Source organism: Scleropages formosus, chromosome 4 (genome assembly GCF_900964775.1).
Source record: "Scleropages formosus chromosome 4, fSclFor1.1, whole genome shotgun sequence".
Classification (NCBI taxonomy): Eukaryota; Metazoa; Chordata; class Actinopteri; order Osteoglossiformes; family Osteoglossidae; genus Scleropages; species Scleropages formosus.
The window spans coordinates 6,878,535-6,950,623 of record NC_041809.1 but is presented as its reverse complement, the minus strand read 5'-3'; the positions used below and the strand labels follow the sequence as shown (position 1 = coordinate 6,950,623).

Genomic DNA, 72,089 nt, shown 5'->3' with positions numbered 1-72,089 from the left:
GGTCAGAGGCAGGGTGCTCTGTCTCTCTGCAACCACACACCCCTAATGTCACTCGCACTCATACAGACCACACTCCTCAAGGGCATAAGCATCCAAGACGTTTGGAAATATAAGCAGTGAGAGCCTGTGATACAGAGGGGAGCAACTAATGGACACCCGATTTACCGGGTTCACGCACCCAGGGTTGAGAGAGAGTTGTTGTCATGTCAGGATTCCATTCCGTTGTTGTCTTCTTTTTTCTTCTTTTTAGTTAGAAGTTTCTGTCCACAGAAAAAGCCAGAGCCTTTCGTCATTCTCCTCCTGGGCACTGCCAGAACGATTGTCCATAGTTGTCCGCTTTGGCAGACATGCTAAGTCCTACAGTATACTCTCTCCTGTGTCCCCCCCAACCCCCTCCAACCCCACTATCAACAAAGTCAGCGTTTCCACATGACTCGTCTGCATGATTAGGAGTCGATGAAAAGGGATGAGCTCTGGAAATTCCAATCCCTGTCCTTTTTAACAGGCAACTCAGCCCTGGGCGTAGTTTCCAAATGTATGGAAATATTGAAGGTGCCTCTCACAAGCTCAATGCGGCAGAAAGTTCAATGTAAATGTATTGCATTTATCTCTCTATTTTTATCCCATAAAGCACATCTAAATTTTTTTTTTTTTTTTAAATATTTTCTTCTGATCAAAAAGTGGGGAAGTCTGTCTCTAATCACATGAATAAAAAAATATTGTATTCCGAAGTCAGCTTCAACTTGTAGACAGCGTGTCAGATTTTCCTCTACAAAACAGGCACAAGCATTATTTAATCTTAAGTTTTTCAACAGTACAAAAACAGAGCAGCCATAGCAATATATTTCTATTGCAAAAAGACAAAATTAACAGAAAGGCTGACTAATTAGTCTCTGGGGCACTACTGATGCCCCCAAATTACTTTTGAAAGTCTAACTGAGGTTTCACTTTGAGACGTTTTGTGGGAAAGCTAAGGGGAATACTCTGCTGCTTATGACCTGGAAAATTTGGAGGGACATAACCACTCGGAGCAGGAGGGAGGAGAGGGCAATCTGGGCAGCCAGGCAACCCGTTTTAGTATCAGCTGCATTGTCAGATGCCGAGGGGCTTTCCTCTGGTCGTTGTGCACTCAGGCATTCCTTCTCCTTCCAAGGATCCAGCAGCAAATCGCTGTAGCCTTTAGGTCCCATCTCTGTGCCCTGGCAACAAATTCCTGGCTCCAGAACCCCTAGTTCCCTGCCAGCTCTTCCTCACACCCCTAAATTCTTTGGAAACTATTGGTGTCAGAGGTGGGATCACTGCTATGATAGGAGAGGCAAGCCATAGTGGGAGGAGGAAATCTGTAGCTCCTTTGTACATGGTGAAATGGTCAAGGCACTTTTCTCAGTACACATCTAAAATCAACTAGTAACTGTGTTCATGTACAACAAAAAATAAATCTTTGTTAAGCTTGTTCAGATTCCATTCTTCTCATTGTTCCCGGGAGGTGTTCTACAGGAGTGTTAAGACAGGAAGGTACACTTAACTCCCCTACCCCCAAAAAATAGCTGGCAGTGCTGCTCTCAGTACCATGCGCCACCAAGCCTTGTCTACCAGACAAATTCTGGGCCAACCAGAGGAACCTTCTCATGGAGTCAGATTTCATCAGCCTGCTGCACTGCTACTGCATTCATTTAATTCAATCTCTGTGGTCTCTGGGCCAGCAGACACACCATGAAAACTAATTATAACATCCTATTTTGCATTTGTGATGAAATACTCTGTTTCCATTTCAATATAATAGCGTAGGCTAATTATTATATTTAATAGAGGATGTAAAATTCCCACTGTAGACAGTTCAAGGAAATCGTTGATCTGTTTCGGCTGTGCTCAAAATATGAATTTGTGCTTTAATGAGTTGCTGTAGCTGCTTATCTTCTGAGATGTGTAGCACATGTCTAGCAATGAACAATTTTAGTGATGCATCTATTTGTGCCCAAGCTTACAACGTGCCACAGTGTTCTAATCCTGGGGGGGGTGTGGTGACGTGGCAGGTTTGGCCTGTGCCTGCTCTCTGGCGGGTCTGGAGCGCGAGTCCTGCTTGGGGTGCCTTGAGACGGACTGGCATCCCGTCCGGGGTGTGTCCCCTCCCCATTCAGTCTTGCGTCCTGTACAGCCAGGTTAGGCTCCGGTTTGCCACGACCCCGCTCAGGACAAGCAGCCTCAGGCAGTGTGTGGTCTACTCTTCAGTACATTTCAAGGCACAAATGATGTACAGTACATAAGTAATCATGTGAAATTCTTGTTTATTCATGTTCATTTGTGTTCATGTTATGGGGGTGCGGTGGCGCAGTGGGTTGGACCACAGTCCTGCTCTCCGGTGGGTCTGGGGTTCGAGTCCTGCTTGGGGTGCCTTGCGACGGACTGGCGTCCCGTCCTGGGTGTTTCCCCAACCCCTCCGGCCTTGCGCCCTGTGTTACCGGGTTGGCTCCGCGACCCCGTATGGGACAAGCGGTTCTGAAATGTGTGTGTTCATGTTTTTTTTTTTTTTTTAAATCTCTGCATAGAACATCTGCAATATCAGACATGTAACATACATTTACATTGTTCTTCTGATAGGCCTAAGCTGTGCAAACTTTTTTATGGAAGATGGATGCCTTCAGTTCTATTCATGAGCTGCAATTTTTTTAACAAGATGTTATATTTTCTATTTCTGAATTAGCGGTGTGTCTTTGAGAAGCAGTACAATAGACTGAATGTGAACCTTGCCAGCGACCCATATATGTGTTGGTATGTTTCACTGTGGACACAGGCATCGCATGACTGCTTGGACTCTCTAAGCTGGCTCTTTCCCTCCAAATGAGAGCAATGAGGATAAGAGGACCAGCTGCGTTGCCTTCAGGGCAGAGAGCGGGGACAGACTGGGGGCTGTGGTAAAGAGTGATGGAAGCACCCATGACTGGCAAGTGATGGAAGGATGTCTTGTTTTTGTTAGTTCCTGTAGGCTTTTGCCATAAAAAGCAGTCACATGATCGCACAATTTTTCATTCTTTTTCAAATTCAAAAGCAGCATATGAGATGGACATCTAAAGTCCAGAGCAAAAGATATTGCTTTAACTCTGTTGCATTAATGAACTACATGAGTGTAATTAAACACACTTGTGTGCCTTGCCTTTCGACTTGTTTTGATTGGTTTCATTTTCGCCATCTGTTCTATGGGGGAGATGAAAGGAGCTTCTCTGTGCAGTCAGACAGAAGAATGGCATTACCGCCTGCTCTGAGGTGGGAAACTTCAAAAAAGGCAGGGGGTGCAGTATCAAATGAAGTCTCCATGTGCGATAAGGCAAATGCACAACGCATCGAGATGCATTTAGTATCATTTCAATAAAACCACTTACATAAAGAGAGTCCTGAAGAAGCCTATATTGTTGCTTCTTTACCTACTCCTTAAACCTCCACCTTAATGATGTAAATGATTTAAAGCAAAACAATGACATTTGGGATATACATTTAGAGGGAAAAAGTAGCTATTTGTGTTTCACAAGAACAGAAAACTAATGGATTGGTGTAGTAACAATACTTTTCATGTTGATGTTGTCCAGAATATATGAATGCTAAAGTATGCCATACACAAATGGTCGAAGCATCACATTAAAGACTAAGCATATGGAACGTTGTGAATGCACATCCATTTGATTAAAGGCACTTTCCAATAGATAAACACCAGACCTGTTATATTTCTGCGCCATTCTTTGAGAAAGGTCAGCTTAAATGACTATGGAGAAAGCAAGGCTGAAAGGAGAGCATCTCTAGAGTAAATGCTTTGATTTGGAGGCAATTTGTCTTTCAGCCGCTGGGCTGCAGCAGACCTGTGGGAACCAGAGAAACATGTGCACGAGGTCTGATGAGACCTGGCGTTTGTCACTATCAGTGCTCACCAACGGCCGCAAGCAGGCACGTCTGCTACCCTACCTCATGTTCACGTATTTTAGTAAGAAAGACCCCCCCAAGCAAATGTCTGTCTGCTACTGCAGATCTCATCCCCATACCTCAAGGAAGAGGTGAACTAAGGTGTAATGGTGATAGACTGACTTATTAAGAACTACTTTCTATTCTTGAAAACTACCTATTGTATCTATTCTTACAGTATAACATCAAGAATATTTCTCTCTAATTTGCAACATTATGTCCATTTTAAAACAAAGCCTCTTATATTTATGCAGGGTGGCATGGTGGCACTGAGGGCATCTTGCACGTTCTTCCCCTGTCTGACTGGGTTTCTATCAGATGCAGTAGTTTCCTCCCACAATCCAAAAACATGAAATTCAGGTGAACCAGTGGCACTAACTCTCCTGTAGTGTGTGTTACCCTGGAGTAAATTGGTATCCCATCCAGGGTTAATTAATTGTGTTTTTTTTTAAAGACCAGTATTGCAGCCACATAATATAATTGTATTTTCAGAACTTTCAGGTATTCTTGGATCTAAAATAAAAATGAAAGCATTGGCACTATATGATAATACTCCACTTTCCACTTGTTTGTTGCTGCAAACACCATGAAGAAATTATAAAAGCTTATAATAGCTAAATTATCTCAGATTAGATAGATTTTCTCTGTGGCTGATATGTGAATTTCCACAATTTGTATTAAAAGGAAAAGATTTCCCCCAAGCCAAAGGGAACATACTTTAGAGGTTACCTTGTATCATCCAGCATTCTAGATGCACTGCAACCATAGCTGGATGAGCTGACCAAGAAAGCAGTGTTTATGTTCCACATCTGGGGTGATAAACCCACTCTGGGAGAATGCCATGTTTCCAGAATACATCTTAAAAAAGAAAGATTACATTTAAGCCACTTAAAGTGAGACATGGAATAGTATATCTGCCCGCCAGCAGGAGAAGGAAAGGACAAAAAAATGTTGCATGCAAAGTCTGTAAAAAAAAAAAAAAAAAAAGGATTTGCCCAACCTGCTTTGAATTCTAATTTTATTGGGTAATATAGGCACATCAGCATAAATGTAACTTGAGCAAAACTGCAGCAGAAACAGCAGAAAAAAAAAACTAATGTTAAGTGTCCCGTGCACTGAAATGTCCCGTGAAAACCAACGATGTCACGTACTGGACGTATCCACGGCAACTGGCTTCATCAGTAAACACACTGCTTCAGCGGGGATCTGTAAGTTGTTGTTATTGTTATGGAGGAGCAAGAAACACGACGTGAGGTGACACGCAGGAGGATGGGAGCAGAGCTGTGTAAAATTCAGTCGCGCACACAAAGGAGCAAACAGTGGCATCGTGGGGATTCTCAGGTACCTTCGTTTGACAGGCTGTATTTCGAATGCATGTTTGGATCTATTTAAAGGCAGTGCCCTTTGTTGGGCGGGCAGCCCCAGGCCTGCTGCTCAAGGCAGTGGCAACAGTTTGCTGGAAACAGGAGAGGGGGCCTCAGGGGCAGTCGTTTCCCACCTTCTCACCACGCCCCACCCCTGCAGCAGCACCAACACCCATGATCCCCTTTGTGCACGGACCAACGTGTTGCTTCCATGCAGGATCATGCATAAACATCAGAACAGCCCAGAGATATGTGTGTTCAAAAGGATGTTTTAGCAAAAACAAACAATTTTTTTATTTTTTTTTTCTTTTTTCTTGCCACTATACCTTTGGAGGAGGGGGAAAATGGGCCTCCTGGAAGGTCAGCTTTTCTTCAAGCCTCTTGCCTCATGGGGAAATAAATCAAACAGCAGCAGGCATTCAGAGTAACAATGTATTCTTTTTACAGTTTGTCAGAGCCACAGCAATGTAATGCAGAGGTAAATGTTAAAATAAAGTTTGCGCGAGAGTGTAACACAACTGATGTATTTATAAGTAAGCCTTTTTTTTTTATTAATTTATTTATTTTTTTTGGTATTTGGCCGCAAACAAGAAAAAAACATGAGAGAATTTCAAGATTTCAGAAACAAAGCAGTGAGCCATTCAACTGGGAATTATGTGGACAGCGACATGGATGTCTGCTTATTGAAAAATGCCTGTATGAGTGGATAACATGGTTATTAACACTCTGACCCTGAGGAATACTAACAACACTTAATGCCGGAAATTAGAAACACATTTCCATTGCTTGTGTCCACAGTAACCACAGATGAGAATGACATGTGAATTGGTAGATTTATACCATGGCAAGAAAGAACATGATCTAGAAATGCCCCTCCCAGCTCAGTAAAGGCACAAGCCACCAATTACACTCTGATTGCAACTGTCAGTTGTAGCATCAGATTCATTTTGTGTTCAGGTTAATGTGTTTTCTCAGCATACGCTTCTTTTGTTTTCATTTCCATGTCAGTATACAGCAGGGTAAAAGTAAAAACTAATGATGTGTGCTCTATAAACACAGTGTGGAAGACCCAGTAGGGCATAAGCAATGATTCGACATGGTCATGATCAATTTTCATGAAACTACGAACAAAGGTGCTGCTCTGCATATTTTTTCTTAAAAGTTTCCAGATTTCTTATTCCATCAGACAGACATATGCATTGGATAGAGGTGGTGGAGTGTGACTCAGTGGTGATGTGCTTGGACTAATATGGGGTCATGGGGTGTGCTGCCCAGTGCAGCGAGATAAAGAGATACAACGTGGTGGGCTGTCCGTTCAACACCATCACGGTCGATAGAGATGGTTTCAGCACCCTAGACAGTGACCCGGATCACTTAGAACAGCGCACCAGGGGTCAGGTTAAGCATGTGTCTTGAATATAAGCGCTGATCCCTGGAGGCGGGTGTGAGGGGCACCGTGCGGACCGAATGGCAAAGTTCAGTAAGCACAATTCTACCAGATTCTGACAGCATGCCGTCAGATCTCTCCTTCACTTGGTTTCATCACAGACGGCGCTGCAAGCAGTGGCAGACCTGCACCGGCTGGTGGCCACTAAGATGTTAACCATTTTCTTTTACAAACCATCATGCCATCTGGACCTGTTTCTTTGCTACCAACTCTGCCATTGCAGTGGCTCTCTGCAGCTGTGTCGGCGCAAGCAATAAAAGACCCGCTGGTCACAAAGCATGCGAGTGAATCCTTCAAAGCCCAGCATAACACCCACGTAGGATAACCTTCCTGCTCCTGCATGGAAGTGTTTGTAAAGAGGGCGCATCATCAGATAGCCAGACTGAGCCCACTGCGCTGACCCAGATCTCACCTGGTGAAACATGGGTCGACACAAGGAAAACACGCTCAAGGAAAATGTGTTGAACTAATCAAGAGACTCACAGGGGACTTCAGACACTGTAGCCTGAGCGAGAGCCAAAGTATACTTACACAAAAGAGCAAATCAATGGTTTAAACAAGTGGCCACACAGGCAGGCCTTCACAAGATACTCCACGTTTCCACTGACACATTGCTGCAAACCCTCTGTCACTGCTTTTAACGCTGCAAGTACTCCTGCATAGTTCTCTGTTTCCCTCTTTTCCTAAATTGTAAATGTTGAACAAGAGAAAAATTTGCTGAAATATCTTCGGTAAATACCCCGTTTCCCGAACGCTGAAATCACTTGATAAAGTATAATGGAGAATTAAAAAGACTTGACTTCAGGAGGTCGATGGTGCATAGATGGAGCTCACCCCTTAGCAGTTCAAGGAGTTCATGTCAAGCTATTGACAAAAAGCATATCTTCTCCTCCCCCCCACCCGTGTTTCCAGTGAAATTGCATTGTGGGAGAGCAGTGGCGCTGATCAAAAATGACAGACGAACCGCTCTAGGTTTAGCCATCGGAGAAGTGACACAGTTCTGTCATTTACATAAAAATGAAAAGCCCCGTAAAACTGTTTTGTTCAGAGGAATTCATGTTAGAATGCACTTCATGTACATATTTCACCTGAGTGTTTCTGACACTCTGTGGAGCTTCGGCAAAATAGGTCAGTGAATCACATGAAAGGATCATGTGAATCTTAAAGGTACGACATGCCGTTGAAATCCATAAATTAATGCTATATTGTTCACCAGCTAAATTTACTATTTTTACCCCTCGGTCCTCTTGTTGCTAAGTTACTGTGAAATACAATATGCTGGAATAATGTGTAAATTGATTACCTCAAAAATGTTCTCAAATTGCAATTTATACTGAACAGATGACATAGATCTGCAGCTGCTACCCACTTCTATAGATGTCGCATAAGAGATATAAATGGGCTTCATTATTCTCCTTCTAAAAATTTTGTGGTTCAAATAAGACTCATAGCATCAGTGGTGATTCTTTTTTTATTACCTGACTGGATCGGCTACCTCTGACCTTTATTGTGCTGAGTGGGAGTTCTTGTCTAACTACAAGGTGCGCCACCCTTGGCATGGTGTTCGGACGTTCGAAGCAGCCACTCGGCCTCAGTGACATTCAGGGTTTTCATCACTATCATCGACACTATGAGAGGCTCCTCGCTGTTGGACGGAGCAGGGGGATTAACCAGCATGATTAATAGGCAGCCAAAGGTTCTCGGACCACCACGGGATGAATTTTTAACGCTCCATAAAGCTTCTGACAAGTTTTCCTCTTACTTCACACATGCAATAATTCCACAAGGGCAATTTGTGTCAGAGTGAGAGAACACACTGTTGATCTCGTGTATCATTTCCCACCATGTGCAAATTTGCGTCTCAATGTGGCGGTGAACCTACTGTGAGACAGACCAGAACCGTAATTACAGACAACATATTTACTTCTTCGGTTTATTTAGTGATTTTCTTTTTCTTAAAAAAATCATTTTCATTTTCCTGAAGTGAATAAAATTGCATCCTCCTTGCACGTCAAGCAAAAGAAGGTTTTGTCCACCATTAGCAGTGAGGAACTGGAGTTGTGCAGGACACCAGACACTGACAGTCATGGATCAACAGCACTTGTATGGCACCTGGACTCTGCTGAAGGTGGTTTTAAGCAGGTATTTATTTTATTCTCTACATCGATCCAATTTCTCTAACCACTTTGTCCTAAGCAGGGACGTGGTGAGCTGAAGCCTATCCTGGAAGCTCTGGGTGCAAGGCTGGGGTGGGGTACACACTGGACAGGATGTCAACCCATCTTTTGTACATACTTTATTTAATTTCCAGCCAAACAATGAAAGTATTTGTCAGCAAGTCACATTAAACCAAACGTCTGCCACTGAGACTTGTACTGAGACTTTTTCAGCATTGAGAATCGTTTATTATAACAATTTAAATGTTTAAAATTGTTTATAATAGCAATTGTTGCTTAAAGGCAGCATGGTGGCACAGCAGGAAGCTCTGGTACCTCACAGATGCAAGGCTGTGGATTTGGCTGCTGATTCAAAAACAGATCAGTGGGTGTGGAGTTTCAGTATTGTCCTTGTGCTTTCATCGGTTTTTCTCCAGGTGCTTTGGACCACAGTCCAAAGACATGTTTCAGGTGAACTGATGACACTAAAAGTCCCTGTAGTGCATGTATGTATGAGCAAATGCCCTTTGATACACTGGCATCCCATCTAGAGTTTACCCTGACTCACACCCTTCCTTGATAGGCTCTGGATCACCCCATTGCTGCGTTAGACAAGTTGTTATGGATGCACTGATATATAAGTCCTAATAGAGACCTTGCTGCGCACCATGCAGTCAATGAGTCTGAAGGCCTCTGGGATGCAAAAGAGCTCAATGTGGACACACATTTACATTTATTCATTTAGCTGATGCTTTTCTCCGAAGCACCTTACAATGTTAATTTATTTACAATTATTTACCCATTTATACCACTAGGTAATTCTCCTGGAGCAACTGAGGGTAAGTACCTTACTCAAGGGTACTACAGCCAGCAATGAGATTCAAACCTCCAACTTTTGGGTCCAAAGGCAGCAGTTCTAATCACTACGCTACCAGCTGTCCCTGTGCCACATGATGGTACCTAGTGGTACATGATGGCCTGCCTGCTCTTCTCTCCCAAACCAACAGCAGCCTCAAGAGAGCCAGAAGTAAAAAGTGACAGGCATGTGGTCAGTCAGTCTGAAGGCCTTTGGGAGAAGGAAGGGCCTTGGATACAGACGTGGTGGCACAAAGCACCTGCCTGTCCTTCTGAAAAGCCATTGTCTGTTTATCTTTTGGATTTATTGCCAGTTGGGGTTGGCTGGGCGATCGATACCTGTTCCCAACGGTGACACTCTTTTCTGCACCCAGGGCCAGTCGGGACTGTTCCCCTAGAAAGGTGTCACTTCGCCACAGCCAGAAGGCCAGGCAAAGCAAGAGAACACAAAAGCCAGCAGTAGAGCAAGTACTACACAAGGCACTGGTTTCAAGCTGACAAAAAATTGGGAACAGAGCACCATTTACTCTTCATCTCACCATAAAGTGGCGCGTAGCTTATTAAATACACATGAATTACATTATTAAAGTTTATGGCACTTCATCTCACTGTAAAGGATCTACAGTTGTATGAAGTTTCTTTATAGCGTGTTTATTTTTAATTTATTGTTTGGAAATTCATGTAGATACAAACAAAATCAACCTTGAATTGAATTCTCGCAAACAGTATGTAAGCGAATAAAAAAAGGTTTACTTCTTCCCTCTGAACAGGAGAGAAATCCTGAGTCAGTGTTCTTTGAGATAAAAGAGGAACTGCAGCTTTACCTTTGCAGAAATCCCTGGACGGACTGTACGTTCTTTTTTTCCTATTTCAAAGTAAATTCTTATTAGTTCTTTAGTTCTTTCTTCCTCCTCATTTGTTGTCCTAATTTTCCTTGTTATAATTTGCTATGGCCTAGTTTGGGGGTAATTTCCCATCTCGGCTGCAGCAAGAGAAACAGGAGCGAGAGGCTATGCAGTTACTGCAGAGCCAGATTTTATTCCCCATAAATAGGTAACTTAATAAACTTTAAAGCTGCTTTATCTGCTTGCGCAGCCCTTGCCTGCCATAAGCAATATAAGCTGTGAATAGACGCTGGCAATCCAAGGCTATTTTTTTTTCCCCTGTGTGCCACATTAAAAATTTTCATATAAGCTGTGATTTATATCTGCCATGGTGTAACCTCTGTGCTTGAACAAACCAAACAAAGCTCTTCCAATACTTGTGGTGCCTCCCTTTTAAGGTCAGGCTCTATGATAAAGGTACAGAAGTCTTATTTTCTACTGAATAGCCTATTGCTTTATGTCACTTGCTATGTCTGACAGTTTCCTATACAAAATGGGCACAGGTGATATTGCAGAGGGCTGTCAGGTTGTAATCTGAAGGAGGTTGGTTCAAATTCTACTCTAGCAGAAGTACCCTTAATTAAATTGTTTACCTTTAATTGTTACTGTAAAAAATACCCTGTTGTATCAATAGGTAAATTGCTGAAATTTTTGTAATCCTCCGTAATTTAAATTGGACAAAGGCAAGAGCTGAAAAGTTAAGAATGAGCACTTCAATATCTTCAAGTCCCTTAAACACAAAATTTGCAGTCTTGGTGGTTCCTTTCCTTTGCTGCAGTTGAAGCTTTTGCGTGAAATCATTGAAAGCACATGCGTTTAAAAGAGGTATACTATAAGAACTGTGCACATTAATGACTTTTGTGGGTGTACGAGAGGTGGAAGGTGGGCTAAGGGCTTTAAATTTGAATGTGCTTTTATTGCTCAGAGTTTGGACTGGAAGAACCTTCCAGATGCCTCTTAGTGAAATGCAAGCCTTGTGGTTCAGCCGGCAAGCAGACCTGTGTATCCCTAGAAGAAGCTGAACACTACACGGTAAATATACACAAGGAGAGTTTATCTAGTTCTTTCCAGATTCATTTAATTTTTTAGTAGTTAATTTACAATAATATTTATTCATTTAACAGATGTATTTCTACAAAGTGACATATAACTCAAAGTAAACAAAACTGCATTTCATTAACAGATGGAGAGATAAAGATGCCAACACAGTTCACAAAGTACAGTCAGTTCGTTTGATACCAACATTATTGCCAGTGTACATTACACATTACATGACAAGTGGTTGTATACAGAATTAATAGGGAGGAATTTTTTTCTCAGATTTTATGGATGGGAGGCCGGTGGGTAAGTGGTTCCAGAGTGATGTGTTCTGAGGCTGTTTTTTGAGTTTTGAGAGGGATTCAGCAGTTCTGAGTGAGATGTCATTTCATCACGCTGGCTCCAGAACTGGCACCCTTTGGGCTGTTGAATTTGGATCTCTTGTGGATGGGACCACCAAGCTGTCAGAGGTTGGGGAGTAAGGAAGCGTGGTTAGAGGCGAAGCAAGTCTTCTAGATATCATGGAGCAGATCCACCATTGGTCTCGTAGGTCATAACCACAGTCTTGACTTTGATACAGGCAACCAGAGGAAGACAATGGAGACAAAAACAACCAATGCAGTGCCATTAAAATAATTTATATTGCATTCAGCAGGGGGCGTGGTGGTGCAGTGGGTTGGACTGGGTCCTGCTCTCCGGTGGGTCTGGGGTTCGAGTCCCGCTTGGGGTGCCCTGTGACGGACTGGCGTCCCGTCCTGGGTGTGTCCCCTCCCCCTCCGGCCTTACGCCCTGTGTTGCAGGGTAGGCTCCAGTTCCCCGTGACCCCATATGGGACAAGTGGTTCAGAAAATGTGTGTGTGTGTCTGTGTGTATGTTGCATTCATTCATCAGTCTTCATTTATTCACGTTTTTCCTCAAATCACTGTACAATTCAGTCTATACAGAAGTCCATTTCACTACAGGACAACAGCTTTAAACACAGACAGGTGTCAAAGCACAGTTTGTCTAATGTCACCCATTCTTGCAATCATCACTCAAAGAAATGGGTTTGAAAGAGATGTGTTTTGAAACCCTTTTTGAACTCTGGGAGGGATTCAGTAGTTCTGAGAGACAGTGGAAGTTCTCTCCATCACATTGGAGTCAAAACCGAGAACCTACAGTCTTTCACTTTTGGGCCTCTGGTGAGTGGGCATACTAGGTTGACAGAAGAGGAGGAGTACAACAATCTTGCTGCGGTATACTGTAAGTAGTGATCAGGTCTTGAAGGATCAGGGAACAGATCCATTGACAGTCTTGTAGACCAGAGTCTTGCACCTGATATGGGAAGCCAGAGGAAGCCAGTAGAGAGGGGTGAGGAGTGGAGACACACAGGAACACTTTGGCTGGTCAAACAACGCAACTAGCAGCAATCTGGATCAGCTAGAGAGGTTGATGTAGAGGCCAGAAGACTGGATAGGAGGGATTTGCAAAAATCCAGGAGAAAAACCACCGTTGCCTGGACCAGGACCTTCACAGAGTGAGTTGTGAGATACTGGCAGATTCTACAACTCTGCAGTGCCAGTTTTGCTAAATAGCATCTCACCAAAGCAAAAACAAAAGTTTGGAGCTGATGCCACCTCACTCACAATGAAGTGCACTGATCTGCACTGCTGCATCGCTCGAGCAACCCGACGCGAGAGGTGTTCAGGCGTCTGCATTGCTCTGCCTGTTTCGAGTGGCACTTTCGTTTTGTTTTGCACATCACTACACGTTACATAACAGGTACAAAAAGGGGGGCTTGCGGGGAAAAAAGAGTCTTTGTTTTGGGGTGTTTTTAAAGTAGGACAACTTGCGCAGTTGATTTAATCACCGGTTGTTCTGCCTTCGCCGCTCACTGTTTGTCTCTGAAAATCTCCCCCTTTCGATTGAGACGACCTACATTTTTTAATCCTTCACGAGCGAAGGGGGGGGGGTTAGAAGAAGAGTGACGCGCCGGATAGGAGCACGAGAGGCTCCGCATGAAAACGGCGTCACTTGCCAACAAAATTCCCCTCTTGCAGAACGAGGAACAAAAACGCTAGTTTGCTCTCCCATGCCGGATAGAACTGGCGACGCTGACGCTTCAGTACCGTTCACAAGAGATCTCATTATTCAGCTCCTCTATGGAGATGAGCGCAGGCTTATGATACAATAATTAAGTGCGAAAGTTTAAAACTTTAGGCATGCTCCGAAGGCCCTGTAATTGTGTAACTGGGTGCCTTTTAAAGCTGAGGATTCACATTGCAAATCAGGCTCTTATTGTCCATGCCATCATTTAAAAGTGGTAGAATATGTCGAGATCTTTCACTTCAGAATTGCTTTGTTTTCAAATCAAGTTAGACAGTGACCTCTTGCATCCATCCCTGAGTCAAAAATGCTTGTTTGCGGGGCTATTTAAAACTCAATTATGATTTAATGCAAATGTGAGTTTTGCTCTAATTTAATTTTTTCCCTTACCATTGTTCGTTTGTATCATGAAAAATAAAATGAGAATTACCTGGAGAAATTAAACATATAATAAAAGAAAATGCCGAAAGAAGTAATTAATGGGGTCCCTAGGCGATAGCAGGCAGCGATAGGTTTCAGAAGGATGCCTGTTTTTATTTTGTCCTGGATTAATAAGATACCAAATCATAAGTTCCACTAAACTATGCTGGGTATTGTGTAACTTTCTCAAGGTTTTTCGTTCACTGCAAGCATTGCATGGTTTCACATATTCGTTCTTTCAGTTGTTCATTTTCACTAATCGATTGTCCTGATCGGGGTCGCAGTAGCCAGAAGCCTATCCTGGAATCACTGGATGCAAGACTGGGGGGTACACCCTGGATAGAACAACAGTCCATTGCAGCTCTGCATATTCAGTATAAAAAAAAAGCACAAATTCAGTCTAAAGAGTTTCAAGTATCCATTTCATTAGAATAAGTGAAAGCTGCTTTAAATTGGAATTTGTACATTGCATTACTACTGTAATGTTTTCAACCTCAGAAATCATATTTTGTTTCCTAAAATGCGATTTGACTTATTCAGCATTATACTTTAATTTTGGTCTTTTTACACTGAACTTGAGACCTGTCTAAGTTATTTATGTTGGTCATTTCTGTTCATGACTAAAACATGCCCAATGTTTCAGGACCATCTCACTTGGAAGGAGTCACAAAGGGTAAGGAAATATAGACATTTTTGCGGCTGTTGGTCTCACACTCACATGAACTCATGGAGCCCTTGTCAGAAAGGCATGACCCCGAACATAACAAATGACTGTCATGCCTGTGCCCACCATACACACTCTTGGAACAGATCCATCAAAAGCACATTGCCAGGATGGGGAGGTTTAGCAAGAGGTTGGCTGTAATGATGCCTACGCTTCCTCCTGTAACCCTGGTGCATGTTCATTAGCACACACAAGTAGTCAACATGACACAAATATAAAAAAAAAAAAAAATAAGGAAAATAAGAAACAGATACACAGAGGGAAAAAGGAAGATATAAATATCTATGGGACACTGAACGGTTTTGTTTTATACTCATTGAACCCTTGGTTTATCAAGGTTGGCACCTCTTGAAGCTGGATACATGCCTTTTAGTCATATCTTTCATCTTGTCTCAGACTTATTTTACAGACTCGAGGAAGGTTATTTGAAGAATACATAGACACCCATCTGAGTGCTGTTATTTTCAGTTGTTTTGTTGACGTACATTGTTGTGCTAAATTGAATGCATCATAACACAATGGGTACTCTCTTCATTCCAGAGCGCCTCTTAAGTGAACACAATGTGAAAAAAAATCACATTGTTGCTCAAGAAAAAAATGAAAAAATTTAGTGCAAGAATTCAATTAAGGGCTCGGGTGCTCAGAACCCCCTGATGTACTGCATATGAAGCTAAAGCGAAGACGGGAGAGCATACAGGAGCTTACTGAAATGCTTTTTGCAACCTGACGGATGCGTTTCGGTGGGATGCCTTCATCAGCGGACCGTATAATGTGCAAACAATGACATGTACAACTCTGAGATCAAATAACAGGAAATAACATCACTCTTATAGACAAGCAGGTCCAGATGGTAACAAGACATGACATCTTCCATCTTTGTTTAGTAAGAAAAAATTTCAAAAGGCTTTGCTCTCGTGTTTTGGCCACCTCACATTCCTGTTTTCTTCAGCGTCAGTCTCGCATTGGTAGGTGTCCGATGTGGAGCGCCCCCTAAGGGCCTGCTTAAGCTGATCCACTTCATGGTTGAGTTGATCCTCGCAGTGACAATGACCCCACAAACACAGCAACGGGGGTTTGTGGAGGTTCGACTCAAATTAATTGGCTTACCGCAGCTTTCCTTCTGGCTGATGACCAAGCCCCCACCTCCACCTCCCTCCCTTGCACCATCGTCACCACCGACAGCGAGAAGGGTCACGACAACAAGGAATAACAGCCTGCCCGGTATCTCGCAGCACAAGCTGCGACCCCCCCCCCATCAGCGCTGTCACTCACACGGCGCTGTTCTTGTAGCACGATGCTTTTTTGTACCCCCTCTCTCCATCGTTTTCTTTATTCAGTGGATATTTTTCATTTTTAATACGCATTGGGCCCAGATTCCCAAAGCATCCCGGTGAAGTCATTCCAGTAGGACCTCTGGCAGACTGTTTGTTTCTCTTCTTGTGCTGTGCACCCATCCTTGGATTTGTTCCCTAAGAACTGCAAACCGATCAAGGCGGAAACCCTATGAAACCCAAGCTCCAGAGTGTTAGCTCTCACGGCGTATTGATGGGCCCCCGTGGTTAAGAGCCATCACAGCAGCTTGCTATTTGCCCTCCCTGGATCCTCTGCAGGGGAAGCCCTGGGGAACGCTCGGCTGGTGCTCCAAAGCTCCTTCCCAAAGCAGCTCTCCATGCCGCTCTGGGCAACACACCCCTTAAGAGTAACTGGGCCTTTGAAACGCTCCTCTGAGAGATAGAGACCAGCTCCTTGTACACCCCTTGGTGCCATGGTAAGCCGGCCTTAGATTTACGGCACCTCAGTGACAGGGAGCCAGCAACTAACATCAAATTGGAGTTTAATTTTATTCCACAATTCAAAGATCCCTTGCACAGAAGCAAAAACACAGAGAGTGTCACTTTGTCTGCCTTTCTCCTTGAGATCTTCACAAAAACTTACATGGTTGAGGATGCAAAATAATGGTCAACTCTGCACTAAGGATGGAAAAAAAGCCGAATGGAAATTAAGAGGAATAGGGAGCAATTTTTTTGTATGCAGATGATGTGCTGAAGATAAAGATGTAGAGACATTTGAACTTAGAAGGAGTGTAGATAATGAGCTCTATGAATGCAAAAATCTCTACAGGTGCAAAATAGGCAGGGTTACCGTTCAGGACAGATGCTGGAGACTGGTTTGGGTTATGCAAGATGCCCCCATCACCCCCAGAGTTCCTAAGGCCCAATTTTTATTTAAAAAGTTTTGTACATAGAATGTTCCCTCAGAGAGAAGAGATTGATTATGTAAATACCACAACTCACAAAACCATTAAGTATGTATAAATACACAGAACTTAGACTAAAAGGAGTGGACTGGTAATTCTGGCTTGAAATTAAAAAATAAGTCAAACTATATTTCCAGTAGTTCTATAGCTGCTGTGCTGAAGACTATGAGTAAACTCTGCAGTCTAGGATAACTTAATGTAATGTATTAACAATTTATTGATTTTAACTTCTCTTCAGGAGCCAATCATCTCCAGTTTTTAATATTTTAAATATGAATATTAAAACTTCACAGTTAAGTGTGCAACATAAGTAAAAAATAAAGTTCACGAATAAAAGTGTTAACATTCAGAATCCTGCTAATAAAGGGAAAAGTAGCACAATATGACTGACAAACTCAATTCAAAGGAGGTCAGCTACAAGTTTATGTACAAAGCTGAAAAGTGTAAAGCAGGAAAAATTTAATTGTAAAGTTCGAATTGTTGACATCAGGAACAAGCTGAAACGTCTCTTTTTTCTTCTGTACTTCAGGACCATAACTTCAAGTTAGTAGACTCTGTAACTGGCTAACCCAGAACTTATCCTGAGGTTAAATCTGTGTATCCGAAGCACCCATCCAATTTTAACACCAATAAGCATAAACGATGTTGCATGTGTCGATAAAAGAGCGCCTTTCATCCAGCCTGTGGCAGGATGTGAACAAATGTCAACTCAGCATGTGAACGTTAATGGCTTGTGTTTCAAAATTATATTCAATTATTATATTATATTGCCGTGTTAGTGAATTTTTATAATTGAAATTCATGCACAAACAGCACCCTTATAAAATCTTCATTGGGTTCAATGTGTGTTACTCAGTAGGAGGAATGTTGTCACTTGTGCAGGAAAGAAAAGCAATGGGACCACATGGAGAAACATGTATTTTTCAAATAAAATGTTTCCCACCACGGGGGAGAGATACTTACTGCCATGACCATATGGCCAATTAATTATGGGATGCAAGGCATGTCTTAATGAGGTAAAACTTGAGTATTTCCTTGGGATACTCGATGTGGCCATGGAGTTTTAAGACATTACATCTCAGTAGTATTCTTTTATGAGATTTCCTGCTCATCGATGTGGCGGGTTACCATAAGGACTCTTAATGTCAGGTCTCTCTGAGCCTCCGGCCGTCCCGAATTCACCTTGAAAAGCCCGAAATTTGTCGTTTGGAATGAAAGCGACAACGTTCACATTTCTTTAACCTGCTCTGTCCCGGAATAGATGGGATTAACAGACAGCCTGAAGGTCAGATCACCTATCACCTACCAGCATCACATATCTAATTTTAGAAACAACTGATGTTATTTAATGCTAATTTAAATTTATTTATTTATTTTTACCCATCAACACGGTCTGGTAAGCAGCCAACATTTCTTATTAGGCACTTTTGATATTTCTTTTTCATTAGTCAGTTGATTTCCTCTAATATTGTTTATGGGCACCAGGCTGCAAAAAATGCTACTTAGATCTGTGTACAGATAATTACAAGATGCACATGCAATTAGGAGTAATAATGTGTTTGGGAGGCTTAGAAATACAGAGAAAATGCAACAAAAAAAAAAAATAAATAAAAATAACAGGCATTTTATTTTCCTTTATATAAATCATGCTGTGGAATTCCCCCAAGACAAAATTAAATAAATATTAGATAAGCAAAATAGCTACAAAAACTTAGCAGCGCTCAAGAGAATGAAAGGGCTCATTGAAGTTGAAATAATAATTTAAATTATGCCAAGGGTCTAAAAGGAAACAATAATTAAAAAATATTAAAGGTCTAAACACAGATTGGGTTGTGCAGTAATTCTAATTAATGTTGAGTAGACTTCAGCTTTTCTTAAACTCGTATAATAATAAATTTATGCACTGTGTTATGCGGCGAAGCCGCTCACAGCGTGGAGTTATTTACAGAAATATGCTTAGTATTGTACTTCGGAACTGTTCTTAGCGAAGCATGAAGTATGTAAATGTGTGTTGTGCATTGTCACAGCAGTCTGTGAGTTTGCAGAAAATTGGAGTCTTTTCACTCTTGTGTTTCGGACCTAAAACACCGTGACCCTGCACTTGTAGGTAGGTCCTACACGTGGTCTGAAAACGTATCTGTGAATGAAAGAAATTAATGAAAATCTGGGGTAGTTTCCGCAGTGCTTGCTGTGTAAGTAGGTTCTCATACGATTTATTCAAGTCCCTTATTTTACTGGTTCAGGACGTTCAGTTAGATATGCAGTCGACAAATTGTTGAAGCCCATTCACATTTTCGCATAAGCACGACCACTGTGATGCTCGTTTTTGTTTCACTGTCGTACTTTACTTGATGCGGCCAGGAATCCGAGAGAGAGCCGCTCTTCTTTCTGAGGGAAGTCACGAGAAGCGCAAAGAACCCCAGGATAACAGGCCCGCTTTTAACACAGATGTCTTAGCTTTGTGTTTCGCGTATTACATCTATTACCTCCCATTAGCATATGGCAATTTGCATATGCGGTATTTTGGGAATTCATCTTCATCCAATCATGAAAAAACACATAAACCTTCAGCTCGAAACACTGGTCTGAGCTCGCTTTCCCCCTGACGAGAGGCAGGACCATCTTGCAGCAGCTTGTCGCCTGGCACGTTTCCAGCGACATCGGGCCCGAGCGCAGCCCAGCATTAGGGAAGAAGGCGCAAGGCTCCCGCTCTTCCGTGTGCGTCCCTTAAATTGCCCCGAATGCGATGTGACCAGTGCAGTAAAAGACATGATGTCTCCAGCAAATGCACCGATGCGCTGTACATGCTCCAGGAAAAGGGTAACCTGTGAGGGCGTCACTGAGTGAATATGGGCCCAACCCATGGACCAACGCTGGAAGGGTTGCGGGTCTTCACAGAAAGCTTTGCAAACCTCAACTTCTGAGCTTTTTGGCAAATGCAGAAATGCCGGGTTTGCCGAGCAGGTCTCGCCTGCCCGACCCTTGCAGCGAAGTGAAGAGTGACAGAACTGGTTTAAGTTCCACACAAGGAGCTTTTTTCACACCGCCTGAATCGCTTTTTGTATATTTGCGGAAGACTTCCAGAATCGGTCCCATTATTTCTCCCAAAATTGTTAGACTCTGTGTGCAATAGTGTTAAGTGGCCCCATGTGGCTGAGCTCACAGCTGAGGATCAGGTCCATGTTTTTCAGCTACGTCAGAGATGTACTTCAGCGCTATTGCATCCAAGATCTTGCAGAGGTCGGAGGAGGATGGACTGCTGTATTTTAAAATGTATATGATGATCATTTCCGTTATTCTGATTGAATGAGACGACTTCGATATCATCTACTCCTGTCAAGGGACAGAAACTTCTACTGTCAGTCATGTTCATGTCCTGCTCTCTCGGTCTGTTCCCTAATTGCTGCATCCGACTCAAGTCTTGGGTTCCATTTGTAATCAATCACCTAAAGCATTATCGCCATAGAAACACACATCTAGTGATGTGAACAGGGAGTCGGCTCGAATAAGGATGACAGCCGCTGCATGGGGTTTTCTATTGCCCAGCCGGCGTCAAGGTTCACTAATCGCAACCACACGTTGCAGCCGCAGGTACCCTTGTTCACAGTGGGGGGCGCTCAACAACCTTGTCCAACAAGCGGAGCTCTCCTGTGGTTTACATACAATGGGAACCCCCCCCCACCCCCCTCCACCAGGCCATCATCCACATCTAAGAACAGCTGCACGGTAAAACCATGTTATGGCTGCTTTTTTCATGTTCCCACTGAAAATTGATTGAAATAAGGGGTAAATATGTAACAGCTTGTCAACAATTACATCCCAGGTGAGGCATAAGAAAAAATATATTTATGGCCTCTTTATAGGTCACTTAACTGTTAGAGGGGAAAAAAATTATCTTAGCAATACATGTTTTGTACGTGTATTAAAATCATTCCTCCAACAAGGGCGTTTTTGGTCCACTGAAAATACAGGACTTCCCATTTAACCAAACTCAGTAGCATAAGCCAGTTAAAAATTGTCCAATATAATGGGCCAATTTGACTACCCTTCAAAGTTCAATTAATGCTGCAATAATGCAATAATTAATGTATTTATTTTGATAGAAATGATTATATATTTATAACAGAGCAGTGGCACTGTGCCTACAGTCATCAATCAATAAACATGTAAGTGACTTTTACACTCTGTAAGTCAATTAGCGCAAAGATCTGTGCATTTACAGTGCAGCCCATTGGTTTGTTTTTGCCTGTTTTAATTTAATATGACATTCTAGCTTCACAGCTTCTGGGCCATGCCTTGAAGCAGCCCAAAACATCCACTATTGTTCCCAGACGGTACATTAACTCCACCATATCTGGACTTCTTTTATCAAGCTGCACAAGGCAGGCGTTCTTCTGACCCTTTATCAATTCTAAGTCCACAGTTATATTTTCTATAATATTTAATGGCAGTGGGAGCGTGTCATGAATAAATCAGACGGTGAGGTTTTTCGAAGTGCAGGTAGACTGCACAGATTTTAAAGGCAATATCTTGATTAATCTGGATATTGAGGAAAAAAAGCTGTTAAAGATTAGCTATATAAATTCCATATACTTTCAACATGTTATGAGAAGACACGATTCTCTTGCGAAGAGAGTAGTGTCTGGAAGAGCTGAGGAAACAGCTGTGGAAAAGGACGACCAGCACCCCGATGAACATGCACAATTACAATAACACACTCCCACAGTGTGAGTGACAGAGAAAGTGTGTTACACTGATGTATGGATGAGTGACGCATTGTAAGTAGTGGATCTAGCAGTGTAAGTCACCTTGGTGAAGAAGGTGTGAGGGCTGATAACACTACAAAGAGTTCATTGGACGTCGCTTTGGACAAAAGCATCTGCTAAATAAATAATTGTAATGTCTAAACAATGGATACACCCTTTTAAACACTATGGACACATGAGTAGGACAGGACGTTTTGGAGGTTCTCAAATGTATATTATATTTAAATACTTTTTGTGCTTGGATAAGTGTTCTGGGGCAGCTGGTATTGCAGCGGTTAGAACTGCTGCCTTTGGATCCGGTGGTACACAGGGTTGAATCCCACCTCCAGCTGTAATACCTTTGAGCAAGGTCCTTACCCTGAATTGCTCCAGTGAAATCACCCAGCTGTGTAAACGGGTGAATAATTGTTATTAGCTTAACATCATAAGTCACTTTGGGGAAAAGAATCAGAAAAGTGGATAAATGTATGTGGTTTCTGAGAGTCAACATGAGATCGATTCATTAATTCCAAAGAACGTGCACAGGTTTCCCTTTCATTGCAAGTAGGGATATCTTTTGAAATGGATTTTGAAACAGGCTCCAGACCACCACAACCCTGCACTAGACAAGACGGCTGGGTAATCCTGCATGTGATTTTTGTGCAAAATGCCATCTTTGTCTTAAGTTCTTTGAGCAAAACTTTAAAAGCAAATATCCAAAAAAAAGCCAAATAAGGGAAGAGTAATACTAAAAATGGTGCATTAAATCGCATTACGCTGTGAGGTAATGTGGATTCTTCACAGGAAGAAGGACACAATAAACTTGTTACTAACAAATAACGCTGATGTGTTTCTTGGCATAGTGTGAAGTCTTGAGTTTCCCCCAATTCATCTTTTACTTCTGCTTGTCATTCAGACGGAAGGGTAGAGCGAGACCTCACTGAGCGTATCGGAAAGATCCTGCAGCCCTCGTTGCAGAGTCAAGGTTGCGAACTTCCACATCCTGGCACGGATTCCCGGCCTGGCTTTCTCGGAGCTCCCATACTTCCATTCCCTGCCGTTTCGTTGGATCTGGGAGACCGCCCACCCTGGCCTTGCCGCCCCACCCTCGCCACCCAGCCTTTACCGCCTAGCCCTCATCCCTGCAAGAGGCACAGTAATGGTGCACTGACCCACCTGGTTTCGTGTTGCCTAAAGCGAAACGAACGAACGAAATGCAGTGTCTGCACAAGACATCATCGCAGGCCAAAATACTTCCCTGGGAAGAGCGAGAGGATATGTGTAGGATATGTGTTGTTAAAAAAAAAAAAAAAAAAAAAAGAGTGAGAAAATGTCTGGCTTTTGCACAGAAAATCAATCCGCTCGCTGATTTTCGGTGGGCATTAGTCCATAATAGTCCGTAATATGTATGAAGCGCAGCGAGACGACTGGAGGTTTACACTCCGCTTCCACTGCCAAAACAAGGTACAGCAATTTTTACACAGGCTGTCAGGATACGCTGACGTGTCCATCGTCGGCCTGCTAAACTGTGCCTCCTAAGTCAATAGAGGAGGAAAAATGAATAAAGCTTTTTTCCTTCTCCCTTTGAGATACGCAGGACAATGAATAATTTTCTATCTGTGATGACACGGCATATTCCCACTAAATATTCATACAAAATTATGCCTTTTGTGCAAAGCCTGTAACCGAACGTATTTGCGAGTGCACACTCCGCAGCGCGGACAGGAGTCTGGCATTCAGTATTTCATCCGAAGCGTAGTACAGCAGGAAAAGCAGGCAAATTACCTCACTTATCTTTCTCATGCACAGAATTTTCTCTCCGTTTTTTTTTTTTTTTTTTCTTTGCTGTTGTATTTACAATATACGCCACAATTTCTTATGCATTGTGCATTTATTCCATGTGGTGGGAAAAAAATTGAGTGTATCTTCAAAGGGCTATCACCAGCTCGTACTTTATCTGAAAGAGCAAAAATGCTAAGTGCTCGCATGAAGATGATAACAGTTGCAGCAGATTTCATACTTCAAAGTAATCTCAGATTCATTTTTATTTCATTCCCTAACCATCTTTTTTTTTCTCAAAAATGTAATTGTATCAGAAGCAAAACATATATATATGTATGTATGTATGTATATATGAGTCCAACCCACCCTGTGCCCTGGAGCCTTAAATACTAGGCTGACATATTAGTAATGATTACAGCGAATGTAGAGGATCAAAATCTCTTCAATGGTATCGCAGTCATTTGCATGGTGATACACAATTCAGTATTGATCTATTTATTATCAAAACTGGTGTCTATGGACATGAAATTAATGCTTTTGACGGGAGGGCTTCGTGCGTCATCCGCAACACTTTCAAGTTGGAGGGAAAAAAAGGGCTACAGGAGTAGTGTTCCCTCTCCTTTTGTTCCCTATCATCCCCTCCCCGTTTGAGGAGTATTTAATAGAGGAAATATAATAATTTTGTGTTTCCCCATTCCACAGCAAATGGTGTGTAAACGTAAGCCGTGTGAGTCAGCGACTTAACTGTAGCTCCCGCCAGGCCTGCCGCGGTGCGCGGGAAGGCCTCTGGGTGAACTAACAGCGTCACCATGTGGTCAGTTGAACGACTTGCTTCAGATCTTAATTTTTCCACTTTCGCCGCTAACGGCGGGATATAAAAATGCAGAGTAGCATTGCTTAAAACCCTCTTTCTCCAACCTGGACCTGGGGACCTGCTCTAAATGCTGGATTTTGAGTGAATGTGGGTTTATTGAGTGTGCCCTGAACAGAATACTCATGAGTGTGGCATCCAGCAGGAAGTCCTTTGCAGAAGGAACTTAATGAGAGTGGGTCCTTCACTGAAAAACAGGGGTGTTTTTGTTAATTGGTGCTCCTTAAAATAGTAAACGCTCATTGGTATTCAAGCCCGTTGACGAAAAGGAGAGTGGAAAAGATCAGGATACTATACATGGCAAGAATAACCAGTCCCCCAAATTGTATGCAGATTTTGGCTTTAAACAAATGAGAATTATTCCGCTGTTTCAAGCAACAATTTTGAAACCGAATCCTTGTAACAGCGCAGCTTTCTGAATAGGCTCTATGATAAACAAAAATGGAATTAAACACAGTGAGAATGGAATACAAGATATGGTTAAGAGGATATAAGGTTATTGAGTTTCCATGGAAACCTTGGACTTGCAATCATACAGTTTTCTGTGATTAAATATGTACAATTTAATTAAAATTGTATTTCCTTTTTCGGTTTTCTTTTTTTTCCCCACCCCCATAAAGCTAAACAAAATCAGTTTTCTGTTTTATCATTCCAGTGTAATTCCAATTCTGGTAATTACTGAGATAAATTTGTTATGGAAAGCAGGGACTGTAAGAATGGCCGGGATTACTTCTTTTCGCTGTCGAAAGTACAGCGTGCAGGAGAGACGGTTTATCTTCCAATTTTGTGGAAGACAAAAAGAGCAGGAACGCTGCTAAATATGGTGATGCCCCTTTAATGTATGTTTCGTTGCTTTATTATTAGCTTACTAAGATCATGACAAGTGCCGCGATTGTTATTTTGGCATGGCGACCGACGTGGACAGGGCAAGCCCTGGGTCCCCAGGCAGACGCACAGCAGTTAAGCACGTGCCGGTGAACAGCTTCTTCCAATAGCGATTAAGGAGAGAAACAGAGCTTGGGCTTTGCGTTGATCGCAGCCAACCGAGTGTGTTTGACATCAATACCACTGAGCGGAAAACATGCAAAAACATTTGGCAAGCCATACCCATCCCCCTGCTGGGAAAAACACAAGACCTCTGGGGGTCAAAGGGCACCATAGGCCAACAGCAGACACCACGGGGACCACACACATTGAGTGGTTACCATTTAATTTTATTAACACAGAGCAAGAAGAGGAACATGGCACTGTGAAGGGTTATAACGTGATTTACTCGCGTGTTGGGGAGGGTAGCTGTAATGGGGGAGGGGGGGGAGGTGGAGGCGGTTGTGCCATGGGCTACCGCGAGGCCCCAAGCCGAGGTGCAGCGCTCCGGGGTTATCCTTTCAAACGGAGCATGGGAACACTCCGAGAGCTTCGCCGAGCTAATTGAAAGTGCGGCCCTTTTAAAACAGAGATTTAATAAACTGAACATCAAAGCTGGTCATTTTTCACCAAAGCGCCTCTAGGGAGAGGGGAGCCAAGTTCATTAGAGTCCCTTCTCTGCTTAGGAAAGCCCCGATGACAAACTGTTCCGCAGCTCCGATCGGCCTCACGAAGCCGAGCTTCCGACGCACTAAATATAACTTGGCTCTCGGCACCCTCGCCTTGCTCTGCTTTAAGACACCCGCTGAGATATTTGAGGGAATAAGATGACAATGCCGCTGCCGTGTCAGTGAAAAATGGCTGCATCTACGTCTCTGTAATTCTTTTTTTCTTTGTAAGACTTGTGTTATAATAAATTAATCGTTTTTGGCTGCTGTGCTGCTCCCTTACACTTGGCACACCACAACACTTAGCTTTATATTGCATATATGTGTTTTTTACTTCCTTCTCAGGGGGGGTGGACCGCGGCCGGCGGGTTTGGCAGCGGCTGCTGGGGTTTTAGGAGCCGGGGCTGGGGTGGGGGCGGGGGCTGGAGCGGGGATAGGGATTGAGACCTTGTTGAGCACGACGCGCTTGGGTGACATGGTGGGCTTCACGTCGGGCACCTTGTCACCGTGCTTGTACACGCTGACGGTGATGTCCACGGCCTCGCCGCCGTACTTGTTGTGCACGTCCATCGTGTACTTGCCCGAGTCCTCCAGGGATACACCTTTGATGGTGAGGCTGGCGAACCTTCCCGAGTCCAGGGCCACCACAAAATGGTCATCAGGCTCCACTTCCTTGTCATTGCTGTACCATGTGACCTGGGGCTTGGGGTCACCACACACGGTGCAGGTCAGGCTCAGGGTCTTCATCGGGGACAAACAGAGAGCGGAAAGTTAAACTATCAACAACACCAATATTATCTTTATTATTTTTACCGCTTATCTTTTTTTTAAAAAAAAAAAAAAAAAACCTTTTATGGCTTATCTTGTTTGAGCACTTATTGCTAATCTTGGGAATATAACAATCACGTTACAATAAAAGGACTCAGGTTTGAATTCCAACTCCTGCTGTAGTGTCCTTGATCAAAGTACCTACCCTGAATTTAAACTGTAAAAACTACCCAGTTGTTTAAATGGGCAAATCATAGTAAGCAGCTTATTGTACAACTCTATCATTTTAAGTTGCTATTGTGCATCAGGTGGCTCAGTGGTTAGAGCTGCCACCTTTGGACCTGAAAGGTACTCCTGCTGTAGTACCCTTGATCAATGTAGCTACCTTGAGTTGCTCCAGCAAAAATTACCTAGCTCTATACATGAAAACCATCAACTAAAAGAATAAATAATGACTGGCACAACAGTAGGACTCTTCTTCCAACAGGCCAGGTTCAAGGTACCAGGCTGTGTCAGTAGTCTCTGCCCTCCCCTATTGCCAAGACATAGACTATGTGGGTCCACTGGAATATTTTATGTTTAATTGAGTGCCAATATATTTGCCATGACACATTATTTTGTTATTTGTGTAACAAATGACTCCCAGTATAGGATTTTAATATGCCATGACATTGTCCACATTGTTTTGCACTTTGCTGTGATCCCGCAGGGAGGGTTAACTGGGTTCTTGCAGCAATTACACTGAGTGTGGTACACGGTGACATTGACTGCTAGACTTTCATTAAACATGTATGCACCCTGTGCCCCGTTCTAAAGGCAGATGGCTACTTCCTGTCCGGCTTTTCAAATTTCGAAGCAGCCCGGCATTTCCAAGGAGAAAATATGTTTGGTTTACAAGCTGTCAGTTCCAAGGCCAGGCATCAGAGAGGCCCCACGACCACCGAGAAGAAATGGGTTTTGGGAGGTGGACAGATTATACCAATATAAAATAAATGAACATCAGAGGTGCCGGTGCGACGCCCTGCAGCCGAGGGGCCAATTCTGCAGTTCATCAACTCCGTCAAAGTAATCAAGACTTCGGTGGAGGAAAGGGTCCGGTGACACCGAGCACTTGCAATGCAATTTCTGGAGAGTCACAATAATCCTGACAACTTTACAGGTCCTGGACATGTCAACACATCCAGGACTCTATTGGACCAGGACTGCTTGCAGTTGTGACACAGTTACGGTCATCGGTTTGCTCATAGTTTTGTAGATAGTATCAATATCGTTTAAAAAAAAAAAAAACGGTTATGATGAAATTTCACAATAGGGCACTGCAACTGATTTCAAAATACCCAAAGAAGCCCACCCATGTAAATATATAATATATAATCTCAATATGTAAGACTGAAAGGTGGGCCTAACTCTATGTTTAACTGTTTTAAGTGAAAATCTTTCATGAAAATAATTAATTAATTAATTCATAGATCTTGTTTTTATCATTATTATCATTATCGATAAATTTTTGGTGAGTGCAGGGTCATAGTAATACAGAGCCTATCCTGGAAGTATAGGGTGTAATGCAGGGTGTAACAAAGAAGCCAGTCACACACTCATTCACTTACACACAAAAGGCCAATTTAGAGTCACCTGAAGTACATGTTGTTGGACGGTGGGAGAAAACCAGAGCACCCACAGGAAACTCATGCAGACACAAGGGAAACATATACAACCAGCTTCAACTCAAATCTGATCCCAGAGCCTAAGAGCTGCGAGGCACCAGCAGCTCTCGAGAAATAAATATCATTATAATTTTTAAGAAAAAAAAGTTTTGCACATATGGTGTTACACATATCTGTAATTCTTTTTTTTTTTTTGCTTTTCCACATTTTGATTTTTTTATTTTTTTTTTTTTTTTACCTTGGCTAGCAAATTTGTTTATTTTTAGTTCACTGCCAACACATCATGCATGACAAGCAAATGCAAATGGAACCTCACCTTCTTCTCCATGATAGTAACAACATCCGGCAAGCCACCGACCACTTTGCCGCGGTCTGAGGATTCAAACATGAGACCGTTAAATACTGGAACCTAATTACTCGAGCGGAAGCCAAGCCTTAGGTGCCAGCGCCGCCGCCTGAAAGTACTCACTCTTTTCTGCGAACGCCTCAGCTCTGGAAGACACAAGAGAGGAGAGCCATTGTTAGCATTAGCATTCAGCACAAGACATTTAACTGCGGCTCACACTCTCCGCATTGTGTCGCACTTTTTAAAGGAGCACAAAATACTTTTTATTTATTTATTTCTCAGAGCTGTTAAAAATTACTCCAGGTCCCACAGCAACGAACGGATAGAAGTGAGAGCGATAAGTGAGAGGGATTACAGCAATGATTGCCTTACTTGAGCCTTTGGAACTCCATATAGGCGTTATCGTAGGCTGCAAAGGAAAAAGACACACAGATTATGAATAAACCATTTCATACATTTGGCTGCAAAAATATGCTTTAATTATTACACAGGATCTATTTTAAAGAACGTAAGTTCTGGCCTGCTTCTGCTGCTTTTATTTCAAAACAGGAATATGGCTCGGTATCATTTGTCGGTATTTGAACAGCATTGTTTTCTTTTCAGCTTTGCCCGAAATAGATTGTTGTTTCTTTGTTTTTTTTTTTTTTTTTCGCCACCATCAGTGTTGCCGTTCGGCAGAAATGATGAGACGGTGTCAGCGACCAGCCGCAGATTATGTTTGTCCTCAAACAGAACGCTGGCTAACTGGACTCTGTGTCTGGTGGGGGGAGGGACGGTGGGGTAGGATGGCGGGGGGGTGCCTTTGATACCCACATAATGTTGCACACAAGATCTAGCGGGAACTGCCGCTCGAGTGTACACAGGTGCAGAAACTGGCCTTTTCAGCTTTCAATTATTGTGCTGGAGGGATATTCGGCACGGCAACAGTGTCGCGTTGAACACTTGCTTCTCTCAACCCGTCACCTCTCAAAGGAGCTGTGTGGCAGTGTGACTCTGTGTACGCAAGATTATATGTGCTTGGCAGTTATGCCTCATTAACTCTGCAAGGTCAGCGGATGATTGAGTCCGTTGAGCTCCAAACCGTGTGCGCGTCATCGTGACCGACTATAAAAACAAACCCGAGCGTGATTACGTCAATAAATAAGTGCTTGTAAAGGTCTGGTATATGTTCCTTAGACTAAGGCAGGAGGGGTCAGTAAGTCCATCACTGCTGTACTGTACATCCCTAGTGATTCATTTTGAACACGGTCAAATTCCTGGAGCGAAATCCAAAAATAAAACTTTTTCCAGGACATTTGTGCCTTGGAAGACCATCGACAGGCTCTAGAATAGCTGGCCATCCTTGATCCTGAAGGAGATCCAGCAGGTTGCGCAGAATGCATTTTAATGAGCTCCTGGTTTACACCAGCAGCACTAGGTCAGGTGACTTTCTGTCCAAATAATTACTTAAAATAAAGCGATTAGAAGTGGAAGTAAAACAAAATTCAGCATATAACCAAGTCCTCAAGGACCTCAAGGATAGCCAAAATTAGTCTAGGTCATTAGTGCCCATTCTGTTCCACAATTTCTTACACAGCAGGCATCACTCCGTATGAAATAACAGGTTTTTTTTTGTGTATTTGTTTTTAATGATGTCTGTGTAAATGTCTTTGACAGGACCAAAGAGTTCAAAAGCAACGTCTGCCTTTGTTTCACAGTTATTGGCATCAATGTAATTTTACAGAGTTTTCCTTTAGGTGCCCCATATGTTTTTCTTGCATTTGAATGAATTCTATTTAATGATCTCCAGCCCCAAAAGCACTGTACCTAACAAATTGTTGAGGTTATACTAGCCAAGAGTTTGACTACACCAAGCCAACACCTGTATGGGACGAACTGGAGAGTTGTGTCCTACAGCTGCTGGGAACCGCTGCATTTTTCAGAAGATATGATGCCTCATTAATCAACTGTTTTACTGGAAAAAAATTGTTTCCAAGTAGTGTAGCAGGTACAACCTGGACGGGATGCCAATCCATCACAGGGTAGCCTCACACAAACACACACACGCACACACACACTCACTCACTCACTCACCCGTTCACATACTAAAGGCAAATTAGCATCATCCGGCCACTTGAACTGCACATCTCTGGACTGTGGGAGGAAACCAGAGAACCCAGAGGAAACCCACACAAACATGGGGAGAACATTTAAAGTCCACAGGGACTGAGTGGGGAAACAAACCCACGTTCTCTTGCACCACCCAGGTGATGTGAGGCAACAGCACTACTTGCTGTGCCACACATATTATTTTTTTTATTTTTATTACTATTTATTTGCAGAAAAACATGAGTGGTTCACGAGATGAGCTTGCCTTGTCCAGAGAGCTCAATTGAGCGAGAGTACGTCTTCTCTGCATCCATGATCTCAATGGTGTACTGGCCCTTGTCCTTCTCAGTGGGCTCGACAATCTCCATGCAAGCCTTCTCTGGGGTGCCTCCGACTCTCAGCCTCTCTGAAGCGGACAGTTTGTTCCCACTGTGAGCCAGACAGAAAAGTGCAAACAAAACGTCCTATAAAACCTCACATGTGCAGGGCTTCAAATTAATTAATTATTTAATTAACTAATTAAATCATTTTAAAAAAATCTGCGACAGTATGACAAACAGTGCAGGCTCAATTCAAACAGGAATTCATCTGGGGAGGTAGATAGCAAAGCGGATAAGGAAATGGACTTTCAACTTAAAGATTTCCAGGCCAAACCCCAATATTACCGCTCCTGTGGAATCCTTAAGCAAGGTATTCACCCTGAAAGTCCCCAGTGAAAATACCCTGCCTCATAAAGCTGTAAGTCGCACCGGATAAAAGCAACAGTTACGCGATGATCAATATTTTTTATCTACTCTACCAAAAAAAAAAGTTGTCTGTATTGCCTGTCTAATTAGCGAATTGCCTGAGTACGCTATAAGGAACAGAAAGGATGAGTATATTTTCAGCACAGTCAGCATTTTGAAAATGTCAATCAAAGCTTTTAAAAAGTATTTCCAAGCAAAAACCTTGAGAACATATGAGGAAAAAAACCATTAAAATGTATATTCCCCCTTTTTCATATACTCAACTTCAAGACCGCAGCATCGAAATACTTCCTGTGTTTTTTTTCTTTTTTAATTTGCACCTTTCTATTAAAGTGGCCAAAAAATGATAATGAATCTGGGCGTGAACCCTGGCTTAATACGGTACCAGCGGCTGCTCGCTGGGGACTGAAAACACATGCTGTGTCAAGAAGCATCAATCACAGGGCTGTGTTAGCGCGAGCGCGGTGAAACCTGCTCTCTCCCTCTGCAGACAGCACACTCGAGGAAAGACCCAGAGCGTGCTCTCTTCAGCATATTTACACGGGGATTAGGAGAACTATGCATGTTAGCCTGAAATGGGCTTGCATTATATTCAGTATGCCGCTTTCGCCAATGACTACCCTCGGACCCTGGGGGAATTTTTTTCTCCTCCTCTAAGTAGGTATGCTCCTTCATAGCTAAGGAGCCTCATGGCAAAACATGAAGCAAACCGCAGGTCCAACAGACTTGCTTTTAGTGACGAGATTATACTATAAAAGGAGCCAGCTGTGAATAGCACTCAGAACGATGCTTTTTTTTTTCAATATCCTTTCAAAGCGGTGTAATTTTGAGAATCACGAATCATGTTTACACGCGTAGGCCCTGTCATGCCTTGGGACAGATTCTTCCGTGGATTTCAGCTCCGTAAACACGGGTGTAATTTTTTGGTTTCTCTGCAGAAGGGAGAAGCGGAGACAGGCAACGCATCCACATACTTGTGGAACCAATGGATCCTCATCTCCTCTGTGTAGTATTTCATACTGCACTGGAGTCTGATGCCTTCTGCAGTGCACTGGATTACCAGCTCCGCTGCCGACGATCCTAAAAGAGAGGGAATGGCCTTCCATAAATGTGGGACTGCCGGGATTTGTGTAAACCGCAGGTCTGCGCATCCCCCACATTAATAGTTACAGCTGAGAATCATCCTTTAGAGATTTGATTTTCATACATACCACTTGCTGCATATTTTCTGGTTGTAAATGAACCCACTTCAGTTCAATAAAAACACCTGCTTGACCCAATATCACCCAAGCATATTAACAATTAAGAATATACAGTCTAATCCCTCACAATAAGAGCTACAACTCAGAATAAATCTTTAGAGATCTGTTTTTCTTGTATACCGCGTACTGTATATTTTTTGGTTGTAAATAAACCCATCTGAGTACGCTTAAAGTACCTGCTCATTCTTCATTATCATTCAAGGACAAAAATGACTAAGAATATATATGCAATGCATGAAGGACTCAAGCAATGTAGTGTTACTATGAATATGCTCTACACAACTGTATGTAATAGAGCATTAATAATGGTCTTATTTCCAAATTCAAAGGCAAACATAAGCCTGGCATTACAGTAAAAAAATATTTTCAGTGGGGAATCCCTGTTGACAGTGTAGTTTTGTCCGCAAGTAGCCTTAATCTGTGTCCAAAAAACAATCCCTAGGGGTATATTTGTATGAATATTGAAGAAATTTCTTTTTTGTGCTGCTGCCCAAGTTTGCAGTTTTTTTTTTTTTTAATCCAACATGAGTTCTGGTTCTGCATTTGCGAAAATAGTGGATAAACCCATAGAATTGTCCTTGCATTTCCCAAGCTTATTGGTCTCACGCTAGAGACACATATTCACGTTTTTGTAACTGCAATTTAACTGTACGGACATGTTTGAGAATCTGATTAGCTGAATAGCTGCTACAGTAATTACATTATATTGGCCAAAACATTGTGACAATGGCTATTGCGAGAGCCCATCAAATTAATATTTGCAAATTTTTCATAGTACAGATTTTTAAACCATTTTGTTTGTGAACGGCATGTCTCAGCAAAACTTTAATAACCATTTAAATTGTGTGTGATGTTGTTTTGTAATAGCCTATTTCCAGTCTTAATGCTTCCAGTTTCATAGCCTGGAGCTATAAGTAGATTCCTCGATCAATAAAGAGGCACAAAAAAAAGAAAACTGCACTTAGTTTTCTAAAATGCCCATTAAAATTAAGAAATTTGAATGAAAAACATACCAGCAATGCGGGAAAGGTCATTGATGATGCCGTCAAACACTGCAACAGAAAAGATACCAAGAGAATGAATTAATTTTGGCTCCCGCTAAATTAAAGTTAATATTCTATACAACTTAAATATCCAAGGTGAATCCTTTGGTAAGGATTGTATTCCAGCAACACAAAAAGCACCTTTTCCAGAGATGTCAACCTGGGACACATCTTTCCCTCGGTCATCACTGATTGTGGCTTTATAAATGCCCTGGTGTTTCTTTGAGAACTGTAAAAGAAAAACATTTTTTTTTTCTCTTTTTCTTGGGTTTCGTACAATTCTTGAACAGCAGAAAACAGTAGTGCGGTTCTCAGCATGGAACTATGGGTCTGAACATTGCTGAATGTTACCAGTGCAAAAATAAAGCTGTTCCAAGAACTGCCATTATTCATTGAGTAAGAATATTTCAATTAGCATATAACAGACCTTCACTTCAAATTCTTCATTTTGACTGTTTATAAAAATTATGAATTGAGACTTAGTGCTGTAACCATATTGTACATAGTATTGCAGCGATATGCGTTACTGGGAGTTTGAACAGGACAATGGGTTTACTGTAAATAGATGAATTCTGGGTAAAATGGATTTGTGTTCAACCGCTGTGGGAACTTACAGGGAATGTAAGGGGGGTGAGTGTGTTGGCCACTGAAAGAGGGAAGAAAACCTGGGGAGTGCTAAACAGTCTGGGAAGGCTGGCTTGAGGCGTAGGTCCTCGAGCAAAAGGGGTCCTTGAACCGAGAGCATTATTTACTTGTGTTTGTGTCGATACTTCTATCTGTGTGCTGGTGCTCCAATAAATGTTTGCAATAACGCTGTCTGTGCATCCTTATTCGCCCCCTTTGTTACCTGTTACAGAACTGGTGTTTCTTTCCTCTGTGTATTGTGTGCAAGCATCACTTGATGAGGTTCCGCAAATGAAGGGAATGTGTTTGGACTACAGTGCAGATCAACAGCACCTTCACGTTACCTGTCACTGATCAGCTGATTCCCAACTACTCTTGATATTCCACATTAACACATTTATTTACCTATAACTTCCAATGGATCACTCATTTGTAAAACTTTTCATTTTTACAGTTTGTCATTCATTTCGTAATCTATGCTGTTTTCTTAACATAGCTTTTCACCCATGTATCTTCAGTATTTTGATTCTGGTCTATAATTTTTGTTGTCTTTTTACACTGCTTTCTGTTTTTCAATGTCTTTTTTTTTTTTATCAATGTCCCTAAGTTGTTGTTTTATTTTGTTGTCAGTTGTTATTGTACTCAAAACCCTCATACTATTCACATCGTCTTTGTGTCATAGCTGTCATTTACATTTTTACATTTTCATTCATTCATTTATTTGATGCTTTTCTCCAAACCGATTTACAATTATTTATCCAGTATTATTTACTTATTCATACAGCTGGGCAATTTTACTGGAGCAATTTAGGGTAAGCACCGTGCTTATAGGTACTACAGCTGGAGGTGGGAATCAAACCTGTGACCTTTGGGCTGCAGCTCTAATCAATACATTACCTAAAAAATCATAACCTGTCAGTTCATAGCATATATCTCATTCCTTACCTAATATACCTAATACACATGTACACGGTTGAAGGGAACATGCCAAAATAGTGCCATGTTGTACAAATAATGTAACTCAAGTGTGCTGTCATGTCCTTTTCTCAAATTTTTACAAGCATTGTGGGGTCCAAGAGAGCCATAATTAGAAGAACTACAAATCATCATAACTTTTGCAGCCAGCATGAATGATAAAACAACCAACATTGTTTCATATCTCTGAAGTTTACTAAAAAAAAAAAAAAAAAAAAAAAAAAAACACTATGTATTATATCCATGACCTTTTTCACATGCACGGAATAGCATCAACGCAGCCATAAATTTATATGACTGCAGATACATCAGTAACCTTTCTTTCTGAAAATGCAAAGCTCAGGTCTTCTGTTTTGTTTGCCTTGTTTTAAAATCAGAAACACAAACATTACCAGAGGAAGAGGAAGCTTGCACACTCCAGATGTCAAATCAGGTTTCACATCAGGGATGATTTCCTCATCATCCTTGTACCAGTGGAACACGGACTCCTTCTTCAGATTAGCTACCTACAGGAGGAAAGAAAGACATGCGAGAACCACTCATCGGATGGATCGGGTTAAACGCTGAATGCAGAGTTGTCTCAAACGAGGTGGCAAATGACGCCTGTGACGGTTGTAGGCCGTGCTAAAATTTTGCCCTTCATTTAAGCAAGTGTGATTGATAACACCTGCCATAGCACGGAATGAATCATCGGTAAATCCCACGCTGATGGCAATCCGTTCCGTTACCTGGCAGACAAGTGTGACGGAGCAGTCGTCTCCCACATGCACGGACAGGAACTGCGTGAAGTGCGGGCCTGGAACGAATGCAGTCATTTGGGTCACATGCAATGCACTGGCAGTAAACAATCATACTGACAGTAGTTTCAGATCAGTCATGTTTAATCCAGCTGTATTTACTTACACATAAACAAATGTTACAGTGCTTTCAGAACATATTACTAGAATGAAACCTTATAGCAATGTGACAGAAATGACAAAGCCGCAATCAAACATAATGTCAAATTTATGAAAGAATACACAGTAAAAAGACTTTCTGTTTAAATTTAAGTACAAAATGTTGTATATTACATAACATATGTTAAATTTTCAACACTGTTTACAATAAGGTCAAAATTATTAGCTGTGGTATGACTGACAAATATCTTGACACAGCCTATGGCAAATCTGCGGTTTGTGATATGGAAAGGCATCACAAAAATATTAAATAGACACATATGAAACCTATTTGCTGAGCTGTGTTAGCATTTTGGCTATGGAACCATATCTTCTTGGCATTGTCATGCTGATACCTTCTTTCACTCTGATGTACTCCCGCCTCTGGTACTCAGCCTTCGCCAGAGCTGACTTAAAAGCTGAAAACACAGAAAAAGGCAACGTCAAGGCCAAGCAAATTGGGGCTTCATGGAGCACCATGCACGACCACCCCCACCTCCCAGCCCACCCAAGGGGGGACTGCATAATGACCCATCAACTGAAGGGCTCTCACCATCTCCGATGAGAACCAGGGAGGACTGGTTCTTGGCCTTGCCATCCTGAATCTGCACGGCGTAAGTGCCCTCGCTCTCCATGGTGAAATGATCCAGCACCATCTCGATGATGCCGGTGGAAACGTCGTGACTCATCTTGTATTGCTGGAGATGCATGGGAAACAGACAACAGAGCTTTGCCCTGCATTCCTCATTTGCGTTGGCTCCTCAACATAAATTTGGAAAAGCATGTCTTTCTCTATCATACAGCGGAGGTATTGTTCTCCCACACCAAAACATGAAAACATTTCAAACATAAAAGTAAACAGACTATATCGTGACATAGTAATCCCTCTGCATATGATTAATACATTATGTTATGTCCTATAAAAGCTGTAAGTCTTATGTTGATGCATCTGGTTAAGCTGTTAGAGTGAATATGTGGCTTATAATAAAGATGCTAATGGATCTAACTTCGTATAAGAGTATTTGTAACTAGAAAATGTACAAGTCAAAAGCTAGAATAATAACCTAACACTGGGATGAGCAACTTGGACTTTTTTTAAATTGAATCTAAAGCCATGAAGAATAACAAAGTGCTCAGACAATGGAAACCCGCTGTAGCAGGACGGGGAAGAAAAAAAACACTAATAACAAGAGCTTACACTTCTAAGCTAGGGAAGTATCGTGACGATAACAAAAACGGGCGCATGATCTACATGGTACCTCACTGTTGACGACTTCCTTGCTGTTGGCGAAGAACTTATACGTGACAGCAGAGGAGATGCTCTCGGCCTGCACCCAGAAGCGCACGCGCCCCCTCTCTACAATCTTGTAGGCCAGCTCGGACTTCAGAGGAATGACTGATGAGGAGAAGGAGGAGGAGGGATAGACGAAGGACTGTAAAATGAAATTTTTAGAGCAATGTGGCAGTCCACCCTAACAGCAATGGGAATGCAAGCAATCGAAGGGTTCAGCCCTCCTGCAAGGCCTTGGGCTGAGATTTCTAACATTCATCAGTCCCGTGTGTGACATACTGGGGTCATCAAAGCATTATGACTTGCACGTGATGTTGCGGTGATACACCATGGCATCCACCCATATAGTTCAGCTTTAGAGACATTCACAAGAAAGGGACATTTAGAAACATTGACAAGGGCAGAAAAATATTCAACTCTATCAACCTGGAGAAAAATGGACTGTCCTTTTAAGAAAAATCTCTGCCAAGCAGTCTGGTATCTTGTGCCAGTTGTTAACTAAAGATCAATTTTGAAAATCATATTCTCTAATGATATCCTGCTCTGCATTGTAATAAGAGACAGATAAACACATATCTGCAAAGCAATCTTTAAAGACTTGGACAAGTAGGAGAATGAGCACTCACTTGGGTTTCTGATTTCATAGCTTTGGGCAAGAATTTTCTCCATTTCTTCGGAAAAATAAAAGAAAAGAAGTTCAAGGTAATGAGGAGCAAGTAAGCAACGCTTCAGGAATGTAGCCTATAATTGCATTAAATGACACTTTTACAAAGCCCACCTTCTTTGGCAATATGGTAGCTTGCAGAAACACCGTCGGTGTGAGAAACAGAAATGGAGAAGGTTCCAATGTCTTCCATGTCAGGATTCTTGAAAATAAGCTTAGAGCTACAAGAAAAAAGAGCATTGCACTAAAACAATGCATAAAAGGTCACAATTTCTATGCACCTCTCATATGGTAATGTAATATTTGTGCATACATTACAGCAGATATGCATATGAAATGTGTGTTGCTCACTGATTGCCTTCTGTTTTGACAACTATTCCTTTGGAGAAGTCTGTGATTTCTTGGTAGGACTTCTTCCAGATGAACTCTGACTTCTCCGACATCTCGCAGCTCTCAAACAACATGTAGAGGTCTCCCGTCTCCTTGTCCACGCCGCACACAATCTCCTTGGTGCCTTAAGGTTCAAAACATGGCAAATTGTGCGCAGTTAATCGGGGAGGACAGTGCCCTCGTCGCAGCTCTGCGAGGGTTTAAAGCTCACAGCATTTTTATCGTCAGCCTGACCGGATCAACCTCTCCACTTCTTCTCAACTTCAGTCGTACTATCTGTCTAAGTCAGCTAATGCTTCTTAACGCTCCCTTGTGTGACTCGCCACTGCTCCCTGCCGGCTGCCTGCTGTCGTGCAGGACCTTCCATCAACCCTCCCCAAACCCCTATACTTTTCCACCATGGGTGGGCATCCCCAGATAAGTCAACTTCTCCTACTCCAGCTGCTTCCCTCCCACAGCTCCTTATCTTCTCCAACACAGGCGCCTCCTCTTCCCAGCTGCTCCTCAAATGGCTCTCTTTCGGCAGCTCCCCGACCACACACGCAAGCGGCGTTTCGCCGCTTCTAAATCTCTAAGAGCTAATTCCACTCCCGCTTCGCGTCAACCCTCCAACACAAACGACTTCCATTTCGCACGCTCCGCTTGCGTATCCACGCCGAATCTTTGTTACTAAACAGTTTATGCTCATTCAGTCAGTTTTCCTTTTTTTCAGAGCTCAGCGGGGTTTTTGATCTTCTTGGCCGTCATTGTATAGAAACAGAACAATTATCTTTATCTGTTGTTGGGAGCATCCGGTCAAATGACAAATCTGTTCATTCTGCTATGATTGGTGTCACTTTGCAGAAAAGTAGAACTAGGCAAAACATTTTGAATCAGCCCCAAATGAAACTGGAAATTCATAAGTAAATATCCTCTCCAAGGTTCGCCAAGGTCACTGAAATCATAGTAGGTTTATATTTTATGCTTTTTTACAAAAGTTCAGTGCTATTTCACTAAATACCTTGTCTGTGACAGTTAAGTGGGTGATCTCAACAGTAAAAATGTTGGTGTGTCTGATTTGTTCAACAGTTTTCCAGATATTATACAAAACACTTGTTCATTGCGTGCTAAGTACTGAAAAGTGTCCCACAATGCAAAGCGGCTGAAACAGTCGCCATGGTTTTGTTTGTCAGTACCTGGCAACGCCTTTATGCACGCAGAGTCTGAGGAGGTGGAAGGCTTGCCGACACCATGTGCATTCTGTGCACGCACCCTGAAGACATAGGATTGACCTTCTTCCAATTGACAGACCTAGAAATATCACACACACACACACACACACACACACACACACACACACAGACACAGACATTTCTGCACTGGAAGCACTTGCATGTCAAAAAAAAAAACCACAGTGGTAATTGAATGTTCATAAATCTGCATCTGGGAGGTTGACATGACACAACGGTGGCTTAAGCAGTTCAGCCACCTTCACCCAGCAATTTTTCATATTCGCAGAACAATCTTTTGGAAATTCATACCTTCAGGTAACAGTGGCTGACGGCCGTCTCATTTACAGCGCTCCATTGGTCCGAGCCCTTCTTGCACTTTTCCACAAAGTAGCCGGTGACAGGACTGTGGCCCGTGTACACGGGGGGCTTCCATTCAATGACCACAGAATCGTTCCTCACCTCACAGGAGCTCAAGTCATACGCTGGGCCTGTGTGTCATTAACATGCCATTTGACCCGTAACTGAACATCTGAGCGCAGACTTTTTTCAAAGGAAATGAACATTTTACAGCAGGTTTAAGGTGTATCGGTGCTGTTAAATTTGAAAACGTGTTTATTAGAATGTGCAAAACATGAGTGTTGTGTGTGTTTGTGTGTGTGTGCAGGCTTTCGGCTGTGTGATAGTGAGAAGTTAATGTCAAGGCTTTGTGATCGTATATCAGTAGTAGGGCTGGTTTCTGTTTAGTCCTTGAATTGTCACGCCCAACAGTTTAACCTCCACTTCGCGATGGTGGCCGCAAGTGATGTTTCTTCAACCAAGTGACAAAGATGTGCGATTGAATTTGGTCTGGAGTTCATAGAAAAAGGGCAAGAGATTTTTGAAATGCTGTCATAGTGTGATTTGTGGCAAAAATTTTTCTGGGAAGGAAATTTACATCTGATAAAGAGGTGGAAAAACCAACTGCTCTTGCCTTAAAGAAAATGTAAAAATTTAATGATGCATGCCTTTTACAAAATTTGTGCAGGGCTGCCAGAACTGTACAAAAGTTTGAATGAAGGTGCATTTGAAAATGAAAAGGTCTCCAACCACAACGAACCTTCAGATACAGAATAACAAGCTTAACTTCAAAACTTTTTAATCAACAGTCATATCATTTGTGAGTCAGTTGCTTAATAGGTGAAGCTGTCCAAAGAAAATTATGACTTTGTTTTAAAATTTTCTTCATTTATTTATTGAGGCTCATTCTCTTCAGTTTTCAGAATGTTGCTTACTGATCAAGTATATCCCAGTGCCCAGTGGCATACTTTACCTGGTTCCGGCATGTTCCAGGCATCACAGAGGAAGGGTTTGCTGATCTCAGATGGTGCCCCGACTCCAGCGAGACTGGCCCCGTGAACCCTGAACTCATACAGGGCACCGCTCTTCAGATTCTCCACCTGTGTCCACAGAGGAGGGAGTGGAGCAACAAAGCCGCAACAGTTTAACCTCAAGACTAATGTCTTATCAGTTTCACCCTTAAACCTCTAATCTTCTTAGCACACTGCAAAAAGGTAAGAAAGTGTAGTGAACATCTCTTCACATAGTAGGATGGCACAAGACTAATTCCGGCACTTCTATCTATCTATCTATCTATCTATCTATCTATCTATCTATCTATCTATCTATCTATCTATCTAATTTCTTACCCTAATGGTCTTTGAATTCAGCACGCATTCTTCTTCCACAGCGTTCCACACAATGTTCTGTTACTCATCAGGTAAAAGTACCTTGAAAAGTCTTTCCTTTGTAGGCTTGATGTTGACCTCTCTCCAGTGATGATGGGACACCTCACGCTTGTCAATATAGTAGTCGGTGACCTCAGCTCCCCCAGAACGCTTGGGTGGCTTCCAGCTGAGAATCATGGAGGTGCCATCACAGTGCAACAATGCGATGTTGTAGGGGGCTGAAGGCTTTTCTGCAATGCAGATGGGGGGGCATCGGTGGGCGCTAGCACAACTGACTGCACTTGCGCCACACCTGCAGGTGTGCCTCTTGATTTATAGTCACAATTGGAATACGGCAAATATTAAATTTAGATTTTCTTTCACTCATAGGCTTGTTAATGTTACATTTTTGTTAACTATGTTACTTAAAATTATTTTCTCATTCACACAGCTGTGTCGATTTTACTGTACATTCATGGTAGGTTCCTTGATTTCAAGATGAAGCCTCTAAAGCCTACTTTACCTGCTTTGCCCAAACAATCAGGTGTCAGCATCAGGTAGCATAAGATATTTAAACCCTTGACCTCCTCTGTGTCCCCATATGCACGTTCCTTGAGGCATTCAGTAAGGTGACATGTGAAGTCAATAAACTGCCATATGTCATACAAGATAACTAAAGTGTGTTTGATGACAAGTGCATCATACAGCCAAGATGAAGAGTGCTCTTCTTTCCTTTATGGAAAGTATAATTCTTCCAAAGTGTATCTATTTCCACCTTTATGAAAATACTTGAAGGCATAGCCTTTACCAAATGGTCACAGGGGAAACAAACAGTGGATCAGTGGAGAATACCACGGGTAGCGGCAGATTTTATCACATCCATCAAGTCCTGTGCAGAGCACGCGGGTGAGGTGACCGATTACACAGGCTGCAGAGCCTCACGCATGGTTGCTTTGTTAGAAAAATTGCGATTTGCTCCAGCAGAGATGAGTTCTGAGCGCTTACCGAGAGCAGCCTGTACGGACAGGGGCGAAGACTCCTGGGACTCGTCGCTCAGCCCTATCTCGTTGATGGCCTGCACACGGAACACGTAAGTCTCCCCCGTCTTCAGTCCGTGAACCACAAACCTACAACAGAAAGATACATTAGACTCGAAAGACTGGTTACATCAACAGATCTCAAACCGAAGGTCAAGGCCCAAATGAGGGTCATGGGAAGGTCTCAAAAAAGAAATATTACAGTGTTACAGTAAGGGGTTACCTCACAAGTACAGTATGAACAATTATTGAGATAGTAATTAAAGTAGAATAATTATTAATTATAAAGAACCCATATATAGTACACTTAATGTAATCATTGAGTGCATTCACATCCAGCACACAGGCATCAAGCAGACCAGCAAGGAGCCTCTTGTAAGTAGCTTTCTTATCTGGAAGCAATATTAGAGATAGCATGGTAATTTTTCCAAACTTACAGGATCTCACCAGCAAAATGAAGCAAAACCGTGGTAGCCAATGAGAAAGTCTTTGTGTAATAAAGTCTAATTTTCATATAAATTAGTTCTTTTTATTTTGTCCATTCAAAAACTCTTTGAAACTCATTATGTGCTGGTATGTAATAAAACTATACAAATAAACACAATGTATGAACATTGTTGTTTGTTAATATTGAATATACCGGTGTTCAGGGCTGCCAGGTCAGAACGAGATCGTATTAAATGCCCCCACCAAAAAAGCTTGGGAATCACTGAGCTATGTATTATGTATTTCCAGTGAAGTCAGAACAAATGGTGCTGTGGTTTCAGGGAGGTCACACAGTAACACATTCATCACAGTTAACCACAGTTTACACCTTTGCTGTAATTACAGTGTTGGCCTCATACTGTTTAACTCTATCCCTTTAGAGATGCCAAGGCTATGAAACGTGAGACAAGCCGGGCAACTGGTAACGTAGCAGTTAGAGTTGCTGCCTTTGCCCAAAGGTTGCCGGTTTAAATCCCACCTCTAGATGTAGTACCCTTGATCAAGGTACTTACGATAAAATTGCTCCAGTAAAACTACCCAACTGTATAAACGGGTAAACAACTGTAAGTAACTTAACATTGTAAGTCGTTTTGGAGAAAGTGTAATGAAACTGCAAGGTTGGATGCTGTGTTGGATTCGTTGCCCAGTGCTGGATTCCAGAGTTACCACGCTGTTGCGGTGGTTATACCACACCTGGTGTCCTTGTTCGGCTTGTGATTGCAGGAGACCCAGTCATTTGTGCCCTTTACACAGGAGTCGATGTAGTAGCCAATGAGGTTGTTGGGGACTTTAGGTGGAGCCCATTGCACAAGAACGGACGTTTTTGTGTCTCTAGTGGAAACCACCTGACCAGGCGCCGAGGGAACACCTTTTGGACACAAAGCAGAGTTACAAGTCTACACTGACTGATATATTATATATATATATATATATAGTTCAAATTTAAAAATCTGTAAGACGAGCATGAAGCAAAAATGTTACAGCTCATCATTTTAAACTCCTGAACAACCGAGAAGCTGTTCAGTCAATTAAGCTGTTTAGTTTCTCCAAGGAAATTTCCTCCAAGGGAAATTTGACAAATAAGTCCTGATCTTATTTCAGCCTATGCCCACAACAACACGCTGATTGCAACAGGAAAGGTTTCCCTCTGCCTTCACTCTGACTCAAACAAAAGTTAAAATTACATGACAGGCACAAAGGAAAAAAAAATAATAAATGCGTTCCTTCTAGTCCCTTTTCCTCTGTTTTTTTTTTTTTTACCAATTACATTAGAACGCGGACATCAATTTTCATGCTAACTTTAGGCGTAACAGAAGCACACTGGGCTAATTCAATACAATTTAAAAGAGTGAAGAGATTTAACTACAATTATAAGATCACTTTTGTCTTCATCTTAATCTGTAGACTGTGAAATACATTTAATGTGTTTTTGAGCCTGTAATTATATTAAAAGTAAATGGTTTCACCACTGAACATATTCAGGTCTCTATGGTAGCCTGGGACTTTGTTGCGTAGCATCTGCAAGACAATAACAAATTCATTGTATGTCTGTAAATGTTTACAATAGAGGAATTGTGCTTTGTTGTTAGTAAGCACCGTCTTTATACTGGATATAAAAAAAGGCTATGCTGGTATATATGTATTTTTACCACGAAGCTCCTGGGTTTTGATGGGTCCGGTGGGTTTGGACGGCTCGCTGGTGCCATAGATGTTGGCTGACAGCACGCGAAACTGGTACTCCTTTCCCTCAGCCAGGTCGAAAACTGCGTAGCGTGGGGACCTCACGGGCACCTGGGTGTTCACTCGCTGCCAAGAACCGCTGTCCACCAGACACTGGGAGGGAGCAGACTTCATTAACGCACTGTCTACGAGGAGCACAGCATGAGGAGGTGTAACGCGTGGAGGTGCATCAGGTAAAAATACAAAGGGCAGCTTGTTAAGATTGCCAGCCTGTAGGCGTAGGTGGAACTACCTTTAAAAGACCCCATCTAACAACGGTAAGCTGTACAGTTAAGCTCAGGATATGGTTAAGGCACTCTGACCTTGTATATAATGTGTCAATTCCTTTTATGAAATGTGTGGGTGTCAGCTTTTGAAAATTCTCATCAAACCCTCCTGCAAGCAATTCAAGACTTCTTCTTGTTCCCAGTTATTCTTAAACAAGTCCTGGAAGGGCAAGACCAGGAGTGTTTTCTTCCGGTTGAACAATGTGCCATCTGACTGAAGTACACAAACCCGTTAACTTTACAGGAGAAGTGGTCAGCTGTGCAAAACACAGAAAATATTGGCCTCTTAAAGGCATGCAACGGACTGGAAGTGTCACATTTCTTACCACGTGTCTGAGGCCATCTTCTTATTTGCATTTTGCAATCAAAAAAAGATTATAATTTAGTTCTAATATATTCTGATTTATGCATTTTTTTAATAGTCAGTGTACTTGTGTGTCGATATAACAGTATAATTACACATTGGAACTATACTTATGTAATTATAAAATTAATATTTCTTATAAATATTGTAAATGGGATAGAATTGCATATTATAAGTGTGTTGCAGTTAAGGCTTCCATGAAAATCGGAGAAGTGTGTAGGGGATGAGTGATTGATAGAGTACCTTTTCAATGTAGTACCACATGGGTGCCCGTCCACGGTAATCAGGTGGCTGCCAGCTGAGCACCACATATGTTCGGTCTGTTTCTGAGGAGTGGACGTGGGAAGGAGCTCCTGGTGCTGTGCCCTCACCTGCTGGGGCGCAGGACATGAAAGGGAGGTGAGCAGGAGAGGTGGCCATGGCATAATGCAGATACGAATCTAACGCAAAGCTTCGTCTCATGCATGATAACCATGGCGGAGAAAAGTTTGTAAATCTGTTTGCAGCTACTTCTGAAGGTTACGTCCACGGCCTGGGAAGGACACTACAGACACCGGTAACAATCTGACAAACAGCAAATTCATTCATTTGGATTTGAGAAAGTGCCACAGATGGTTGGACGTTAGGCCTCTGATGTGATCCTCATCAAAAACTAATCAGCACCTCTCAGATGAGACCTAATTATAGGATGCATAATGATTTCTAATTATTGAAAAAGAAAATCATGCTAAGAAAAATGAAAAGAGTGACATTTGGTAAGGCTTCAATGTACATAGAATAAATGGCATCCAAACATGTCCAAAGCATCTGCAGGGGGGAAATAGGAGTTGTTTCCTGAAATTAGTATTTGGCATAAAATTCAAACCACAAAGTGGAGCATTCAAAACTGAGAAGCTTTTTTTGAACTAATAATAGTTCTGGATCTAACTCAGTTGTGGACCAGTTAAATATCTACGTTTTTCTAATACAACAGTGCATAACTTATAGTTGTATCTTAGCATTTTAATGAAATTTTACATTTATGTCTTTAGTGAATACTTTCCTCAAAAAAAGACTTACAATATTGAGCAATTTACAAAGATTTCACCATGTACACAACTGGGTTTTTAATGGCACTTAAGGGAAGTACTTCGGCAGGAGGTGGGATTTGAACCTGGGTGTTTTGAATGAGATGTGGAAGTTCTATATTTCTTTATATATAATAATATAATATATAATATATATATAATATATTATATATGTATATATATATTCATACACATACAAGCACATTTAGCTGTAGTGATGATCAAAAGCATACACTACCTTCAAGGTCATCATGGAAAGTCACAACATCAAGATTTCCACCAAGCTTCATTGCTGTTATAACAAAAAAAAGTCCAAAATAAGACAGGTCAGAGTCATGGCTGGTTTTAATGGTTTGCTACAGTACTGGGGTTTCTTATGGAACACTATGAAAGAAAAAAAAAAAAAATGAAAAAGGGTAAATAAATAAATATACTGCTCTGGGGAACAGTATGTACAAATGAAAGCAAATGAAATACATTCCTCCACAGATCTGTATCACAGCGACTGAAAAGATCCCCGTTGGCTGTGTACACAAAAAAAAAAAAAAATTCCTGGTGTGAAAGTTTTTCAGTTTTCTGGCAATATGTTTATTCTTAACATTTTTTAGTCGTAACTGAATGGAGCAATAACTGCTCAGCAAAGAACAAGTGGTGGCTTTCAAAGGTGAACTTTTATTTGTAATTTTGCTTCACCTTCATTAAACCTTTGTTCATTTTAAAACTTCTGAAGGATGTCTGAATTCCTCCAAGCAAAAATAAACTTTTAAGTTAAATTGAAAAACAGGATGCACATTCTCAAGCAAACTCCAGAGCCCAAACAATTGAATATGCTTCTAAAATATATTTTAAAATGCTTTCTAAATAAGACAATTTATCCATTTGGTGCTTCAAATTAGTTAAAACCTTCAATCAGTTGTGAAACATTGACATTGAAAAAGGACGGTGAGGTTTCAGACAAAGACTGCATTCACAATGGAGTGCCAGCATTGTTACAGTCCACTCATGAAGTTCCCTCTGTAAATACGTTAAGTGACCAAGTTTTTTAACTTTCTTACACAAAAAAAATTACATTTGATCTCCATGGCATTTTAAAGGAATTCTGGAATGTCTGCACACCTTTCTTAGACAGGGCTACATGATTGTACCTTTGAAAAGGTGTAATCTTTCTTTCTTGTTTTATGTATATAGATGTATTTGTCCTTCTCATGGTACCATTTCTGTCTCTTATGTTGTTGTGGCCCAGTGCCATTTTGCCATTATTAAAATAAAATAAAATAAAATAAATCTTCACCTTTTAGTCTTTCAAATTCAGTTGGGTCGAGGGCAGCAATGGGCTCGGAGATCTTAGAGGGCTTGCTGATTCCATGAGAGTTTACAGCTCGCACGCGGAAGTAATAGGAGTGGCCCTCAAACAAGCCAGACACGGGGTATTTGCAGATCTTGATTGGAGAGTCATTGCACTGAACCCAGTTTTCAGTTCCCACTTCACATCTGGCCGCCAGAAGGAGGAGGAGAAGGAGGAGAAGAATGTTTAAGTGAGGTTCAGCTGTAGACTCAATGTGAACATTGTTGGGTCGCTGATAATCATGTGAAAAGGGCTCCTATAGAAATGGATGTGTCACCATGGCAACCCAATTAATATTCCTACTTTAGTGTTCAGGTTTTGCCAGTAAAGAACATTCATGATTGCTATTTTTTTGGGAATTATGTTCTGTTTGCCACTTAATATTTCTCAGTTGGCTGATATTAAAGCAGTTATGGCTTGTAGTGTGAAATGATGTTTTTCCCTCAATGAATTATAAGGTATATTAAAGGAAAGTTGATGTGGAGTAAAGAGCAACGGTCCAGGGAAGAGGATTTGACCTGTCCACAAAGTAACCGATGATGGGCCCCTCTGTGGTGGTGTTAGGGGGCTTCCAGGACACGATGACGTAGTCCCTGTTGGCGTCATGAATCTTGATGTCCATGGGAGCACCAGGGGCTTTGGGGACTGGAGGGGGGCCATCTGTACCAGGGGGACACAAAGTGCTGACTTGTCACAGTCCAGTGCCATGTAATGCCAGGGGGTGACATGATACTCAACAGTTATGAAAGCCATATGGACAGCAACGGTATATCAAATACAGCACATGATAGCTATGTTAATATTCCTATTGCTGTGCAGGCAAAATTCAGGCACGGATGTAGAGAAGGCTTTGAGTTGTTAGTGATAATTTAGAACAGAAGTCCAAACCTTTTGTATTTTTGTTAAGTCTGCATATAAAATTGAGTTTGCACTACTGAAACATGAAAATAAAGGTACGAAATGCAGATGCAAAAATGAGGCAACAACAAGTGGAGTAAGAGGGACGTGTGAGGTATGGTGTGGCACTTAAGACCTACCTTGCACAAAGACGTAGGCACTGTGCTGGGCAGTGCCCCCCTTTGTCACCATGCGTAGGGTGTAGAGGCCTTCGTCATCCTTGTAGAGCTCGGGTAGGGTCAGTCGGGCAATGCCGCCACCCGACTCCATCTTTGCCCACTTAGATTCCTTCAGAAGGTGATCTGAGAAAGACAATGGGAATTGGAATATGTCTGGGTGGACTTGGACCCTGGATCCCATACTGCATATCCATCTCCAACAAGAGAGGAGCGGTTGATGGCAGCAAAGTACCAACCGATGAACGAAAGGCCACAATAAACGCACATCTACAATATCACTACGATTTATGTACAGTACAAATGAATATCCCATCCAGGGTGCACCACCCTCAGCCTTGACCCTAGTGATGGATGAGTGGATGGATCAATGGATGGTATAATAGTTTAATATAATTAATACAGTACCAGGGACTGCAGTAATTTGCAACAAATGCTAAGATACTTTGGCTTTTCCAGTTAGTTATTACAGCATTCTTTATGTTATGGAATGTAAAGACAGTTTTACGAAAATTCTCTTTTTTTTTTTACTTCTATTTCTTGAGGTGTTAAAGCATATTAAGTTCTCCCCAAGGGAGAGAAAGCTAGTCTAAACAAAAACAAGAGCACGTTACCCAAAAGAAAGAGCACAGGAGTGTTTACCAGCAGGGCCCTGTCACACAAAGAGGGTAAAGGAAATACATAGTGACGCTCCAGTCACTTTGCTCTAGCCTTCAGGGACTTAATACACCTTCCGTTCCAGTGGGGATGTCTCATGCTGATGACAAACGAACACATGAACCCCTTCAGGAAACCCCGGCAATATCAAATTAGCAATTATGTGTAATTAGTGAGTATTAGTGCTGTAACCTGCTCGCATGTTCCTTCGCCCCAGCGGTATTTTAATCAATTAAAGTCAGGGAATGACGAGCCAGAACCAAACAAACCGTTTACTCGTAATACTGTCCTGTTTTAAATAAAACTAAAACATTATTCTAAACAATCAGGCACTTTGAGATTCACCTGCAACTACAAGTGTTTAAAATTATAAAGTGTGATAAAATGACCAACAGAGAGATTTAAGTCCCCCTTCGATGGTTTGTATTGCTGCTGGGTGAATTACAGGTAACATTAGCTGTTATTCTTCGCAGAGCTGACATCTCTCTCCAAAGCAAATTGCAACATAAGGTTTATACTGCAAGCAGCATAGAGTTGTACATCCATTGATATGGCTGGGTAAGTTTTACTGTATGTTGGTAAGTACAGTGATCAAGGATACTACAGCGGGGGCAGGGATTCAAAACCATGATCGTCAAAATACAAGCGACAGCTCCAACCACTATGCCACCTGCTGCTCCCACTGACCCCGGTTGTGTAAAAGGCCATGTCAAAAACCAAAAATGGTAATTTACACTATGAATTCAGCTCATGTTCACCTACTACGTCATAGGTACAGTCCAGTCTTGCAGTATTTGCCACCTGATACTCTAAGAAACATGATGCAACCAAGGATCAGAATGAGTTACACCGTGTTAATTCATTTGTTGAGACACCCACTTGGGGCCTTGAATGTCATCCCTGTTGAACCTACTACCTGTCTCACCAATTATTTACTCCACTACAAGCAAACCCCCATCTAGCTCGCCTCCATTTAGATACGAGTTCTGCAGAGCTCTCCTACCGTCGCGGAGCCAGAGGGCCTCAGGTTGCAGGTTGGCCAGGTTTGGGTTAATTATCATCTTGCAGGTCAGGGTAACACTTTCTCCTTCTGCCTTAAACTTCACATCGAACGTCTCCAGGAAGGTGATTTCGATCTTAGTGTACTTGATCTCCGGCAGCATGGAAACTGTGGGGAATAAACTACGTCCTTTAGAGCTCGTAACAGCCCCTGTTTAATAGCGCTTTCATGAAATGACAGCACTTTCACAGATCCATACAAATAAAAGCTCAAAAAGGTTTAGAAACATTGAACAGCGAAATGGAAAAGTTTTAAATAATAATAAAAAATGTTATGTGCTGAATAATTTGTTTTCTAGTATTTAAATCCGTAACCATATTAGCCCAGATAATAAATGCTTCAAGCTAAAATAAGTTCAGACAGCATTGTTGGAAGATACTGCAATGAAAATATCGATAATGTTGCCCACCAGCTCCAACAAGTATTGAAATACAATATTGTTCATGAACTTCTACATACAGGTGGTTCTTGAGTTACGGCATGTGCGACTTATATAACAGCCATGCTATTAACCTTATTATATTTTGGAGCGTGACATTATTTTTATTTAAAATGACCAGCCCTCAAAAAAGTGTGTTAATTATTCATTAATGAATACTGCACAGTCTTAACTACAGTATTCATAAATAATTACATGTATTGTATAGGCAGTCCCCGAGTTACGAACATTCGACTTATGTACAACCCGTACTTACAAACCACCTTCTTACTGACTGGAAGTCACCCACACTGTCACCCACACACTTTCTGAAACCGCTTGCTCCAGGTGGGATCGGGGCGAACCAGAGTCTCACCCGGCAACACAGCACACAAGACTGGATGGGGAGGGGACACAACCAGGATGGGACGCCAGAGCGTCGCAAGGCACTCCAAGCAGGATTGGAACTCCAGACCCACCAGAGAGCAATACCCGGCCAAGCCCGCTGCACCACCGAGCCCCCCTTTTTGTCACCTTTAAGTAACAATCAAATGAAAAGTTCATAAGCCTATTATATTAAAAATTCGAGTTACTGTATAGAAGGGATGGGGGGACGCGGTGGCGCAGTGGGTTGGACCGGGTCCTGCTCTCCCATGGGTCTGGGGTTCGAATCCCGCTTGGGGTGCCTTGCGACGGACTGGTGTCCTGTCCTGGGTGTGTCCCCTCCCCCTCTAGCCTTCTGCCCTGTGTTGCCGGGTTAGGCTCCGGTTCCCCACAACCCCATATGGGATGAGTAGTTCAGAAAATGTGTGTGTGTGTGTGTGTGTATAGAATGGTTTGTAAAAATAAACAGGTGCTATTTTGCAACGCACATCAAAACATTGCGTGTCTACAGCGATTTGTCAACTAGTGGGTGGGGCGCGTGGGCCCGAAGTAGGCCAGACTTCCTTCTTTTCCCCTTAACAGTGTCTCATGTTGTTGTGTTTGGCTTTAATTTTTGTTGTGCCTCGCCTCTGTTAGTTCGCTGATCAACCGACCACTTGCCAATTCAACCACAAGAACACGTCTAGTCCTTTGATTCTGAATAAACAATCCTGAACTGACTTAGGTCCAGCCTCTTCCATGTCCTCTGTTCATCATGACAGTAGTAACATTTATAATTATCTTTTTCTATGTTTTTCTCTATTAGAAATACTGTAGTTACATTTATTATTATTATTATATTTACATTTATTCATTTAACAGACGTTTTTCTCTAATCGACATACATCTCATTATATTATTATCATTACATAGTTACATTGTATTATTATTATTATTATTATTGTTATATTAAAGATGTTTTAGTGTTTCTTTAATGTTTTTTTATGCACAGAAAGGCACACTATATACTATATACTAGGACAAACAGTTGACAAATGACGTTAGACACCCATCATACCTAACTGTTCCGACTTACGTCAAGACAAACTGAGGACACGGAACTTGTTCGTAATTCAGGAACTGCCTGTATTTGGTTAATCATATACTGTGCTGTTGTTATTATTATTATTATTCTAAGCATGAATAATGTGTGAAATTCATGAAAAATATTATTATTGTAGTGTTCCTTTCATGCATGTTAAGGGGATTCTCAGCTCAGGATGAAGGTGACTTAAAGAGAAGACCACCTGTACTTAAAATCTTGGAGTAGATACAGCATCTTTACCCAGGCTGCAATTTACCAAGGAAACATATAAAGAATAAGACTGAGTGCAGAGCAGAAAGATGCCGTTATCTTGAAAGGGCCCACAAGCACAGAGCTTTGTTCAGGCTGCCGTGGGACAAATGGGGCCCACGTGCACGTACACTCATAAGGGAGCCAGGCGTAGAGACAGGACTCCTCTTCCCCGCGGCATCCTGTCGAACACAAAGAGGCGTTCAGCGTGAGTTCTGCTGCTCCCTGTCATCCCGCACCCGATCCTCAAAGGGCGCCAGGGCATCCATCAAAGAGAGAACCCTTGTGGATGTGCTGCTCGACTGCAGCAGATACACAAACAGATGTTTCAGCTTGTTCTTCAAGTGGCGTAGCCTTTCGGAGAGCCCGTGCACTCATATATGCCAAACAGTTAAAAACACTTCCTGGCACTATCTAATGTAGTCCATATGACATTTGCCAAAAAGCACTAAAAACACATATAAATCATTCATAGACCTGTAAAGCCACTTGTTATGTGCACAGAAAGTACTTCATTATGCCTTGTTCTGTATTTTTGTTATGACACGCGATATGTTCTCTAAAAGGTCACACCAGGTTGTGCCAGAACTAATAAGAAGTGTGATCTTTAAAGTACACAATTGGAACAAACAGTGTTTTAGCACTATGCTGTTTTCCAGTCAGTAAAAAAAAAAAGAAAAAAAATCCAGGCAAAAAATGGTTAGAGAGCATAGAGCAAATAATTTAACAAGCACCTACAATCAAAAGTTTAGAGCGAAATTTGTAAAATAACATAAATATTGTGAAATCTCTTTAAAATCTATGCTATAACTCTCAATAGTAACCAAGCAAACACTGTACTCCATCGGACTTTTACTATGGACTGTCAGTGACCTTAAGAGCAAACTTACTTTTTACGATCACAGAGGCCTGTGATGAGGCCTGGCCATGTGCATTAGTGGCCACAGCTGTGTACATAGCAGTGTCATCAGGGGAGCACCTATAGAAGAATAAAATTATTATTATTATTATTATTATTATTATTATTATTATTATTATACACTGGCATCCTGTACGGTGTGAAACAAGCGGTGATTCCAGGATGGGCTCTGAACTAACCAGGACAATTGCTCGGTTAAAATTCAAAAAAATATATACGTATATATTATTTTTTATTACTGAATTAGCTGATAGGCTACTGTACTCCAAAGTGACTTTGCATGTTAGGTTTTTATTGCATTAGGTTCCATCCATCCATCCATCCACACAAACATGTGATGAACACAAAAACTTCACCCACACACAGAGCTGCAGCCAGAATTGTACCCAAAGGCCCGGAGGTGTGAGTTTCCCTATCCAATACATATATTATAGGTGTTTATTCATATTAAAATGACTACAGATTCATATTAAAAGACGGATGATTGTAAGAGTGATTTCAATCCACAACAGCATGATTGTCAGCGATGCTAAATATATTATGCTTCTTGATTTTAAAACGATCCACGTTTTAGCATATCATTTAACACATTTGTATTCATGGAATCAACTCATAATGGCAGTGTTAGTTTTTGCACTGCAGGTGCTCCTTATGAATATAAATACATTTTTTGGGGAGACCGAAATGTATGTAAATCCCGGTTATGCTATAAGTGATGCCTTTTAAACATCAAAAAATTCAACTACTTATACTTAGAAGTACTTAGGTATTATTCAGGTTATAAGTTCCATCATAGGGTTCTACTCTGAATATGTGAAAATGAAAATATAGGGTGCAGAGTGCAGGAACAGGACTCTTTGACTGCCATGCCACCCGTGACCTATACATTGGACACACCTTTCCAAGGAAACTGTCGTTCAGGTCGGTTGCGATCCAATTCTTTGAGCTCACATGGAGCTGGGACGTTGCATAAGAAGACATGCATTGGTGACATGTTCCGCAGAGGAAGACCTTAGGCGCAAATGTCAAAAATCTTGGGCAGCGAGGAGGGAGGAGGGTGAAAATACAGGAGGACATGTGACCTTCAGCCAGCTCGTACTATTTTAGAGCAGGTGGCGTTCAGCGTTACGCCAACCCTATGTCGCGTACATTGCACCCCCCACCCAGCACAAACGTCACTGCGACTGGCTCTTATAGAGAAGAGGATTGTCTTTTGTCTTCAGGAATGGGGAAAGGACGGCTGGGCGTGATTCGGAGGTGGTTTCCTGCCAGTGTTGCTGGCTGTCACAGCAGCTGTGTGATTGTTTAGTGTTCTGAGGTCGGGCATTCGGGCGTCGAGTGGCGCTGACCTCAGCAGCAGGGACAGAACAGCTGAGGAGTCCTCTGGCCGGGCCTGGGGGGCGTGGCCAAGGGTCCGCACTGGACTAAATTGGTAAAACGCTCATCTCGCCAGTCAGGCTGCTACCTTTCCCGGCTCACAGAGCTCCACTGTGTGCCCAGCTAACGTTCAAAACTGCAGTAAGAGGGATTCGCCTGCGGGGGGACTAACTGTGAACATTAACGGCGGATTTTCCAACGCAGAGCGCAGACATAACAAGACACGGCAACACACAAAAGCGTGCAGAAGCAAGCGCGATAACGTTATTTTAGCTCTCATTGCTGCAGGGCACACAACCAGCGCCACTTCTCCTTTGACTAATGAATGTACTGCTGACACATGGGCTAACAAAGAAAAAGGAAATGCAAGGATTTTGTCACGATTCCCATGCGAAACCCAACGCATGTCATTTGTGCCCAAACCGCACGTGACAATTCGGCTGAGAATGCAATACTGGTCCGTGGTGAAGAACGAAGGAGGATTTTTGTGTCTGGTCTGGACAACATACCTGAGGATCTCCAGACTGTGGACTCCGTAGTTGCTCTGGACCTTATACTTTCCCACTTGTCCTACTGTATCGATGATGACATCGTCCTTGTACCTTGAAAAATCCACCAGCAGGAACAGGAATTTAATGGGTTGATGCTGAATCACTAAAGAAATATATGTGTACTTTTACTCCATTTTTTCATCGCTTACATATCTGATACATAATTCCGAAATCAATATTTCATTCTGGAACCACGTAATCCAGTCTGACCTGTCCAAGACATAATCATTATGTGGTATCTATGCTTTGGGTTTCATTTAATTTGGAATGTGCTCGAAAACCCTTTGAATGCTGCGGCATGGCATTAAGATCAGATTTGAAAGAACTCTCTGCCAGTCCGTTACAGGAATTTCTATCGATCAGATGTCCTTGCAATTGAATCTGTGTTCTTGGAGGGGTTTTTTAGTGTACGGTTTTTGTGTTAAAGAAAACAGTAGTAACATTTCTCACATTCTTACTCATGGGGGGCCAAAGGGTCTCCTTTTTTATTTTTAATCTGTGCTTATAGGACTAATGGGCCTAAGACAGCACTTGTGACTGTGCTCTCTACCCACAGAAGGTGCATAAAGCCTGACTGGGAGTGCATGTGACATATTTCAACATCTGAAAGTTACCCAGAGCATATACAGAACATGACAAATTTCACTAGTAGAAAGGTTATCCCGACTGAATACAGTTTTGAGCCACTCGCCAGTGCAGCTGCTGTTGACAAATATGACTGGAAAAATCACAGTGGAGGATTTAAAGTTTACTTTCAACATCAGTCAACTCATGACCCAGCTGCGCTGACATTTTTCATTAATAAAATAGGTGTGCTCGTAAGTACTTTCCAGTGGGAGGTTTAGAAATGTTTAATTCTTTGTTCCCGGTCCCTATCGACCGCCGCCGTGCACTCGCACTGCGCAGTTACATCTTTGTGTGAATTTGTAATCTCTTTTCTGGTTGCCGGATCATAATAAATTTACAGATCACTTTAACAGACTTTGCTCGGTCGTAATCCACACCTCTGTGTGGCGTGACCCACATTGTGCCTCCCGTCAAATTGTGGCTCAAGAGTAGGGTTGTCATGGCAATAGCGGGATGTCCAAAGTGCTCACCCTGGAAGTCCTTAAGTGTAATGTTGTCACCTGTCAGGCAGATGGGGGCATCCCAAAGGGAGACCATGCACCGCCCTGTATGCCAGCCCCCAGCCACCTGACCAACCTGAGCGGGACGAAACCCTGCGTCTGTGATCATCTGTCATAAAACATGTCACCAGGACCCATTCTGTTTTATATCATATTTCTCATTAAACACCTGAGGTGGGAAGCATGGATCTCCATTAAAAAACCCAAAGACGTGAATACTAACATACATCACTTCCTCGGATGACTGCTTTTGCTCTCCTTTCACCTGAGGCCCTTATTGTGGTGTTTTGCCCCTGGGGGTATCATTTTAACATTATGAGAACATATCGGTATACTGGTCTCATTACAAAAGGCCCCAGTGATCTTAGTATTCATTAACTTCTCATCATATCAAACGCGTTTGCGTGCAAAAACATGAATGATGATACGCAGCATCAGCCCGGATGACTGCCTTTGCTCTCTTTTCGTGCAAGAATCTCATTGTCGTGTTTTTCCAGTGAGAATATCACGTTAGAACAACGTACTGGTTTCATTATTGCAAAAACCCCTGCAATCTTAATATTCATTAATTTTGCATCATAGTAAATGTTTTGGCATGCAGTTTTGTCTCGAATTAAAAAAATAAGGAAGCATTTTGCCTTTGTTCTTTAAAATGATTTGGCAGAGTCAGCGTATTGTATATCCGTGACCAAGCCATAGTGCGTTACTCTCTAGCTACGGCACCCTTTGTTTCAGTTCCTCTAATGCAGGGTGTCCAACGTGGGGCCCGAGGGCTGCATGCAGCCTGCTGTTTCACATTTATAAAATTATTAATAGATACTAAATCAACTCTAATTATAAATTCTACTAAAAAGCATGATAATAGTTACAGCTAGACACAGACTACACCAAAATAAAACACAACAAAGTATTTCACGATTCAATTTAGATGTTTACGATTCAGTATGTCACTTACTGTAATTTTTGCATGTGTTGCCCTCAAACCAGTTCACAATAACAATCGGGGGTCCCTCGGTGAAAAAACTTTGGACACCTCTGCTCTAATGTATAGCATGATGAGCTTGTCCAAAGGAATTGTACCATTATGTTTAAGAGCTCACTTAACAGGTAAGATCACTTATTTTTCACACATATATGCAACATATGAGGATAATTCCTACATATCTGGCAAGAAAATGTTTTTAATGCTACCGTCCATGTGGTTGACCCAGGTGTCTACAAAATTTAACATTTCACCAGTATCATAATTTAATGCATTTTGGGACTTCGTAGATAGAGCTACTCTATATGATCACCTGCAACTTTTTGCCTTGTGCAGTATTTATTTGTATTTATGTATTTGCATTTTATCTCTATTCTGATGCTGTGACCCAGTTCTGCTCTGTTTTTTGTTAATTAAAGCACATGATAAAAAAGCAGCTGCCATGGAATCTTGTACATAACCAGGGAAACATTATATACGGTATAAGAGTGCAACTCACCATCTGAGAGCAGGAGTGGGGTATCCATGTACAGTGCAGAAGAGCTTCACAGGGTTGTTCTCCCACACAGTGTGTGACCTCAGTCTCACCAGGAACTCGGGACCCCTGATCATCGATTCCTCACGGATGTACTTCTCCGTGGAAGACATCTTCTTGTCGACCTGTTGGGAGTCCAAGGTAGAATGGGGAAAAGGAAGCATTATGATCCAACAAATCAAAGGGACCATTAACAGTCAGTAAGATATAGATGAAAAAATTGTTCAAATAAGGCAAAGTGATTGCAATTAGCAAACCATTCACATGAGTCTGGGACCACTGGCAAAGGGGCATAAATACAATTCCTACCACTTGATGAACTCTTTTATTCACTTGATGCTGGTAGTAATCAGTGGCCTCATGTTCAGAAACCCCCCGTCCATAACTAGAAAAAAACACAAGAATAAAGGAAGAAATATTACTTGAGCCTTAATGAAAAAAACTACGGCATATTACTGTCCTCTTACTGATAGCTGAGTGCTATCGAGATGCCGGTGCTACCATATATTGATTTAAAGACTGCTATGTCTGTACCTGTTTATACCTGTACAGGTAATATGCCAAGACCTGTTGTCTTCAGACTCTTTAATGATAGTTGCAGCTGACAGTGTAGTGTTTAGAGCTGCTGCCCGTAGACACAAAGGTCGCAGGTTTGAGTCCCATGTCTTGCTGTCGTACCCGTGAGCAAGGTGCTTACGCTGAATTGGTCCTGTAAAAATTACCCAGCTGTATAAATAGGTAAATAATTTTAGGTAGCTTAACACCGTAAATCTCTCAGGAGAGAAGCATGAAGTTTTTTTTATGTACCTTAACAATTATACAGAAATGTTTTAAATATGTATGTCATTAATTTTTATCATTCATTCTGGCTTTCTAGCCTTTGCATGAATTGCTTTATACTGTTAAATACAATGACTATTTAAACAAAATTGTCTGTTTTTTTAACCAGGAAATAACAGTGGAGTAGTAGAGTTTAGCTTGTGCATCCAACATGTATGACATTCAGAAGGTTTCGAATTTCCTTAATGTAAATTGTGAAAAAAATGATCTTTTAAAATAAAATGTGACTGACTTTATTTGTGGAACTAATACTTTTTCCACAGTGGAAAAGTAAACCAAACATAAGAACCTCTGTTATCATAAAATAGTGTGTGGACACTTCCCAGCTGTACAACTTATATGAAATGAGGCCTTGCACTTGTTGTTCAGTGCGTGTGTTTTTAATTCCTTTTTTCAATCAACAGTGTAGTGATGAATGTTGTTAACAATGGGCGAACGGACCAAATCCTTCACTGACGTATCTGCCCTCGATTAATCACCTTAAACATGGCAGTCCAGAAGACTCATTTGTTTAGACCATGCCATCTCAGACAGTGCAAATGTTGCCTGGACAAGTAATACAAGATGAAATATGATGCCTCAACACATCTGAAAATTTGGCGTGATTAATTGTATATTCTTTTGATTTTCACTGCATCCCATTTATCGATCGCTGTCTTGTAGTTTGCCTTTACAACTTATAACATTCCCCAAAAAGGCTGTGTCAAGTCATTGTGTTGATTATTTCTGAAAACTAATCAGAACATGGGATTGTAAATGCACTACCTTTTAATTTTTTACATTTTGTAAGGAAACAGGGGCAAGTAAGTAACCAGAAAAATTTTAAATCATTATTTGATTGATGTCCAGGTTTGAGTATCTATCCGACTTTTCTTATTCCTCGATCTTAGTGAGTTTCAATGAAACCGTCTACCTCCTCGACACATACAGCTCTTAACGTGTGAGCTGTTGCAGTTTTCATCGAACAGGCTGAAACCTAAGGAAAAGGTTCCTTGGAGAGAAGATGTAATAAAGCCCTTTTTTCACTCACTTCACGCGAACGTTCCTGCTGGGCAATCAAGCCAATTGCTTACCTTGCTGAAGAGGCTGAGTATTCCTGGACCACATATTTAGATTGAGCACTCCGATAATCACGGCCAAAGTGCTTGTGTTTCCGCTGATAAAATGGCAAGACTTTCGTTGCCATGGTTAACAGATGTCAAAACCTGTCAGTCAAACAAAGCATCAGATTAGTCACATGACACATGAAAACTACTCCTGTTCAGCTACTTCAGAAGAAATCTTCTGCTGTTCAGAAGTTAACCTTCAACCAGTTGCTTCTAGTGAGCATTTTTAGTGAGCATTTTTGAGTGCATCAGAATTCATGCACATATGTGTCACTGCTCTGTAATATATTTTTATTATTTGCTTTGAATATTACTGTCATGAACATTTGAGAAATAATGCTGAAGTTTTTATTGAAAATGTGGGGCACAGTCGGTCGAGAATGCTTTGACTCCAATAATATGAAATTATTAGAAACTTGTGAGATGTGACTATAACTTTTCGTATATGTGCATTAATTTTGCGACGTTTTGACCTTCGTACATTCAACAGCATCTGTTTTAACATAATCAATGCTGCAGGATAATTTATAGCTTTGATGTCAGTATCCACTTGTGAAATTTTCTGCATCAAAACTGTTTTTCAAGCTTCCATTCACTAGGTGCCAGTCATATGGATTTTTTTTTATTCACTGATTGATATTGAACAATCCTGCAGTTGGCAAAATTTGAATTTCAATTAGTTGCACTAAGTAAATAATTGTTTTATAATATATAATTCCACTTTACCAACTTTTAAGCTTTTTTCCATTTTTTATTTATTCCCTTGAGGTTCTCCTGCTCATCCTTAATGTTGGACGTAGCACCCTCTAAAGGGGGCATTCCAGACAAAATCTAGTGTCTCTGAAGCAAAGAGGCTGAAGACACCACAAATGTCAAGAACCTTCACGTCTCAGTACAGCTCACCAAATCCTAAAGAGTAAATAAGTTTCTCATACATATTAGCATGAAAAATATTTACGCAACTAGTGTTGACGGCATAAACATTCTTGCATATTCATTGAACAAATATCCATTAATAAAGTTAAATATGCAATAGTTATACATCTGGAAGGCACAGTTAAGATTTAGTTTAGTTTGTAAAAATATATTTATTTTTTCCCCAAATTTGCACATTTGTCTCAATAAACCATTGAAGTCTTATAAAATGTCATAAAATCCCTACTTCTAACGCTCCACATATAATTTGGGAAGAATGGTCAATCATTTTTCAATTTCCTTCCTGAAAGGCAATAAGGCATATTGATAAGCAGAAATAATTCCGATATAATACAACTGGCTATAGCTACCAAGATAATTAATTTCATCTTCTGTCCACATAAGTCTTATTTCCGATGAACTTGATATTCCAACAGGTTATTCACAGAGCATATACATCACGAATATGATCCCGCTTTTTAACAGTAATGCTGGAGAGGGTGTTATTAATGTCGAGATGAAAGAATAGCTTATAAGAAGCCTGACTTACCCCAAGAGATTAAACGAGAGGAGCACGGAGAAAGATCAGCCTGGACCCGCTGGGGAGCTTCTTGCTGATGAAAACAAAAATATTACCCATACGGAATGCTGCCTCACTAGCAACCCATTTATGGAGAGGCACCAGACTATATATAGCATTTACATCAACTTTCTGCATCATTTCTTGCTTGCAGCAAAAACAATTTGCAGGGACCAGAAGGCACTGAATATTCAAAATAAGAAAACCATACAAATAAAATGCAGAAATAAATAGATGCATTTCTTGCTCTTGCACCTATTGCTGCTGTCAGATGCCAGTCTTTCAGATGGTGTTTGAGGAAGTAACTGTAAAAGGCAAATTAAAAAGTAAAAAGCAAACAGGTCTCAGAAGAACTTACATGGTTGTGAGGAATAATATGAGTATTCCTTTGTGAAAGATACTGATCGTGTTCATCTATGAAATGATATGGAAAAATTAAATTGATTCATCTTTAAAATCGGCAGTTGTACTATTTGCGCACCACTTCTTATATTAATGATTTTAAAGTAGTGTCAATGTACAATAAATTTCCTTCGCTTGCTGTAATGCTGTCCATCTTCTGAAAGTTTTTTTTTAGATTTCTTAAAACATGCGACCCCCCACCAATCAGAATTCTTGTAGGATACTATTTTTAACATGATATGAAGTTTTGAGAAACTGTCTGGAAGGTGATCTCCTTGTAGAATACAGTAGCTCTGGAAGGCAGTGTAGGAGGCCCCCTGCTTCAGATGTGACATGTTCAATTCACATACTGGGGACCCCACACTGCACTCAATAAAGCAATGTCACTACACATGTACATAACACAAAGATAAGATTTCACATATGGGTCTACTACTGGAAATATTCTGAGCCAGGAAATGTACAGAAGATAATCACACACAATGTCTACAACCACTTGTCCCAGGGCGAGCTGAAGCCTATCCCAGCAACCCAGGGTACAAGGCTGAGGGGACACATCCCAAACGGGACGCCAGTCCACCGCAAGGCACCCCAAGAAGGACTCGAACCCAGACCCACCACAGGGCAGGCCCCGGTCAAACCACACCACCCCGTCCACAAAAGAGAATAGCAAATTTTAATTATTCTGACATCAGTAAACTATTCCACCTGATGCCTTTGGTCTGTACCCTAATCTACACATCCCAGTTGATTTAGAAAAGCATTTAATAAGTGTACACTGAAATAAAAGCATTTCATTAATATTATTACTATCTACAGGGAGTGGAAAAACATGCGTTATTGATGGTGATGGTTCAATATGTGGGGGCGTGGCAGTGCGGCAGGTTTGGCCAGTGCCTACTGTGCGTCGGGTCTGGGGTTTGAGCCCTGCTTGAGGTGCCCTGCAACGGACTGGCATCCCATCCTGGGTGTGTCTGCTCCCCCCTCGACCTCGCGCCTTGTGTTGACGGGTAGGCTGCGGCTTGCCGCCCCCCCTCCCCCGCTTGGGACAAGAGGTTGTTGACAAGAGGTTGGTTCAATATGTTTCATTCTACTACTATCAGGATTTCCTAAGTAAAACCGATGCCTTTGTTTTTCAGTGAAGGCTGTTGGGGGTAAAGATTTTCCATTTTCTAATTTTCCATCGCCCCTCATCCAGCAGTGAATTATCAGCACTTGCTTAGGATACCGATAAGGGAAGGTTATAGCAGAATGCCTGGTGTCAAACAGTCATGTGGCAGTGGGCAGTGTGGCGGTTGTCACGTTGCAGCGTGAAGGTTACAGGTTTGAACCTCACACTCCTGCTACAGTCCCCTAAAGCAAGGTACTTAACCTCAGTTGATCCACACGTTTCCAAGTAAATTGGTAAATCATTGCACGTAGCTAAGTGTACAAGTATTGTAAGTCATCTTCGAAAAAAGGTGTAAATAAAAACACACACACACACACACACACACACACATTTTCTGAACCGCTTTTCCCATATGGGGTCACGGGGAGCCGGAGCCTACCCGGCAACACAGGGCGCAAGGCCGGAGGGGGAGGAGACACACCCAGGACGGGGCGCCAGTCCGTCGCAAGGCACCCCAAGCAGGAGTTGAACCCTAGACCCACCGGAGAGCAGGACCCGGTCCAACCCACTGCACCACCGCACCCCCCGTAAATAAAAACAATTATTTTTAAAATGCATTTCAATACCCAGCCTTGAGCTCTATTCAGAGAGTCATGAAAAAGGCCAGCAGGAAACTTGCAAACATGCAGACGTAACCCTTTTTTTTTGGTGCTGTGAGTTTGGACATGGAATCGAACCAAGCTCAGCCTGTATGAGTCAAGCAAAGTCAGAGTCATTTATTTGTCATTTCCACAGTTACACTGGGTACACTGGGCGTTTAAATGCTTGTGACGAGGCTCAGATTCAGACATCGAGTGCATGTTCTTTCCATGTGCTTGTTTGCCCTGTGCTGGAGTGGCATTCTGTCTAGGGTGTACCCTGCCTCATACCCTACACTTTTAAAGTGACTTTAACAGCATGGATGGACTGGATGATGAAGGTGTTGACATGCTTCCCTCAGTTTTATTTGGCAGGATTCATTGACAACAAATCACTTAGCTTGAAACAACTGTGAGCAACTTTCAAGAAGCTATATAAGAACAAATTAAGTTCTGATGACCGAGGACATTTGCTGCCCCGGCAAAGTGTGATAGACAAAATCGATGGACGGAAAGGTACGGCACGGGTAATGAGCGACTACGCATGCGCCACTCGCCGTGCGTCATGACGACTACGCGTGCGCTGCTCGGAGCACGTGACCCCGGTTGCGCACGGCAGCCGAGAAATCGGCCGCGCTGGGCGGAACTGGAACCAAAACAAAGACCCTCGAGCGCAGTCGTCGCGTGAAATCGCTCGTGTAACAGAACTGGCAGGAAAGCAACTGCGGACGCGGTGCGTTTGCCATTAAAACGGACGTGTGTGGAGCGGAGCGGGACGGGGCTTTCAGTCTGTAGAACAAAACAGCCGCGGATAAGTCCGATTTTGTGGCATAAGAGAAGAAACCGCAAGTTAATTGGCGACATCGATTTCGTGTCACGCGTGCCTGGACCAAGCCTTGGTTACCGTCACGCGTGGGTGTCGCAACGTAAGAGTTAGTGGGGAAAATAACCGAAGCGAAGGCGGACAGACGCACCGAAACGCCTCAGCAGGTGAAAACTTCAGCTATTATTTATAAAAAAAAAAACTTGGCGAGTGAATTTCTACTACGAGTTTATGACGGATTATGTCGTAAATAATTGATGTTGTTGGTTGTGTGAACGGTAAAAGTCCTCAAAGCAGTTGCTTATAGTTAGTTAATTACGGATTATTTTTGAATATGTAAACTAAAGGGACGATGAGGAGGTCTACTTGTTTATTGCTAAGTTGCATATATATCAGTTTTTTTGGTCACCCACTGTGAAGTATATTTGCAGTAATTCGGTGTAAAATACCCCGAATGCAGTTAGTGGTACTGGAGCCTGGAAATGTCCTGGTTACAAATGCATGTCTTTACTGCTGCAACACCACCTGCTGTGTTTGGCTGTTTAGTCTTCATCAACTATGACCAGCACCGCAATGCATTGTTGTTGTTTTTGGTTCATGTGGCTGAAAATCTTCACCAGAGCAACAGTGTTAGGTTTGTGCGCTGTTATTTACAGTGATTTGCCCTTTTTATGAAAGTGGATCATTTTTATTGTATCAACTCAGGGTAAGCACCTTAATCAGGATCAGGGATCCTGATCAGGGATACTGCAGCTGGAGGTGGGATTTAAACCCAGGTCTCTCGAGTGCAAGGCATTTTGCTCTGACTGCTACGTCACCTGCTGGGCCATTAATGCAAGTTGAGGTGAGTGATGCTGAATGTTCCAGTAAGTGTTGGTGACAGTGAGTGTACAGCATGCGTCTCTGATTCTTTCTTTTTTTTTTTTTTTTTTTTCCTGACACACAGGACTTCTTTTGCTGGTCACCATGAGGCTTTGCTTTGTCGTCGTCGCCTTGCTCTGCCTGAGCAGCGGCCTCCTGACTTCACCTTACAAACTCCTGTCGTAAGTAGCATGTGAACACGGAAGCGTGGTGATACCGCAGTTTGTTGTTGTTGTGCAAGTTTCTTACTGAGCATCTTCCTCTTTCATGCATCGCTGCTATGTGTTCACTATTCCTCCTCCTGTGGAAGGTGTGGAAATTTCTGTGTGTGTGTGTGTGTGTGTCTTTCAGTATGGTTTTTTTCCTGTCATCAGTGTGGGTATAATGTCTGGGCTGTGTTTTTTTTTTTTTTTATTCTTTTTTTAGGCACCAATGGAGCAAGCTAATTCTGACTTATCACTGGCCTGAGACTTTCTGCATTGTGAGTGATGCAACTGATAGACGTGGTTGTGTGTCGGTATTAGTCAACTGCAACCACAATGTAGAAATCTAACTACACTAAAAATGTAAAATGCCTCTTATATTTGGGGTCAGAAAAACTGAGGTAAATCTGAATATGAATTTTTTTATTTTTTAAAAATTCGATTTCAGTAACCACCTGTACCTGAGCAGGGTCGCAGTGATCCGGAGAACATTGTAGTTGTACTATAACATTATAGTGCTATATCGAGTACAGGTAATTGTGTTAATTGAAATGCTAATTGACTAAATTGAATTTAACCTGTGAATTGAAAAATAGGGTCAGACTGTTTGGCTTTGAATCCAGCACAGTCTGTGGGGGGTTTTCATGTTCTCTCTGTGTTCTAGTGGGTTTTAAATGGGTGCTCCACTTTGTTCCTGCAGTCCAAAGACATGTGTTTCAGGTGAATTGGTGACTTTAAATTGCCTGGTGTGTGTGTGAGTGTGAGAGAGAGATTGAGCTGCAGTGACTGGAGTGATCTACTATCCAGGGTGTACCTTGCCTTGTCCCAAGTTTATAGAATATGTTCTGGAGCATGATAGTCCTCTACTGAACAAGCAGTTATTGATGATGGATAAATTAACATTAGAATACACTGCTCAGATGTGTCATATTTATGTGGTGTAGATGTGACTGGCAATTAACATTTTATTTAATTTCTTTTTTAGAAGGAAGGTTGTACCACAAAGTTCAACTACTGGACCTTGCATGGACTTTGGTAAAATTATTCATAAGGTTATTTAACACAATCCAAATGTTAGGGTTTAGAACATGGACTGTACTTGTATTAGGCGATCTGCATGCATTAAACGGCTTGCCAAGTAGCGGTTAATATTACGCAAAGGTTACATAATTATGTTTTTGTTCAAGTTAAAGAGTGCAGAGACAATGGTTTTGTTATGTGGTAATGAGAGGTATTTTGGCAGGTGATCATTAATATTTCTGCTGGGTTAAGTTAATTAGATCTTACCTTTTTATATGGTAATAAACTCTTATGTTCTACTTCAGTCACTCAGTTTTAGTGCCATTATTAAAATAGTTTTTTTCCCTCCCCACCTCTCTTTACAGGCCAGATAAAGGAGACATGTGCAATTCATCTTGGCATTTCAATGCAAGTCAGATAAAGGTACCTGTTTGTGTAGAAAGGCCTAAACAAAACAGACTTATCATAAGTGGGGGGAAAAGTGATTGGCATGCTACAACAAAGTGCTCCACGTCTTTATTTTGGAGCAGCTTTCTTAGAACGTATTTAACTGTCTAAAATAAGATGTAAACATTAGGGCTATCAGACAAATGTGGTTAAAGACATGTATGTATAATTTCAAGGTTGCCATCCATAATCAGGTTTTGTAACCTCTTCCACACTCATTTCTCCCATGATCTCTCAAGTTCATGTAATGTGTAAATGTTTATGCTCAATAACTTTGAGGCCATAACCGTTTAATAACGGATAAACTTTCACGCAACTATTCGCGTGCTATAAATGTTTAATAAAAAAATTGGGAATGTGATTGGGAATTGCCTATTTGGATAAACCTTTATGCAGCTACTCGTGTGATGTACTTTGGTTCATATGGTAGAAAGTAACTAACTGCTTCAGAATCACACATCTGCGCCTAAGTTTCTCTTTCTGCTGATATAATGCACACGTTGTATTTTCTGTGAGTTGTACATTGCTTTGGAGAAGTGTTAGCTAAATGAATAAATGTGCATTAACCTTATCTTAACATTTATTAAATCAATAAACTATCTTGAGCTCTGCACAGTTGAAATAAGACAGGGGGTAAAAGTAACGGTACTTTAATTTTTTTTAGATTAATTTCTCTGACACCTTTGTGAACTTAGTGTAAGATTTTTACACTAAGCTACTTAGAATGACTACCCATACATATGTATATATGGCTGGGTGGTCCCCCCCCCCGGTGCAATTCAGAGTAAGTACCTTGATCAAAGGTACAGTGGTCAGAATAGGGATTTGAACCTATGGCTTTTTTTTTTAATTGAAACGCAGTAGTTCTACCAGTTTCTAGTAAGTATCTGTAAACTGCTGTTATGTACCATACATATAGTCACATTTGCTGTGCTTTTTTTTTTTTTTCCTCTTTTTCAGGATTTAATACCTGAGATGGAGAAATATTGGCCTAACCTTCTCAGTAAAGGTCCCTCCATGTCAACTGTGTTGTGGTGCGTATCTTTGAATGGAAGTGAAGGAATAGTAGAAGAATATGGTAACTTTCTTTATCAGTGCCACTAAGTAACTAATGGTTGGGAATTCATTTCATCTGCGTGGTTGCCAAAGAAAAATACCATAGTAATGGAATACTGTTTCTCGAGTTGCAGTGGTTAGGCAGACATTAGCTGAGTGCTGAAATCTTGGATTAGAGCGAAAGCAAGTACAAAATGACATCAAGTCTCCACATTTTAACAACATTCCCACATCTTGGGGTGTGTGTGACCTGCACGTTGGCTCCATAAAACATCCTTCAGCTTAAGATTCTGTATAGGCTGTCTGATAGTTCTTAGATTTGAACTTTTTTTTTCTCCATATTGACAGTACATGACTTTTTAACCAGGTGATATGATTTAATTTTCACATAATGCTCATGCTTGCGTGCCATTACCGTCAGGAAACACGAGTGGCTGAAACATGGGACGTGCGCCGCCACGTTGGAAGCCCTCAACAGTGAACACAAGTACTTCAGCAAAGCCCTGGAGTTATACCAGAAACTGAACCTTGATGGGTAGGTTATCTGAACGACATCCACACTTCCAACCCTGTGTACCAATAGAAGCTAATCAGTTTGGTACTTGGTAGCTGACACATTTCTATCAGATGCCTGAAGTTTAATGCAGTCAACAGCCTTGTAATTTGTTTTCCAAATGAAATATGCCATGTAATAAATTATGCAAAAAAGCCTGAATGGTACAAGATATCTATTTCAGTTATTTGTGTAGTTTAGAGAAAGCAGTCTAACAGCTTTTCCAAATGTTTATTTTTAGAACTCTGAGAAAAGCCAACATTGTTCCAGCACAAACACACTACAGTGTAAGTTATTTGCATTTATTTAACATAAAAACCTCATATTCAGTCTTCGTGTACGTTCCTTCACGTGGCTGTTAGAAGTCAGTTCACCCTGTAGTTGCATAAATTTCAAGGGTTTGCAGAATTGTCCTTTTAAATTTGTGACTTATTAAATTTGAAATGTTTAATATTGCAGTGATGTTGTACCTTATGTTTTTGCGTAGGTTTATTCCTTTTGTGGTGACTGATGCATTTCTATCTCCCCACTATTTTAGCTGGAACAGATCGAGATGGCAATTGTTAACTATTATTCAGTGAAACCAAAGATTCAATGTATTCATGAGCAAGTAAGTCCACACTTTTCATTTGATTTGTAAAGCAAATGGATGTACATTAGTCAAAATTATGGTTGTTGTATACATTCACTTTGTCAAAATCATTTTATAAATATTATCAAAGGTGATTTGGAAGCTGTCTAGTAATTAGTTTGACTGTACTAAAGACCGTCTGAAAGCAAGTTCAGACTTGTTTTAATCTTTGCTGGGCCAAAACAGTAAAGCCCACTGTTTCACATTGAGAAACTGAACAGTGTAAAAAGTATCTTTTGAAACATACCTCATCATTTCTCTTGTCTCTACTGCTTGAGCATGAGGTTCAGAATCCTTGTATTGAGATAGTTCTGGGATTTTTTTTTTTAATATATAAATGCATGTGAATACTTAACTAGAAAGGTTTAATGAGACAGTCAAGTGTGCATCATGCAGAAGAAATGAGTAAAGTGTGATGCTATGTAGAGGGAGGCTGCTGGTGCGGAGTACTTTGCAGTCGCTGTATATAAGATACCCTGTACTGCAGCATGATCGGGGTTCAGTGTTTTTATACCTCAACAAAACTGTGAATTGCATCATGTTGTCATCATTTTCAGTGTTGGAGCCACATAAAATGAAAGGGATGTGTGCAGAGTTTTGTATTTTGCTTGACATGCTACTATACCACAGGGAGAAGAGGCCCAGATACTTGGACAGATTGAGATCTGCTTCAGCAAAGACTTCCAGCTCATAAACTGTGAGAAGAATGAAGATGACTACTGGTCTAGCCTTAATGATATCCTAACCCTTGACACCAACACAACAGGGTACTACATGTGTGATGAGAACACTCCGGTTCTCTACCCTCCTTTAGAAACTGTGTAATAGTATGTATCCCTTTATTTTATTTTATTTTTTTTTTGGAATGAATGTTAGAAATAATACTGCAGAATGTATATGGACAATCAGAACTGGTGTCAAAATTGCTGCTTTCATATAATTGGCAGAACAATATTATTCTTTCTGTATCTGTCAACACAATCATGGAGAGAATGGTATATCAAAATCCTCATTGTTACAGGTTTAATTTTCAGCTGAAACTTTGATCTCAGTGATATTAGAGGAACTAGTTTTAATCAGGATATGTCTGAATTACTTTACAATTCTTTTTCCTTGGTGCTACTAACATCTCTAGCTCCTCCAAAACAGAGGGATACTTAATTTTAATCAATAGGGAACTTTTGTTTTCTGGCTCCATCAGCTTCACATTTATTTTGTCACCACTTTCTTTAGAAACCTCAAAAGTTCCACTGAACTTACAAAGCTGTTTTGTGTTTACTTTTTAGACAGTAGGCCGTAATTATGGCCAAGTTTCACGTCGCTGGAGTCTTACTGGGATTTTTTTTTTTTTTTAAATGCTGGGACCAGAAAAAATGTTTTCACAAGTGCTAATATATGAAAATGCTTGAAACATTATTTATGGGTGTGCACAATTTTTGAATAATTCAAATTTTGTATGTATTTATGCAAATAACCTGATAGCTGGTATAAAAATTCAGGTTGTGGTGACTATGCAAATTAAATTTTTTGTTCATTTATGAGCTCTTTTTTTTGAAAATGTAAATAAAAAGTAGATTTAAAGTATGGGTTCCTTTTTTCTAGCATTTTCCTTTCGTGTTTTTGATAACTTGTATAGAAAATTGTAAAATCTTTGGAACATGATTTATTATAGAACCTTTTGTATGAAGAAGTGCTATACTAATTTTGCTGGCATGTTCAAACATTAGAAGGTACTTGGGTACTTCTGGAAAACCTTTTGGGAGCATCAGTTATTATAAGAAATGGATTTTCTGTACTTTTGCCGCTGTTTGTACTGAAAGATGCGCACATGAAGAGCATTGCCAGTAGATGGCAGCACATCGAAACTGGATGTCACTCAAAGGTAAGCTTTCTATTCTGCTGTTTTTGTCTTCACTGGAACTTCCTGTTTATACATTCTGCTTTCTGGCAGTGCTTGGCATGACTAGATTTTGCTGTGCCTGGTCATATGACACTCCTCTTACAGTGTACTCTGTGCCACTTTTGCCATTGTGTCTGTTCATTTTGCACTGTAATGTCTCACTATTATTGGCATGTGTTTTGGAAGCCCATTATCTGATGTTTCCTTTCGCATAGTACATAAATAGTAAAGTCTTTATAAAAACTGCCACAAAAATTTTGAGCTTAGAATTAGTGCTAGTTTTGATTTTAATAGTCACATTCCCATTTATTCATTCGATATGCATTTATCCACTTTTTTTTTTACGAAGTGATATAGAACTGGGTGAACAAAATAAGTTTTTAACATCAAACAGCTTGAGATAAAATTCATGATTATTAAAGAAGCACTTGTTTCTTTGAAACCACCATTATTTAAGTAGCAAC

At 41.4% G+C, this 72,089-nt stretch overlaps 2 protein-coding genes across 3 annotated transcripts; one reads left to right on the top strand and one right to left on the bottom strand.

The window, feature by feature from the left end:
* Positions 1-25,773: 25,773 nt before the first annotated feature.
* myom2b (myomesin 2b) lies at positions 25,774-62,014 on the bottom strand. 2 transcript variants are annotated; one of them, XM_029251204.1, is made up of 36 exons: positions 61,951-62,014; positions 60,453-60,584; positions 58,849-58,924; positions 58,504-58,664; positions 55,854-55,946; positions 53,939-54,027; positions 53,180-53,230; positions 50,857-51,021; positions 49,161-49,322; positions 48,642-48,783; positions 48,070-48,269; positions 47,017-47,070; positions 45,955-46,085; positions 44,991-45,174; positions 44,035-44,209; positions 42,824-42,945; positions 41,882-42,069; positions 41,425-41,551; positions 40,425-40,603; positions 40,080-40,194; positions 38,866-39,028; positions 38,629-38,735; positions 38,477-38,521; positions 37,819-37,955; positions 37,113-37,257; positions 36,916-36,978; positions 36,353-36,420; positions 36,017-36,130; positions 34,167-34,254; positions 33,996-34,034; positions 32,695-32,800; positions 31,240-31,403; positions 29,259-29,295; positions 29,010-29,032; positions 28,857-28,912; positions 25,774-26,849 (listed from the first exon to the last, which is right to left on the bottom strand). In XM_029251204.1, the coding sequence occupies exons 2-36, from the start codon at positions 60,563-60,565 to the stop codon at positions 26,439-26,441; spliced, it is 4,293 nt and encodes a 1,430-aa protein (XP_029107037.1). In that variant the 5' UTR covers positions 60,566-60,584; positions 61,951-62,014; the 3' UTR covers positions 25,774-26,438. The 2 variants fall into 2 exon arrangements, with proteins under 2 accessions (XP_029107037.1, XP_018604826.2); XM_018749310.2 differs by having other exon boundaries at positions 45,955-46,082.
* A 2,730-nt stretch (positions 62,015-64,744) lies between these two features.
* Positions 64,745-70,939, top strand: rnaset2 (ribonuclease T2). The gene is made up of 11 exons (XM_018749264.2): positions 64,745-65,121; positions 65,660-65,798; positions 65,901-65,997; positions 66,242-66,296; positions 67,004-67,053; positions 67,404-67,461; positions 68,446-68,519; positions 68,963-69,076; positions 69,336-69,381; positions 69,633-69,704; positions 70,356-70,939. The coding sequence occupies exons 3-11, from the start codon at positions 65,921-65,923 to the stop codon at positions 70,548-70,550; spliced, it is 741 nt and encodes a 246-aa protein (XP_018604780.1). The 5' UTR covers positions 64,745-65,121; positions 65,660-65,798; positions 65,901-65,920; the 3' UTR covers positions 70,551-70,939.
* The last annotated feature ends 1,150 nt before the right edge of the window (positions 70,940-72,089 follow it).

Bases quoted from the DNA above. Each gene is read 5' to 3' on its own strand.
- myom2b (XM_029251204.1), bottom strand. From the start codon at position 60,565: ATGGCAACGAAAGTCTTGCCATTTTATCAGCGGAAACACAAGCACTTT. The intron at 48,270-48,641 runs GTCAAATCCTCT...TCTGGCGGCCAG, and splicing joins ATCGGTTACTTTGTGGACAG to ATGTGAAGTGGGAACTGAAA. The intron at 34,035-34,166 runs GTGCTTTTTGTG...TTTCTGTTGCAG, and splicing joins GGTTGACATCTCTGGAAAAG to TGTTTGACGGCATCATCAAT.
- rnaset2 (XM_018749264.2), top strand. From the start codon at position 65,921: ATGAGGCTTTGCTTTGTCGTCGTCGCCTTGCTCTGCCTGAGCAGCGGC. The intron at 68,520-68,962 runs GTGCGTATCTTT...CATTACCGTCAG, and splicing joins TCCATGTCAACTGTGTTGTG to GAAACACGAGTGGCTGAAAC. The intron at 69,705-70,355 runs GTAAGTCCACAC...ACTATACCACAG, and splicing joins TTCAATGTATTCATGAGCAA to GGAGAAGAGGCCCAGATACT.